This window comes from Salmo trutta, chromosome 31 (genome assembly GCF_901001165.1).
Source record: "Salmo trutta chromosome 31, fSalTru1.1, whole genome shotgun sequence".
Taxonomy (NCBI): domain Eukaryota; kingdom Metazoa; phylum Chordata; class Actinopteri; order Salmoniformes; family Salmonidae; genus Salmo; species Salmo trutta.
In genome coordinates, this window is record NC_042987.1 from 17,542,247 (window position 1) to 17,614,335 (window position 72,089).

At 42.2% G+C, this 72,089-nt stretch overlaps 2 protein-coding genes across 10 annotated transcripts; one reads left to right on the forward strand and one right to left on the reverse strand.

The window, feature by feature from the left end:
- Positions 1–12,157: 12,157 nt before the first annotated feature.
- On the reverse strand, positions 12,158–29,143 carry LOC115169656 (proteasome subunit alpha type-7). Its single transcript, XM_029725497.1, has 7 exons — positions 28,924–29,143; positions 28,542–28,668; positions 26,528–26,652; positions 13,325–13,447; positions 12,967–13,086; positions 12,718–12,780; positions 12,158–12,613 (listed from the first exon to the last, which is right to left on the reverse strand). Exons 1-7 carry the CDS (start codon positions 29,023–29,025, stop codon positions 12,518–12,520), a joined length of 756 nt encoding a protein of 251 aa, XP_029581357.1. The 5' UTR covers positions 29,026–29,143; the 3' UTR covers positions 12,158–12,517.
- On the forward strand, positions 28,678–51,412 carry LOC115169655 (protein SSXT). Of its 9 annotated transcripts, XM_029725490.1 has the most exons (13): positions 29,702–29,923; positions 30,623–30,699; positions 30,850–30,934; positions 33,116–33,154; positions 34,443–34,602; positions 44,639–44,875; positions 45,047–45,217; positions 45,601–45,678; positions 47,308–47,355; positions 47,674–47,796; positions 49,088–49,224; positions 49,708–49,770; positions 50,570–51,412. In XM_029725490.1, exons 1-12 carry the CDS (start codon positions 29,855–29,857, stop codon positions 49,723–49,725), a joined length of 1,242 nt encoding a protein of 413 aa, XP_029581350.1. In that variant the 5' UTR covers positions 29,702–29,854; the 3' UTR covers positions 49,726–49,770; positions 50,570–51,412. The 9 variants fall into 9 exon arrangements, with proteins under 9 accessions (XP_029581354.1, XP_029581350.1, XP_029581347.1 ...); XM_029725494.1 differs by lacking the exons at positions 29,702–29,923; positions 49,708–49,770 and adding an exon at positions 28,678–28,699; XM_029725487.1 differs by lacking the exon at positions 49,708–49,770 and having other exon boundaries at positions 29,703–29,923.
- The last annotated feature ends 20,677 nt before the right edge of the window (positions 51,413–72,089 follow it).

The window sequence follows — 72,089 nt, forward strand, 5'->3', positions numbered from 1 at the left end:
CTGTGGATGCGGGCCTTAATTGTTTTAACAATTTATCAATTTTCAAGCAAACGGAATGAGCAGCAGCTACATTTGGCTACATACGGACCGTTAGTGGAATTCCTGCGACAGAGTAACAGTTAATTTGATTGGATGTTAATTATTTGACTAGGCTACCTGTATTTGACATTGTGTTGTTATTTTGCTGAACACTAGATGGTTTGATTTTATTTTTGGAAGTGAAACAAGGCTACTCAGGTAAGAAAAAAAACACCCAAATTTATAGCCCTGTTGGAAAATCTAAATGGACTGTTTGAAAATGTGAATCACATTTTTTGGGGGCGTAACCGCCCACGGCATTGTGTGTACCCCTGGGGGTACGCGTACCCCAGTTTGGGAATAGCTGTGTTACAAGATACTTCAGAGCATATTGGGCTGGACTCTACCTTTCTTAAAAACTAGAGTCACTCATTTTCCCCATTACTAAGGTCACCAACACATCTATTGGTCTGGGGGTGTTTCCAAGGGTATGGAAGTCGGCCATAATAACGGCCATCTTTAAATTGGGCGACCCTGCTGACGTGAGTAACTACAGGCCCATTAGTATACTACCTGTGGTGTCGAAGGTTGCTGAAAAGTGTGTAGCAGAACACCTGATTGCCCACCTCAACAACAGCCCCTTCACATTACACTCCATGCAGTTTGGCTTCAGAGCGAAACACTCCACAGAAACGGCCAACTGCTTTCTTCTGGAAAATGTGAGATCCAAGATGGACAAAGGGGGCGTTGTTGGGGCTGTGTTTCTGGACCTAAGGAAGGCTTTTGATACTGTTAACCATGAGATTCTCATCACAAAATTGTCCAAGTTCAACTTTTCCCCCGATGCCTTGAGATGGATGAAATCATACCTTGAAGGCAGAAATCAGTGTGTCAGAGTGAGCAATGAGCTGTCGCCCACTCTTAGCTATGATGTGGGTGTGCCCCAAGGGTCAATACTGGGGCCCCTCCTGTTCAGCCTGTACATTAATGATCTGCCTTCTGTCTGTACTGGGTCTGAAGTTCAAATGTATGCAGATGATACAGTGATATATGTGCATGCAAAGAGTAAACAACAAGCTGCACAAGAACTCACTACTGTAATGGTCCAGGTTACAAAGTGGCTCAGTGACTCGTGTTTGAATCTCAATGTGAAAAAAACTGTTTGCATGTTCTTCACAAAGAGGGCAACAGATGCTACTGAGCCAGATGTCTATGTGTCAGGGGAGAAGCTCCAGGTGGTATCTGATTTTAAGTACCTTGGCATCATACTTGATTCCAACCTCTCTTTTAAAAAGCATGTGGAAAAGGTAATTCAAATAACCAAATTCAACCTAGCTAATTTCCAATTTATACGAAATTGTTTGACTACAGAGGTAGCAAAACTGTACTTCAAATCTATGATACTCCCCCACTTAACATACTGCTTGACAAGTTGGGCCCAAGCTTGCTGTACAACATTAAAACCTATTCAGTCTGTCTACAAACAGGCTCTCAAAGTGCTTGATAGGAAGCCCAATAGCCATCATCACTGTTACATCCTCAGAAAGCATGAGCTCCTGAGTTGGGAAAATCTTGTGCAATACACCGATGCATGTCTTGTATTCAAGGTCCTAAATGGCCTGGCTCCCCCTCCACTCAGTATTTTTGTTAAACAGAAAACCCAAACATATGGCAGCAGATCCACAATGTCTGCCATGAGAGGTGACTGTATAGTTCCCTTAAGGAAAAGCACCTTTAGTAAATCCGCTTTGTCTGTGAGAGCTTCCCATGTCCGGAATACACTGCCATCAGACACACACAAATATCACACTTTCACAAAATGCATGAAGACATGGCTAAAGGTCAATCAGATTTGAGAACATAATCCCTAGCTTTGTATTGTCGCTTTCCATGTTGTCTGTTGTCTGTAGCTTGTGAGGTGTGGAAACACTTTGTTGCTTTTATGGATTTTGTCTTGTTGCTTTTTGTTCTATGTTGCTTTGTCTGTATGCTACATCTTGCTTGTCCTATGTTGCTCTGTTTGCATGCTATGTCTTGCTTGTCCTATGTTGCTCTGTATGTGCTCACTGCTCATTGATTGTCTGTATTGTAATTGTTTTTAATAACCTGCCCAGGGACTGCAGTTGAAAATTAGCCGGCTGGCTAAAACCGGCACTTTTACTGAAACGTTGATTAATGTGCACTGTCCCTGTAAAAATAAAATAAACTCAAACTCAAAGACAAAGTTGCAATACTTGCTATTTACATGTGTATCATTATTATTACTAGCATCAGTAGTATTATTACCAGGGGCAGTCATAGCACCGTTGAAGACAGAAGGCAGAGGAGGTTGCCTTTTGGCTGAGTTATCACTTCCTTTCCTCTCCTCCTATCTCCTTCTTTATCTGCCAGGATCAGTTCTTAGCCCTGCCAGTTTCTCCTCCTGCCTGCCCGTGTCCTCTGGAGAGAGGTGGCTCTCAGCTGGGGAAAGGCGCCAGGGGCTACGCACTTTTCTCCATTGTGTGGAGAGACACACGTAGGACGTGGGAGACTAGATCTGTGCTGGTGGAGAGAGAGAGCGTCTGGGGGTTATTCTTTCTTTTATTTACTTTTTTTGTCTGTCGGACCTTTGCTCAACATGATTACAGATCTGATCTCATTTGATAGGTGAAAGCATCACGATGAAAATCTCATTTGAACCCTATACAAATCTGTCAGATCACTGAAATCAAGTGGAACAATACTGAACTAAAATGTAAAGCTGAGCTGAAATAAAAGATCCCAGAAATGTTCCATACGCACAAAAAGCTTATTTCTATTATTTTGTACACAAATCTGTATACATCCCTGTTAGTGAGCATTTCTCCTTTTCCAAGATAATCCATCCACCTGACAGGTGTACATATCATTACACCGGTGCACCTTGTGCTAGGGACAAGAAAGTGCCAATCTAAAATGTGCAGTTTTGTCACACAATATAATGCCACAGATGTCTCAAGTTTTGAGGGAGCATGCAATTGGCATGCTGACTGCACGAATGTCCACCAGAGCTGTTGCAAGAGAATTTAATATTCATTTCTCTACCATAACCCGCCTCCAATGTCGTTGTAGAGAATTTGGCAGTACGTCCAACCGGCCTCACAACTGCAGAGCACGTGTAACCACGCCAGCCCAGGACCTCCACATCCGGCTTCTTCACCTGCGGGATGGTCTGAGACCAGCCACCCGGACAGCTGATGAAACTGAAACTGCCTCTAATAAAGCCTTTTTATAGGGAAAAACTACTTCTGATTGTCTGAGCCTGGCTCCCAGTAATCCATAGATTAGGGCCTAATGAGTTTTTAAAAATTCCAACTGATTTCCTTATATGAACTGTAACTCAGTAAAATCATTGAAATTGTTGCATGTTGCGTTTATATTTTTGTTCAGTATATATGTAAGAATAAGTAGACAGGGGCCGTGTCAAAAAGTCTGTCTTACATACTACTAAAACTAGATACTGTGTACTAATCGTATTGCATACTATTTAGAACACACTGTTTAGTAAAAAAGAATGCAGTAAGCAACAAATATCAACATACTAGGCTCATCCATACTGACAATGTATCATCAAATGCAGAATTGCTTTTATTCCAGCCATTCATAATTTTGGTACAGTAGGTCATCTTATGTGATTATTAACCGAGGTCAAACACACGTGGGTCTCGAAAGACGATTCTCTTCCTCAACAGCACGCAACGAATTGCACTAGACGAAAAGCAGGAATGAGTACGACATCCTGGAATTTAAAGCATACTGTCACGTATACTCCCTCTCCGGCCTCTAGGTCATCAGGCTGCCAATTATCCCGCACACCTGTCACCATCGTCAAGTGCACCAGCGCCTCATGACACTCACCTGGACTCCATCACCTCCTTGATTATCTTCCCTATATCTGTCACTCCCCTTGGTTCTTTCCTCAGGTGCTATTGACTCTGTTTCATGTCAGTGCATGTTTTGTGTTTCTTGGTTTGTTTCTTTATTAAAACACTCACACCCTGTACTTGCTTTCCCACTCGTTATACATACAACATTTTTAAATGTCACATACTATAAAATGTTCTATTTTCGCATACCCAAAATGTCTACTATGTAGAACACAAGTACGGGTATTCAGACAAGGTCAGTGTAGTTCAAAATGATTATGGATACTGAATGAACAAGATCATACAATTAGCTATTTTTGTTTGGCATTAATACTGACACTGAAGGCAATCAGATTCCTGTGATAACATTGCTGAAGACAGGAGATATGCTCATTGTACTTGTGAGGCCATATTTGTATCTTTCTGCTTAATTGGCAGGACACATCTTCCCACATAGACAGGTGTGAGTTGAGGGGGGTTGTGACTGAGGCAAGCTAATGATCTTACCACAGACTCAGACTCTCAGGTCTCCTGTGAAAGTGATGCTTTCAGTGACTGTTTGTTTAAAAGCTGACAGGCTACAAGAGTCTCCGTGACAACGCCTATTCATCTCACAGAGTCAGAGAGAGGGTTAGAAAGAGATACCATAGGTGAGATTGTTCATTGAAATCCATTCTAGGGGCATTGCCACAATCTATTCAATAGTTCAAGCTTATACCTTTGGCTTTGAATCGTCTATAGAAGGTCCCAGTTGTAATTGGAGAATTCACTCAGTCAGATAATGAATGAATGCTGATGTTTTCATCACAGCACAGCAGTATAACCCTGATTTGAATTATACATCTCACTCAGCAGATTCTTTCCCTCTATTCGGCTAATTTAGATTGAGATCCTTCCAGGCTTCCCCCATCTTTCATTTCCCTCCCTCCTTTCCTCCCTACCCTCTCCTCTCTGCCTCCCATCAGCCCTCTCTCTTTGTGAGAAAAAAAGGAGGAAGCCGAAAAAAATAACTAATGTCTGTGACTTTCTTGCCCTCCAGCACATGAAGACCTCTTTTATTTTGATCATCGCAGCACAATGGATTCATGCCATTCTGGCAACTTTATTCAGTATCAGCCTAAATTTACATACTGCTTAACAAGTTGCTGTGGATGCCTCTGATCAAAGTGCTTTTGGAAATCTTTCTCTCATCACATTTTCTTTTCTGATTGCATACTGAAGACAGGCATGTTTAACTTCGGGGTGCATAAAGGTAACCTCAGTGCTGCACAAGCCCGAATGTCATCCAGCAAGGAGGGTGCATGTCCAGAGGACAAATATAATGTAATCTAAGCAGTATACAGCATGTGTGTGGGGGTTGGGGGAGGGTCATGTGTCATTTTTGGTGCTGAAGGGCTGAGACCTGCCTTCAGGCTTGTCCTCCCTGTCAGAGGCACTCAGCTATCTGCACACGCACACACACACACAATAACACAGACACACACTCTGACAAACAATATTATTTACATTTCCATATGATACCGTAATGATAGACCTCCCAAAAAAAACATGACAGTTAAAAACACAAAATGTACTTATTTCAACTGTCCAATTCAATTCATTTTTATTAAAGGCCTCAAGTGTCTCACATCATGACTGGGAGGGAAAGAATATGTCCGACAAGTAATAGAATGACAGGCATTTTGTGTGGTGAAGATAATATGAGAGTGAGACAAAGGGAGAGCATGAACAGAAAGCAGCAGGTCCTGAATCAAGCCATCCAACAGTCAGGTCAGTGGAGCCTTTAAAGCAATAGCCCTAAACATTTCCATGGGGAATGGTGACAGACGGTAGAGGATACTGCAGTCAATTCTCATGGAAATACACTAGGCACACATTTACCATGTTACATTCATGAGTATGCTTGGCTACTAGAGTGCACAGTACAATTGAAAACATTAAATAATGGAGCAGAGAGAGAGAGATAAAATTGATTTAAAAATACAATGAAAAGAGGGTGTGTGGGTGGAAAGAGAGGATTCGTGGGAATGTGAGATTGCACCCCCCTCAGGCCATCGAATTATCCTATGGGTCGATGGTTCCTCCTTATGCGTTGGCTGACATTTTGCTGTAACCTCATTCCGTGTAATTCTATGTGATGTGTGTAACTGACTTCTGCCACGGCCCTGAGAGGCCAAGCACCCCCAGGCTACTGCTTCCTGCCCCACGGCATCATGGGAATTGTTTACTTAGCCCTGTCTGCTCCTTTTTGCCAATCTCTCCTTCCTTTATTTTTTACCCCCTCTCTCTAGTTGTCCATGCCTTCTCTCTCCCTCTGTCCCTCTCTCGTTCTCCCTCCCTGTGTATCTGATTGTATCATCTTTCAATTAGAAGAGGATGTACTCGTATTCTTCTCCAGTGAGACAAAATCATTGTATGTTGACTCTTGAGGGGTAACAGTAAACCAGCCCTTTATTCTGTTAACACTGAACTGTTAGTGTTCCAAAACCCATTCAACACACACAAAGGCCAAGGCTATCAATGCAGCTTGTTGTATCATTTGCGCCACTGTGTATGTTCGCAACTGTGGTGACATTGATAGAGGGTGTGTTCACGAGGCGAAGATAGATACTTTGCAGACCTATGAATGAATGATGTGAGAGAAATATGTGGAAATGACTCTAGTCAATATCCCCGGATCTGTAATAGGGGATCACATATGTGATTACACATATGTCTTAGGACTACACACATACTTCCAATTTGTCCATCCTTTATTTCGTGGTATAACCATAACCCTGTAGGGAAAGAGTGAAGGCTAGCGGTTCAGATCGCTAGCCTTCACGGATAATGGTGTATATATCTGTCAACAAGTGACAAGCAGAAAAGGGACAGTGTTGAGAGTGTAGCCTTTCATGACCCAACACACTATGACAGCTTGGCCATGGCTCCAGGACATTAGCTTGTTGTTTTTTCTTCTGACAGTTTTAAGCACACACAACTCTCCCTCTATATATATATATATATATCCCTCTCTCTCTCTCTATGGATTCAATTGTTCTTAGAGCCTTTGAGGCTCTATGTTAAAGCGCAGAGCGACAAAAACCTGTCAGAAGCCAGTATATTCAGCTAGCTGATAGCTAGACTCATACTGTAAGCCTTAATGACAAAAGTGAGATAAAGGTGTAACTGATATGAACATACTGCTTTTATGCAACACTGCACCCGGCTGGTGGCGAGTGGTACTGGCTCCATTGATTTCAGCGGAACAGAAGCACTCTGTAAGAGAGGAGGACTGATATAACCTTAGCTCCCAGGGGTTGTGTATCTGTGTGTGTGTCTCTCTGTCTGTGTGTGTGTTTTGCCCTTGAAGCAGTTATCTTATCTGGACCTGGGGACATTCCACACTGATAATTTCAAACATCCCAAGAAAGGCCTGCTTTGAAATACAGCCAAGGGGGTAACACATTAGAATGACAAAATGTAGATCCCCAACCTGCGCTGCCTGCAATGTGCACTGTATATGAATTGAAATCAACATGACAGGAAGCTACATTGATTTTGTTATTATTAGGCAAAAGTGCAGCAGACTCATACTACAGGCAGTTTCCATCTATTTTGTATGCATTCAAGTAACATAAAAGTCTATTAATTCAAACGCATAAATACACTGTGTTGAGTGTGTGTGTGTGTGTGTGTGTGTGTGTGTGTGTTGATGTACATTTTTATTTAGTTTGCAATGTCTTCTAAGTGTAGTCCACAATATAAGAATGCTATTGGTTTGTGAGGTGTGTGTGTACATCTCATACTGTTTAGGCTACTGTGTTGTCAGTAGTCTAAAAAACGCAATATGTTTGCACAATTGGTTTGTGAGGTACATTAAGAGTGTGTGTGTGTGTACACTGTAATGCACTCAGTCTACAGCCTTGGGCACTGTGCATTCTTGCTTGGAGAGCACATGTCCCCGGGCCTTGTTCCTCCGTCGATGACCTCTGGTGGAGCCATTATTTTCTGCATTAATGACGAACAGCAGCCAGCCAGTGATGGGCTTTGTCCCCAGGCAAAGTAGCTTGTTCTGATTATGGGCAACAACAACAGCAGGCAGCGAAAAACAAAGAGAAACTCTTCCCACAAGCAGTTCAAACAGAACTAGGAGCAGCAGCCAGCTTTGGCATTAGAAACATAAGCTGTTCTCGGTCTATTGACAAGATGGATCTAGATAACCTCTGTGACTGAAGGGATTACCCTTAGTGAACTTGGAGAAAGTTAAGGAAGTAGCTTATTTTGTTGCTCCTTTATAATTTGTCTTCACTTTCAACCACTACTGCAAGAATCAGAAAAGGAGTGTTTGTCTGTTGTCTGTTTCTGTCAGAATAAGAATTTTGCAAGCGCTTCTGACATACTGAGAGCTGAGCTTCAACATACAACTGATTGAAATACAAAATGTGTGTGGTGTTTCGATTAAAAAAAATGGAAAGCTCATTCTTGATTAGCACACATCTGCACTACCATTGTCCTTAAAACATTGAAGAAGTGAGTTTGATAAATAATTGAACAACCTATACATTTATAGTAGGGTTATAAAGGATTCTCCTGAAATTAACGGATTCATACCCACACATCTATAACCCACACAAACAAGACAAATTGCAGACAAATAGCAGTTTCTCTTGCCACGGCAGTCATGGCACCCACTCAGGAAATCCTGTCTGGGGGAGATGACTCTAAATGAAGGACTTTACCATTCACCATTATGTCTTTGGTGAGAGTCACAGGGACCCCCCGGGGCTCCTCAGCAACGCTCGGCAGCACAACTTTTCAAAGGGCTCCAGATTAAAGTCACTGAAGTTTCCCACTGGGGTCTGAGGCCAGGATCCCATTAAGCAGGCCTACTACACCGGCGGCCATAATTGTGTCTTTGAGAATTCAGAGCAGCGGTTGCTTGATAAGCAAATTTAGGGTGAAATAAAAGAAGGGGGTGAGGCAAGAAAGGAGGGAAGAGGCATACGGACACTTCCCTTGGTCCATCACTAATTTGTTGTAAAGCCCTCATGCAGTTCTTGTAATTTTATTTTAAAATCATCAGTGTATGTCTAATAAACCAATGTGTGTGTTTATCTAATGAAAATAACTCCAAAATAAAAACATGTATTTATTTCCCTGAGCCTCCTTTGACCCTTGAAATGCTGTCTTGATCTTGTGGGCGTTAGGAAACAAATGTGAATATATTTACATACACAGCCCTGATTGGCTGATAGGATGGTCTAGAGTCCACCCCCTTGCCCAGATGAAAAGTAATCTGTCTATTATAATTAGATCACATTGTGACACCTTGATGTGGGCTAAAAGTTCCATCCCACCTGAACAGGCTGAAATTCCAGGCATGTCTTTCAAACAGCTCTTACACAAAAAAGGCATTATCATAATTTTCACAATTTCAGTGTTATACTCCGAGTCGATATTTACGTCATAAAAAGGAATTCTCCTCAACCACACCCACAAATTGTGGAAAACAAACATTCATTCTTTCCCACTGACAATGGAAAGTTGTAGATTTTTTGTTATACAGAAATAAAAAAAGCTGAAAAGCTGCTGTGTTGTTCGATGTACATGCTCCCGTGCAGGGAAATAGAGACTGCGAGAACAGCCCTGTGGCTTCAGGCTATTTGGAGTGGGAAATGTGTCAACCTGGGGTCCAAGTAGGCTACGTCTAGCTAGCTATATTGGTGGAAAATATTTTTCACAGGTAAGACATTTAACTTGTTACTTTAATCCATTTGTAACTCCACTCACTACTTGTAGCTGTATGTTTGTGCTGTTGGTCTTGTTCTAGGCACAACGTTCCAATACAGACTGGGACTATTTCGACATCATAGCAGGAAAATAACATATACAGTTGAAGTGGGAAGTTTACATACACCTTAGCCAAATACATTTAAACTCAGTTTTTCACAATTCCTGACATTTAATCCTAGTAAAAATTCCCTGTCTTAGGTCAGTTAGGATCACCACTTTATTTTAAGAACGTGAAATGTCAGAATAATAGTAGAGAGTGATTTCAGCTTTTATTTCTTTCATCATATTCCCAGTGGATTAGAAGTTTACATACACTCAATTAGTATTCGGTAGCATTGCCTTTAAATTGTTTAACATGGGTCAAATGTTTCAGGTAGCCTTCCACAAGCTTCCCACAATAAGTTGGGTGAATTTTGGCCCATTACTCCTGACAGAGCTGGTGTAACTGAGTCAGGTTTGTAGGCCTCCTTGCTCACACATGCTTTTTCAGTTCTGCACACACATTTTCAATAGGATTGAGGTCAGGGCTTTGTGATGGCCACTCCAATACCTTGACTTTGTTGTCCTTAAGCCATTTTGTCACAACTTTGGAAGTATGCTTGGGGTCATTGTCCATTTGGAAGACCCATTTGCGACGACCAAGCTTTAACTTTCTGACTGATGTCTTGAGATGTTGCTTCAATATATCCACATCATTTTCTATCCTCATGATGTCATCTATTTTGTGAAGTGCACTAGTCCCTCCTGCAGCAAAGCACCCCCACAACATGATGCTGCCACCCCCGTGCTTCACGGTTGGGATGGTGTTCTTCGGCTTGCAAGCCTCCCCCTTTTTCCTCCAAACATAACTATGGTCATTATGGCCAAACAGTTCTATTTTTGTTTCATCAGACCAGAGGACATTTCTCCAAAAAGTACGATCTTTGTCCTAATGTGCAGTTGCAAACCGTAGTCTGGCTTTTTTATGCCGTTTTTGGAGCAGTGGATTCTTCCTTGCTGAGCGGCCTTTCAGGTTATGTCGATATAAGACTCGTTTTACTGTGGATAGATACTTTTGTACCCGTTTCCTCCAGCATCTTCACAAGGTCCTTTGCTGTTGTTCTGGGATTGATTTGCACTTTTCACACCAAAGTACGTTCATCTCTAGGAGACAGAACGTGTCTCCTTCCTGAGCAGTATGATGGCTACGTGCTCCCATGGTGTTTATACTTGTGTACTATTGTTTGTAGATGAACGTGCTACCTTCAGGCGTTTGGAAATTGCTCCCAAGGATGAACCAGACTTGTGGAGGTCTACAATTTTTTTTCTGAGTTCTTGGCTGATTTCTTTAGATTTTCTCATGTTGTCAAGCAAAGAGGCATTGAGTGAGTTTGAAGGTAGGCCTTGAAATACATCCACAGGTACACTGCCAAATGACTCAAATGATGTCAATTAGCCTATCAGAAGCTTCTAAAGCCGTGACATCATTTTCTGGAGTTTTTCAAGCTGTTTAAAGGCACAGTCAACTTAGTGTATGTAAACTTCTGACCCACTGGAATTGTGATACAATTAATTAGAAGTGAAATAATCTGTAAACATTTGTTGGAAAAATGACTTGTGTCATGCACAAAGTAGATGTCCTAACCGACTTCCCAAAACTATAGTTTGTCATCAAGAGTTTTTTGGAGTGGTTGAAAAACGAGTTGTAATGACTCGTTTATGTTAACCTAAGTGTATGTAAACTTCCGACTTCAACTGTAACTGCACTGCCCTTTAAATGACTATGTGAGAGATGAGCGCTTCATAAAGCAGTCTGTCTGGGGCCTGGGCTACTCTTCAGTCGCTGTACAAGTGATATTTCTAAAGAACGCTGGTAAATGGAAACATTGCCGTTATGGATGTTGAGTCTACTACTGCCTCTGCCGGAGTGAGGAATAACAGTGATCTTTTTGTATTCTGCAGGGTAGGATACTGAAGTGAAGATAAAATTACATTGTAATTTCTTCATATTGACCCACTGATATGTCAAACTAAGCCTTCATTATCCCCCACGATGAAATCAGGGAGGGGACTGTGGATCTGTCCCTGTCCGTCCATTGGTCACATGACATAGACAGCAGTAGCCCGATTGACCAAACTTGGATGGATGCGTCCTGCCACAGAGATCCAGCATGTACAAAATGACACTGATCGGACCAAGGCTTAAGCTATAGTAATTAACTGAAATGTGTTAGTCACACGGAATATCTCAATAAGGGGGGGGGGGCTGAACCATTCATGGGGGTGATATTTACTGTTGCGTTGATGATTCTTGACATAGTTGGTATAATGCTGTTCTGACTCAATTTTACTACAGTATTTTTTAAATTATTATCTGGGATTGGGTGCTCGACTTCACTACAGACATATTTTAGCATTTTAACGCATACAACAAAGATAACTTGAATCTAAAGAAAATAAACACTCGCCCTATAACATGATGAATGAATAAAAACAAAAGGTACATAAACAAGTTGACTTTATTAAGTATGTCGATCTATTAACATTCACTTCAAATAAGTTCAATGAAAAAAATAAAAAACTGTTCTTAAAATAACATTACTGTTCTTAAAAGAGGGCAGAGGTGAGATCTCCAAGTTCTGAATCCTAACTTGAGATCCACACAACTCAACTTCCACATAAACCATGTATTGATGGCAATGCCAGTGGGATATTTATGTGAAAATTGAACATACGAACCTTAGTGTGTGACATGAAAGCTATATTTGGGCCTATAAACCTTGACACTTTTCTATATTTACCGACCAAATACGCTGCCTTTACCCAAGTGCTAAATGAAAGCCAGTGGTTGAGTAACAACTTCAAGTAGATTTCTTCTGTTTTTTCTTCTCTGCCTCATCTTCTTTCTCTTTCTCGATCTCAGCCACCAGGGTCTCAATTTCTTTGGACTCCAATAACTACATGGAGCAACAAAAAAAAAGAAGCAATTAACCCATAGACAAATACATGTTTAAAGCAGCAAATACTGGGATCAGACCACCAAACTCTATGGTGAGGTTACCTTCAGTGGCTGGTTTCTTCTGATCACAGCGAGATCAATGTTCTTCCCACCAGACTGAACCACCTGTAAAACATAGTTCAAAAGGTCAAATGTACACAATGGATTTAATATGCTAACAGCTGAATTTTTTGCCATATTGAATACACAAATATAACTGTCTCAGACCTACAGAAGTGCCTAGGGGAGTAGGAAGTAGGCGGTAAGGGTCGGTTTGGAGTTTAGCATAAAAATGACAGTGGTTGATCTCACCTCAAGCAAGGCTTTGATTGCCAGCTTAATCGCCTCGTTGTCAGTGGCGATGGCTTCCTCTGTGTAGTTCTTCTCCAGGAATTCCCTCACTGTCTTAGCACTGCGGCCAATTGCATTTGCCTGAACAAAGAGATGGGTAACAAATCAGTAACTGAGTATTTTTAAAACAATAAAATACCAATAGTGTGGTTTAAATACAGCTCAATAGCTAACGTTTATTTAAAAAACAGATCGCACAATTAAGACAAGAAAATCTCATTTTTGCAACGATACACTTCAGAGAATCATCATGGCTATGAAAAACGATAAACATATTTATCTGTGGAGAAAGGTGAGGTATTTTTGTGGATTGGCTGACCTTCCATGCATGGTATGTTCCTGAGGGGTCAGTCTGATAGAGCCTGGGGGTCCCATCGTAGTCAAAACCCACGATCAACGCCGAGATGCCAAACGGTCTTCGTCCATTACTCTGAGTGTAACGCTACAGAAAAAGATAAAAAGCTGGCTTTCTATAAAAATAAACAAACAGTCAAGTATCATATGGACTCTAGTTTACTCTACCAAACTGGGTACAAGGTAGCCTTGCATGCAGGTTTGGGGAGTAACAGATTACAAAACTAACTAACTGTAATCCATGACCAGCAAAAATATTGTAGTCAGATTAGATATATACAGCTCAAAAAAATAAAGGGAACACTTAAACAACACATCCTAGATCTGAATGAAAGAAATAATCTTATTAAATACTTTTTTCTTTACATAGTTGAATGTGCTGACAACAAAATCACACAAAAATAATCAATGGAAATCCAATTTATCAACCCATGGAGGTCTGGATTTGGAGTCACACTCAAAATTAAAGTGGAAAACCACACTACAGGCTGATCCAACTTTGATGTAATGTCCTTAAAACAAGTCGAAATGAGGCTCAGTAGTGTGTGTGGCCTCCGTGTCTGTATGACCTCCCTACAACGCCTGGGCATGCTCCTGATGAAGTGGTGGATGGTCTCCTAAGGGATCTCCTCCCAGACCTGGACTAAAGCATCCCCCAACTCCTGGACAGTCTGTGGTGCAACGTGGCGTTGGTGGATGGAGCGAGACATGATGTCCCAGATGCGCTCAATTGGATTCAGGTCTGGGGAAGGGGTGGGCCAGTCCATAGCATCAATGCCGTCCTCTTGCAGGAACTGCTGACACACTCCAGCCACATGAGGTCTAGCATTGTCTTGCATTAGGAGGAACCCAGGGCCAACCGCACCAGCATATGGTCTCACAAGGGGTCTGAGGATCTCATCTCGGTACCTAATGGCAGTCAGGCTACCTCTGGCGAGCACATGGAGGGCTGTGCAGCCCCCCAAAGAAATGCCAGCCCACACCATGACTGACCCACCACCAAACCGGTCATGCTGGAGGATGTTGCAGGCAGCAGAACGTTCTCCACGGCGTTTCCAGACTCTGTCACGTGCTCAGTGTGAACCTGTTTCATCTGTGAAGAGCACAGGGCACAAGTGGCGAATTTGCCAACCTTGGTGTTCTCTGGCAAATGCCAAACGTCCTGCACGGTGCTGGGCTGTAAGCACAACCCCCACCTGTGGACGTTGGGCTCTCATACCACCCTCATGGAGTCTGTTTCTGACCGTTTGAGCAGACACATGCAGATTTGTGGCCTGCTGGAGGTCATTTTGCAGGGCTCTGGCAGTGCTTCTCCTGCTCCTCCTTGCACAAAGGCGGAGGTAGCGATCCTGCTGCTGGGTTGTTGCCATCCTACGGCCTCCTCCACGTCTCCTGATGTACTGGCCTGTCTCCTGGTAGCGCCTCCATGCTATGGACACTACGCTGACAGACACAGCAAACCTTCTTGCCACAGCTCGCATTGATGTGCCATCCTGGATGAGCTGCACTACCTGAGCCACTTGTGTGGGTTGTAGACTCCGTCTCATGCTACCACTAGAGTGAAAGCACCGCCAGCATTCAAAAGTGACCAAAACATCAGCCAGGAAGCATAGGAACTGAGAAGTGGTCTATGGTCCCCACCTGCAGAACCACTCCTTTATTGGGGGGTGTCTTGCTAATTGCCTATAATTTCCACCTGTTGTCTATTCCATTTGCACAACAGCATGTGAAATTTATTGTCAATCAGTGTTGCTTCCTAAGTGGACAGTTTGATTTCACAGAAGTGTGATTGACTTGGAGTTACATTGTGTTGTTTAAGTGTTCCCTTTATCTTTTTGAGCAGTGTACTTTTGAAAAACTAGATGATTACTTCTAGGGTTACTTTTAAATTCAGTTTTTTTTGTACATTTATTTTCCTAATGATATTCAAAATCAGCATTGAAAAAAGGTGCAAGTTTAAGTCTGTTATGTCTGAAAGAGTCTGACCACAAATCAGAGACTAATATGATGACACACCAAATGTGTTTGATGGATAGTTGGGCTCCCAAGTGGCGCAGCGGTCTTAGGCACTGCATCTCAGTGCTAGAGGCATCACAACAGACCCTGATTAAATTCCAGGCTGTATCACAACCGGCCGTGATTGGGAGTCCCATAGGGCGGCGCACAATTGGCCCAGCATCGTCCGGGTTTGGCCAGGGTAAACTGTCATTGTAAATAAGAATTTGTTCTTAACTGACTTGCCTAGGTAAATAAAGGTAAAAGAAAATATATTATATCTATAACAATCGTGGGAAAAGAGCAGGAATAGGCTTTTTGTAGGCTACAGTCCAAGTTACTGTATGTCTTCCAATGGTGCGCCTGCTGTCGGCATTCAAAGATTATCCAACTTGAATAAATGCTTGGAGGTAAGGACGGCAGCAGTGGCACATAGCACTACACTTATTATTGATATCTAGGCTACATAGCCCATTGATGTGAATCACATTGCTGCTCATTTATTTGCGCCTTACGGATTGTAGTTGTTGCGGATGGCTGGTGGTCTGATCCCAGCTCACTAATTTATACAGTTGAAGTCAGAAGTTTACATACACTTATGTTGGAGTCACTAAGACTCGTTTTTCAACCACTCCGCAAATTTCTCGTTAACAAACTATAGTTTTGGCAAGTCGGTTAGGACATCTACTTTGTGCATGAAGTAACCAAAGAAAAAAAGTGTTAAATCCAAAAATATTTTACATGAGATTCTTCAAATAGCCACCATTTGCCTTGACAGCTTTGCACATTCTTGGCATTCTCTCAACCAGCTTCATGAGGTAGTCACCGGGAATGCATTTCAATTTACAGGTGTGCCTTCTTTAAAGTTAATTTGTGGAGTTTATTTCCTCCTTAATGCCTTTGAGCCAATCAGTTGTGTTGTGACAAGGTAGGGGGGTATACAGAAGACAGCCCTATTTGGTCGAACAGCTCAAATAAGCAAAGAGAAATGTCAGTCCATCATTACTTTAAGACATGAAGGTTAGTCAATACGGAAAATTAAGAACTTTGAAAGTTTCTTCAAGTGCAGTCGCAAAAACCAAGCGCTATGGTGAAACTGGCTCTCATGAGGGCCGCCACAGGAATGGAAGACCCAGAGTTACCACTGCTGCAGAGGATAAGTTCATTAGAGTTACCAGTCTCAGAAATTGCAGCCCAAATAAATGCTTCACAGAGTTCAAGTAAAAGACACATCAACTGTTCAGAGGAGACTGTGTGAATCAGGCCTTCATGGTTGAATTGCTGCAAAGAAACCACTACTAACAATACCAATAAGAATAAGAGACTTGCTTGGGCCAAGAAACACGATCAATGGACATTGGACCGGTGGAAATTTGTCCTTTGGTCTGGAGTCGAAATTGGAGATTTTTGGTTCCAACCACTGTGTCTTTGTGAGACGCAGTGTGGGTGAACGGATGATCTCCGCATGTGTATTTCCCACCGTAAAGCATGGAGGAAGAGGTGTGATGGTGTGGGGGTGCATTGCTGGTGACACTGTGATTTATTTAGAATTCAAGGCACACTTAACCAGCATGGCTACCACAGCATTCTGCAGCGACATGCCATCCCATCTGGTTTGGGCTTAGTGGGGCTATCATTTGTTTTACAACAGGACAATGACCCAACACACCTCCAGCCTGTGTAAGGGCTATTTGAGGAAGAAGGAGGGTGATGCATCAGATGACCTGGCCTCCACAATCACCCGGCCTCAACCCAATTGAGATGGATTGGGGTGAGTTAGACCGCAGAGTGAAGGAAAAGCAGCCAACAAGTGCTAAGCATATGTGGGAACTCCTTCAAGACAGTTGGAAAAGTATTCCAGGTGAAACTGGTTGAGAGAATGCCAAGTGTGCAAATCTGTCATCAAGGCAAAGAGTGGCTATTTGAAGAATCTTACATTTTAAATATATTTTATTTAACAATTTTTGGTTACTACGTTATTCCATGTGTATTATTTCATAGTTTTGATATCGTCACTATTATTCTACAATGTAGAAAATAGTAACAATAAAGAAAAACCCTTGAATGAGTACGTGTTCTAAAACTTATGACCAGTATTGTATTTTAACACAATAATGGTTGAAATTAAGAAGTTTAAGCTGCTTATCAATCATTGTTTTTGCGACCTGGGTTATATTCCCGGCCAATGCATCAACATACAGGAGGCAGGTAGCCTAGTGGTTAGAGCGTTGGGCCAGTAACTGAAAGGTTGCTAGATCGAATCCCCAAGCTGACAAGGTAAAAATGTCGTTCTGCCCCTAAACAAGCCAGTTAACCCACTGTTCCTAGGCCGTCATTGTAAATAAGAATTTGTTCTTAACTGACTTGCCTAGTTAAATAAAGGTTAAATAAAATGAAAATATATTCGTTATGTAAGCCGTTTAAGAACCAAAACATATGCAAACAGAGCAAAACGCAAGCTTCTATTGGACCAATTCAGGTAGGTCCCTCCCACTGGAGGTATAATAAGAACGGCCTCTCTCCGTTTGCTTCTGTTTAAGAAAGATTTTGCAACACAATCGGAGTAATGAAGACACCCCAGTGGACAGCAAGTGAAAAATGTGCACTTGCAACAGCCAATGAAATAAAAGTTTGAGTTTTAAACTCCCACATGGTATTATGCTCCATACTGTCAAAAACAAGTTGAATTTAAGAAGAACACGAGTGGGGGGTTCGATTTTCTTCATGGAAAATTACCATCTAGATTTTCACATGCAAATAGCACTTTTGGGTAGTGCTAAAAGCCATTCCCAGAGCAGAATTTATTTGTCAACTCGAAGCAATGAGCCCAATCAATCCTCCATGACAACACAATCATAAACATGTCAGGCAATAATTAGTCCTTAGTTTTTGGGTTATGCTCAGGTAAAACTATTTGACTAATCTATATTTCCAAGTCTTATTCTTGAAAATTAAGGGGTATGAAATGAATTGGAATGACTGGAAATCTGAAAGACTGTTGTTGGTTTGATGTAGATATAGCATAATCGTATTATTATCTGTAATAGAAAGTAATGGGTTAGACGATTCTTACATAACCAACCTGTAAAGTAAAATGCAACATCTAATTCTGGCCAGCTATGTAAACTCGAACATTAATTGATCCTGCAATAGATGTCGCTCAATTGGTAATATACATTTTTGTCTCCTAATGCCTCTTAAGCAGGTTGAATTTATTGGGATCAGTCTTGTCCTTAAGGCAGAACTGAGCCATTTCCCCAAGATAGGCCAAACTTGGCTATATTGTAAAAATGTATGAAAACATAAATTATCTTTTTGGTCTTCATTTAAGGTTATGATTAAGCATTAGGGTTAAGGTTAGTGGCTGTGCTAGCTACTAACCTGAGCCTGTTAAGAGGAAAGTAATTGGGCTCCCAAGTGTCACAACTGTCTAAGGCACTGCATCTCAGTGCTAGAGGCGTCACTACAGACCCTGGTTCGATTCCGGGCTGTATCACAACTGGCCGTGATCAGGAGTCCCATAGGGCGACGCACAATTGGTCCAGCATCGTCCAGGTTTGGGGAGGGATTGGCCAGGGTAGGCCGTCATTATAAATAAGAATTTGTTCTTAACTGACTTGCCTAGTTAAATAACAAAAAATTGAATGTAATCAGATTACGATACTTAGTTTGGGTAATCCAAAAGTTACATTTGTGATTACAATTTTGGACAGGTAACTACACTGAACAGAAATATAATGTATGTAATATAATAATGTAAAGTGTTGGTGCCATGTTTCATGAGCTGAAATTAAATATCCCACACGCACAAAAAGCTTCTCTCTCAAATTTTGTGCACAAATTTGTTTACATCCCTGTTAGTGAGAATTTCTCCTTTGCCAAGATAATCCATCCACCTGACAGGTGTGGCATATCAAGAAGCTGATGAATCAGTATGATCATTACACAGGTGCAACTCGTGCTGGTGACGAAAGGCCCAGTTTTGTCACAACACCACAGATGTCTCAAGTTGAGGGAGGGGGCAATTAGCATGCTGACTGTAGGGATGTCCACCAGAGTTGTTGCTATGTAATTTAATGATAATTTCACTACCATAAGCCACCTCCAACGTCGTTTTAGAGAATTTGGCAGTACGTCCAACCGGCCTCACAACCGCAAACCACTTGTATGGTGTCGTGTGGGCGAGCGGTGTGCAGATGTCAACTTTGTGAACAGAGTGCCCTATGGTGGCGGTGGGGTTATGGTTTAGTCAGGCATTAGCTACGGACAACGAACACATTTTATCGATGGCAATTTGAATGCAGTTACCATGACGAGATCCTGAGGCCCATTGTCATGCCATTAATCCGCTGCCATCACCTTATGTTTCAGCATGGTAATGCACGGCCCCATGTCGCAAAGATCTGTATACAATTCCTGGAAGCTGAAAATGTCACAGTTCTTCCATGGCCTGCATACGAACCAGACATGTCACCCATTGAGCATATTTGGGATACTCTGGAATGACGTGTACAGCATCGTGTTCCAGATCCCTCCAATATCAAGCAACTTCGCACAGCCGTTAAAGAGGAGTAGGACAACATTTCAAAGGTCACAATCAACAGTCTGATCAACACTATGCGAAGGATATGTGTCACTCTGCATGAGGCAAATGGTGATCACACGAGATACTGACTGGTTTTCTGATCCACGCCCCTACATTTTTTTAAGGTATCTGTGACCAACAGATGGTTATCTGTATTCCCAGTCATGTGATATCCATAGATTAGGGCCTATTTCAATTGACTGATTTCCTTACATGAACTGTGACTCAGTAAAATATTTTAAATTGTTGCATTTATATTTTTGTTCAGTATAGTGTTAGATTCTGGGTTAAAATCGGAACAGTATTATACTAGAGACATGATACATTAGAAGTAATACTATAGTATCTGAGGAGTGATAGACTGATTTTTACACCAGAAGTTAATGGTTATCTGTACGAGTCAGAATTAATTATAAAATGAATGAGAAACACCAATGTCTATTCTACCATTGCTTTATGAGATACTATTATTTCCTTATGGAGTTATCAAGAGTTGTAATTCTAAGTTGATTGGTTATTCGAATTTGTTTATTTTTGATTTAACATTTTGTTTTTCATTCAATGTGAATCATGTGTTCGAAGGGAAAATGACCAGTTCCCTGGGGTCCTGGTCCTTGGGTATATATACAAATGTATTTTTGTTCAGTCTGTATATAGAAGGAAAAATGTCAATAAGGGATGACAGTTACTCCAAATGGACTGTGATGTGTATTGCTGATTTCATTTTTGTCTTTGTTTCGATACAAATTTCACCAGATTGGGCCTAATGGAGTGTGGGATTCTTCGATGAGTTAGGGTGCTAACTTCCTGATTTGGCAACTCTTCCGAGAGGTCGCCAGTCAAATGCGGGAGTATGAACTAATTTTGAAAATGGTGTCAACAGTAACAGTATGTTATTATGCTCTTTCCTCTCTTGAGGTTATCATGGAAGGTGACATCAGATCGTGTCTTAAGGCATGGTAGGAATAATATGACCACAAACAGTGTGTGTGAACCTCAAAACCCTCCCTAACCGGCTGAAGAAAGACTGACAAAGGCGTTCAATGCGACAGCGACTTTTAACACTTCTGAGTCCGAGCCAAACCTGGGTACGGGCGGCAGGAGTGCTGAGACCGCGTGTGTGGAGAGAGATAACGGCTCAGGTGAGAGACTCGTGTACGTGGGAGAAACAGATGTATCTATTTGGATATTGAAAAATCGGGACATGATCAAGGGCCATCAAATGTGACAGGCAAGAGTTACATGTGCCGTTGGGAAGATGAACTGTAACGCTATCTGAAGAAGACACGCTAGAACGATAAGTGCCGGGACACTGCGAACAATTTAGACTAAGTATGCATTGAGATATCGGTCTTTCATTACCAGGCCACTTGCGACAGGAAAACAGGGACAAATGGGGGCTGTAATGAGAAGAGCTATTACCGGCAATAAAAAGGTTGTTATTAAACGTACATTCTAACAGGGATGATGTGTGCTAGGTTGAGAGACTTGAGTTCGAATCATAGACTCAAAGTAAGCACTAAGGACTGTAATTCTGAATTTGGGTTGGATAATTTATAAAATGTTTTAGTTATGATTCGGATAGAGAGAGAGAGGGGTGCTCTAAAACTGTGAGGGGTGGGGGCACTGCAAAAATGTATTAGGCCTAGGGAGGCTCTAGAAACCTTATCTCTAAGTATCTTCCCGACAGGGAGGTTGTTAGAGAACTCACTGGATGATAGCTTGGGTCAACCATGAAGGCTTTTTTTTTTTTTACCATGTCATCAGAATTTTAATGTTAAATCACAATACATATAGATTGCTGGAAGATACGGTACAATTAATTGCATACAAGGCTCATAGTCTGTGTTTTGCGATAACACCCAAGGGTGAAAATGAAGGAGAGGGCATGGAGACCAGCTTCATATGGGTATAGAACGTAACGGATGGACGGTTCTTTCCACAGTTTTAGTCGCATCAAGAGTGGTGTGAAGTTACTAAACATGTACTTTGTTTTCTCTTTCCTTTTCAAGTCAATACGTTTTTAGGTTTCATGGAACATAAGAGTGATCACTGTTCCAGAGGAGGGACTGATGTATATTGACTAATTGATTTGAGAATGTTTTAGTGTGTTTATAACTGTAGAAGTGCATTAGGAGTAGTAACTAGTGTTTTATGGGTTAGATGGAATGATATTTGCAAATGTATCTGCAGCAGGAGGTGAAGTACACGAGGCCTGTGTTTGAGACAGAATGTTTATATAGGGCTGTTAAGTGGGATGGAATGTGACTGCGGGGGAGATCTGTGGGGGCTCATAAATTAAGGTTGTGGTGATAGAGGGGTATCATTCCCAGAGACTATGTATATTGTTACAGGAGATAGCTCGTAGGAGAGGGAGGACCACTAACTGTGCACAATATAGGGACTATTATGAAGTTAAATTGAACATTACACAAACCTGGATCATGGTGTTAGGTTGGATATTCTTCCAACTTATTAATCTCGTTCCCAATTTCTAACAGCCGGAAAACACTTGACAGATTACACGCAGTAGTTATTCTCACGGCAGTCGCCTGTACCCCTGCACACTGACTCGGTACCAGTGCCCTGTATATAGCCTTGTTATTGCTTTTCTTATTGTGTTACTTTTTATTATTACTTTTAATTTTAGCCTACTTGGTAAATACTTTCTTCTTCTTAAACTGCACTGTTGGTTAAGGGCTTGTAAGTAAGCATTTCACGGTAAAGTCTACACTTGTTGTATTCGGTGCATGTCGCAAATAAAGTCCGATTTGATTTGTAGGGACAGTAATTGAAGGAGGCTATAGTCATGGGCCATGTTAGGAGTAACAGGGGTTACTTTAGTAGCATTGTTGGGTTATCAGTTTATGAGGACTCATGCCAAATGGCTGGGTAACTGGGAGACTGATGGGAGTACCGGGGCCTGTTATTCAAATGCCACAAATTAGTGATCTTGCCATAAGGGGGGAGTCTATGTTGTCATGCGTTGCAGTGTGTATATCCTCAGGTGAAAGCAGCACATGAGGAGCAGGAGATAACCGAGGCACGGGCTGAATTCTGGAGATTGAGTGTACATCAAGATACAACAGGTGGGGGTGTTGGGACAGCGTTGGTCTGGTCTACACACAGTACTCCTTACAGCACCTGCAGCGGTAAAGATCGTCATGTCTCTCCTCGGTGGGTGCATAGTTCTCACGGGAAGTGAAGGTCCAGCTGCATAATGGGTGAGCTTGAAGACACCACGACAGAGGAAGTGGAGCTAAAGAAAGAGAGAGAGACTAGATTCCACCGTAGACATGCAGATTGGTTGGGTCTGGGAGCTACTTTAAACATAGTGGGGCAAAAAAGTATTTAGTCAGCCACCAATTGTGCAAGTTCTCCCACTTAAAAAGATGAGAGAGGCCTGTAATTTTCCTCATAGGTACACGTCAACTATGACAGACAAAATGAGAAAAAAAATCCAGAAAATCACATTGAAGGATTTTTAATGAATTTATTTGCAAATGATGGTGGAAAATAAGTATTTGGTCACCTACAAACAAGCAAGATTTCTGGCTCTCACAGACCTGTAACTTCTTCTTTAAGAGGCTCCTCTGTCCTCCACTCGTTACCTGTATTAATGGCACCTGTTTGAACTTGTTATCAGTATAAAAGGCACCTGTCCACAACCTCAAACAGTCACACTCCAAACTCCACTATGGCCAAGACCAAAGAGCTGTCAAAGGACACCAGAAACAAAATTGTAGACCTGCACCAGGCTGGGAAGACTGAATCTGCAATAGGTAAGCAGCTTGGTTTGAAGAAATCAACTGTGGGAGCAATTATTAGGAAATGAAAGACATACAAGACCACTGATAATCTCCCTCGATCTGGGGCTCCACGCAAGATCTCACCCCGTGGGGTCAAAATGATCACAAGAACGGTGAGCAAAAATCCCAGAAGCACACGGGGGGACCTAGTGAATGACCTGCAGAGAGCTGGGACCAAAGTAACAAAGCCTACCATCAGTAACACACTACGCCGCCAGGGACTCAAATCCTGCAGTGCCCGACATGTCCCCCTGCTTAAGCCAGTACATGTCCAGGCCCGCCCGAAGTTTGCTAGAGAGCATTTGGATGATCCAGAAGAGGACTGGGAGAATGTCATATGGTCAGATGAAACCAAAATATAACTTTTTGGTAAAAACTCAACTCGTCGTGTTTGGAGGACAAAGAATGCTGAGTTGTATCCAAAGAACACCATACCTACTGTGAAGCATGGGGGTGGAAACATCATGCTTTGGGGCTGTTTTTCTGCAAAGGGACCAGGACGACTGATCCGTGTAAAGGAAAGAATGAATGGGGCCATGTATCGTGAGATTTTGAGTGAAAACCTCCTTGCATCAGCAAGGGCATTGAAGATGAAACGTGGCTGGGTCTTTCAGCATGACAATGATCCCAAACACACAGCCCGGGCAACGAAGGAGTGGCTTCGTAAGAAGCATTTCAAGGTCCTGGAGTGGCCTAGCCAGTCTCCAGATCAACCCCATAGAAAATCTTTGGAGGGAGTTGAAAGTCCGTGTTGCCCAGCGACAGCCCCAAAACATCACTGCTCTAGAGGAGATCTGCATAGAGGAATGGGCCAAAATACCAGCAACAGTGTGTGAAAACCTTGTGAAGACTTACAGAAAACGTTTGACCTGTGTCATTGCCAACAAAGGGTATATAACAAAGTATTGAGAAACTTTTGTTATTGACCAAATACTTATTTTCCACCATAATTTGCAAATAAATTCATTAAAAATCCTACAATGTGATTTTCTGGATTTTGTTTTCTCATTTTGTCTGTCATAGTTGAAGTGTACCTATGATAAATTATAGGCCTCATCTTTTTAAGTGGGAGAACTTGCACAATTGGTGGCTGACTAAATACTTTTTTGCCACACTGTAGTTGGGTTAGCTGCTTTATTGGTTAATGCATCATAAAAGGATAGATGTTGGGGTAATTGTACTCTAAACAACATTTTGGAGGCATTGATGTGAGAGTCTATACAGTGCCGAGTTACCTCAAGAAGATGTAGCGTTGATTCGGGATACGCACTTGCCTATCAGGTGGCAATGGAGGAGATTGGGAACAAAGTGAAAATGACATGGCTTGGGAACACCTCTCAGAACCTGGGGCCGGTAAGGGGAAGACTGGGCGAAAGCATGAGGAGGCTTTTAGGGCTTTTATTTTTGTGGAATCCAGCAGAAAAGTATCCTGGAGGCATAGAGTCAGGTGAAGAGAGAGTGGGAATTGTCATGGTCTCAGACTTTGGTTTTCATGCATATAAAATTATGCATAGTTTACCACATTGCTAATACTGTTATGTTTAGTGTTTCTCGTTGCTTTGCAAGTTGTGCCATCACTCTCTTAGGAACCAGAAGGAGAATGTTGAACTGGGAGAAGTCAACAGACCCAGGGGACACGTTATAATCAGTGTTCTATGAGGAATGGAAATAAGATTGTGTATGGTGTGATCATAGAACAGTGGCCATAAGTCTCTGAGTTTGTAAACCTCACTGTGAATGTTAATTATGTTTATTTTTTGTTCATGTTTTACTAATGATTGTTTGTCCATTTATAAGTAATTTCCAAGTGTATGTAATGTTGAACAGTACGGAGTTAAATGTTCAAAACAGGGGAATGTTAGATTCTGGGTTAAACTTGAAACATTATTATACTAGAGCCATGATACATCAGAAGTAATACTATAGTATCTGAGGAGTGATAGAGACTGGTTTTTACATCAGAGGTTAATGGTTATCTGTAGGAGCCAGATGGCTTTGGAATGTGCTGGGTAGAGGGGAGGCAGTCACATGATTGCTATAGGTGATACGGGTGGAGAGCTTTGGATTAGGCATCAAGGGGGTCAGGTCAGGTCCCCTTACGGGAGAAGGAACGGTTTATTACCCCATCACTTCGCCTTCCTGTCGAACCATAACAGATGTAAGGGTTGGAGAGAAGGAGGAGTGCATCTAAACTGGAGTATATATACTTCTGTTGATGGAAACACGTTTTGTCCAATGCAGCTGTTTTGATTCTCTGGGAAGAATTAAACTTGGTTGAGCTTTCATAGTGTCCGTAGAGTTTTTTTTACTCTGAGAATTAGAACGTAACAATAGTAACTGTAAAGGATTACATTCAGAATGTAACCTACCCATCCCTGGTTGCATGCGACGATGCTGTCACTCTTGGACAACATCGTCACGTTGACCCATCACAGAAAGTTCCCTCTGTGTCACTAATGTTGAATAAACTTCAACTTACTCTGCCAGTTGTCCAGGTGGTTGGTCTTTATGACGTTGACAAAATATCCACAGGTAAGTCTTATTAAACAGACTTTTTAAACGTGGGTCTGCTGCAGGTGCCTGACAAATTTTTTCCCATCACATTATCACATTAAAATAAGTCTTACACAAGTCATCTCTTGCTTGTGCACATATGAGAGAGACTATTGAAGGGCTGTGACTTCCTGTGTTAGTCTGTAATTGTTGATTGGTGTCTGTCACGGATGGCAATAGCAAGTCGTTAGCGGCTGTTGTTAGTTAGAGGTGGTGTGTATTGTACCTGTTTCAGGGTGGCGATGTGTCGTGTGATGTACTCAACGGTGACTGGGTCCTCCACAGTGAGCCTGTGACTCTGGCACTCCACCCGAGCTCTGTTGATCACAATGCGGGCATCTGCTGTCAGACCTGACGGAGGCAGACAAGTGGTTAAATAAGAGACACTAAGAGCGAAACGTTCAGCTGGTTGGGCTATGAGCCACAGCAAACCAAACAATATTGCAACCAGACAAATGGCAGAAAGAAACTCCCTAGACAAAGCTTCACCTCTGGAAACAGCCATTACACAAATTGTTCTTGCTAGGCAATGATAGCTACAGTTGAAGTTGGAAGATTACATACACTTAGGTTGGAGTCATTAAAACTTGTTTGTTTTTCAACCCTCCACAAATTTCTTGTTAACAAACTATAGTTTGGGCAAGTCAGTTAGGACATCTACTTTGTGCATGACAAGTAATTTTTCCAACAATTGTTTACAGACAGATTATTTCACTTATCATTCACTGTATCATAATTCCAGTGGGTCAGAAGTTTACATACACTAAGTTGACTGTGCCTTTAAACAGCTTGGAAAATTCCAGAAAATGATCTCATGGCTTTAGAAGCTTCTGATAGGCTAATTGACATCATTTGAATCATTTGGCAGTGTACCTGTGGATGTATTTCAAGGACTACCTTCAAACTCAATGCCTCTTTGCTTGACATCATGAGAAAATTAAAAGAAATCAGCCAAAACCTCAGAAGAATAATTGTAGACCTCCACAAGTCTGGTTCATCCTTGGGAGCAATTTCCAAACGCCTGAAGGTAGCACGTTCATCTGTACAAACAATAGTACACAAGTATAAACACCATGGGAGTACGCAGCCGTCATATCGCTCAGGAAGGAGACATGTTCTGTCTCCTAGAGATGAATGTACTTTGGTGTGGAAAGTGCAAATCAATCCCAGAACAAAAGCAAAGGACCTTGTGAAGATGCTGGAGGAAACAGGTATAAAAGTATCTATTCACAGTAAAACGAGTCCTATATCAACATAACCTGAAAGGCCGCTCAGCAAGGAAGAAGCCACTGCTCCAAAAACGCCATAAAAAAGCCAGACTACGGTTTGCAACTGCACATGGGGACAAAGATCGTACTTTTTGGAGAAATGTCCTCTGGTCTGATGAAACAAAAATAGAACTGTTTGGCCATAATGACCATCGTTATGTTTGGAGGAAAAGGGGGAGGCTTGCAAGCCAAAGAACACCATCCCAACCGTGAAGCACGGGGGTGGCAGCATCATGTTGTGGGGGTGCTTTGTTGCAGGAGGGACTAGTGCACTTCACAAAATAGATGGCATCATAAGGATAGAAAATGATGTGGATATATTGAAGCAACATCTCAAGACATCAGTCAGGAAGTTAAAGCTTGGTCGTCGCAAATGGGTCTTCCAAATGGACAATGACCCCAAGCATACTTCCAAAGTTGTGGCAAAATGGCTTAAGGACAACAAAGTCAAGGTATTGGAGTGGCCATCACAAAGCCCTGACCTCAATCCTATAGAACATTTGTGGGCAGAACTGAAAAAGCATGTGTGAGCAAGGAGGCCTACAGACCTGACTCAGTTACACCAGCTCTGTCAAGAGAAATGGGGCAAAATTCACCCAACTTATTGTGGGAAGCTTGTGGAAGGCTACCTGAAAAGTTTGACCCAAGTTAAACAATTCAAGGGCAATGCTACCAAATACTAATTGAGTGTATGTAAACTTCTGACCCACTGGGAATGTGATGAAATAAATAAAAGCTGAAATCACTCTACTCTGACATTTCACATTCTTAAAATAAAGTAGTGATCATAACTGACCTAAAACAGGGAATTTTTACTAGGATTAAATGTCAGGAATTGTGAAAAACTGAGTGTAAATGTATTTGGCTAAGGTGTATGTAAACTTCCAACTTCAACTGTACATACTTTGGTATGTCGTCTGATGATCAAGATAACATGCAAATTAATGAATATGTAGTTAGCTAGTTAAATACCTGCGAATGCCATGCAAACATGGTCGTCTAGGGCGCAGATCTTGCGGACTGTTCTTTCCTCCTGTAGTTTGGCGACAGACTTCTTCTCAACTCCAAGGACAACAATGTCTTTGCCCCTGATGCCAACCTAAATTAGGAATGAATGGGGAAATGAAACAGTTAAGTAGTTCGACACTAGCTAAATAATATCACTGAAATTCAAGTAAATATTGCATTCAACAACAGAACATGATAGCTAGCTAACGTTAGTAAATTGAGTTAGCTAGCAATTTTCTCCAACAGCATCGCAATGTTACGTTAGCTAGCTATCTTATCATACATTAGCTACATAGTAGCTAAATGACACAGCTTACGTTAGCTTAGCTTAGCTTCATAAACTTACAGCAGTGGAGCCTTTCTTCACAGCCTCTTGTGCATATTCCACCTGAAAAAGATGACCGTCTGGAGAAAACACAGTGATTGCCCTGTCATATCTTGCTGCCATTATGTTTCTCGAAACTGATGTACTGAAATGTTTAAAAAGTGTAGCTAGCTACTCCGCTAGCGAATGTTTGCTAGCTAGTGTTTAGTGAGAGTGTAATCACATGGCGCATGCGCTTGAACTCTTTCAATAACTCGTTCAATTTTGAGCGTTTCACCAAGAAAATGTTCACAAATTCACAGATGCCTCTGCAACATTTTATTTTACTCATTATAAGCTCAACAGCATTTCATTGTTATCATAGTTGGTTCCAGGACTATAATAAGAGTTTAATACAGACGTTTTAGCGCTGTTTGGACCCTTTCCGGGGATACTATTTTCCATTCCCCTGTGGTCTTTGGGTTGAGTTTGGATTATTCCACCTTTGGACAGGGGTTGAAAACATTGTTTTGTTTTTATAAAAGTCTTAATTGTACCCCACAAAACAACAATACAACGCATTGACATGTTTTTATAATTTCGATATATATATATATATATATATATATATATCTCTCTCTCACAAAGATATATTACATCTCAAGGGCATTATCGTTCAGCCCTTTAGTTGGCCGTGTTCGAGAGCATCAAAACAACTGCATGCCACTGCCGATTTACTGATCTACAAATGACGGCGGATCATAAATAATGACTCATTGTTATTTGTAGATCAGTCAGTCAGTCACAATTTACCCATGATACATTGCGGATTTGATCCTCTCGAACACGGCCATGGACTACATCATAGAATAACATCAGATGTTGCTATTCTAAACTGCCTGCTTTGAATTCTACAGATTTGTTAGCTGTTTAGTTGTATGTTTTAGTTTATTTAGCTTTATATGAAAACACCATGTCGGTGGCGTTTGCACCTCACAGACAACGTGGAAAGGGTGATATAACACCCGCTGGAATTCAAAAGGTAGCTAATTCATTTTTATCACGCACCGCAACAGAATGGAGGCGGATACAGCACCAGCTGCTGTTGCTAGCTAACTAGCCTAGCCAGCGGCCAGGTCGAACTGTAAAGAGGGAAATAGATGGTAACAATGTTGCTAGGGTAAAGCGCGGTCAATATGAACTTCGCGGTAGTGGGCAAATAATCTAAAAATAACTAACATGTTTAGTCGATTCGATGGACTAACATTGATTTTGTTTCTGATATAAATGGAAGCATAGGCTAAGGTTTTCTTAGCTAGTTGGATTGTTAGCGTCTTTTGTTAGCCAGGCACGCACAGAACAGGACTACTAGTATTATGACATTGATTATAGCTAGTTAACGTTGGAGAAAAAGGCAAAAGGCCGGTTGACCTGCTAACTACGATGTTGCCATCAACGTCATGTACTACAGTATTCTCAAAGAACATATGATTTTATGAGTAGTCTGCATTGGAATGGGACAGCCGTTTGTCTAGCTGAAGTTCAAAAAGTCAATATAAGCAACATTGTTTTCATGAGTGTTTCCAATCCCCTTAAAATTGTATTTAGGCTACTGTATTCTCTCATATGTAACAGGTCCGAATGCAAACATTACTGGATAGAAAGAAGCAGTTTGTTGTCTTCTATAGGCCTATCCACATTTTTTTCAGTTTTCTTACCGTTTTGCTCTGTCATGTTTCAGTTACTGGATGAGAACAATCAGCTGATTCAATGTATAATGGATTTCCAGAGCAAAGGAAAGACCGCAGAATGTTCACAGTAAGTTATCATTTATGTACTATACAAAAGCTCCATACCTGATGTCCTGATGTGCTTTCAGGTTGCACACTGTCATGCATCTAAGTTTTTGCATTGTATTGATGGCCTGTCTTTTTAAATGATAAAATGTGTTTTATGTTCTGTCAAAAGGTACCAACAAATGCTCCACAGAAATTTGGTTTACCTGGCCACGATAGCAGACTCCAATCAGAACATGCAGTCTCTGCTCCCTGCTGTGAGTATTGGTCCAGGGCAAAGGGCAGTGATGTAGGTGCTGATTCACTCTGACACATTTCTGCCAGAGAGAAAACATGAAGCGTTTTAGAATTCATGAAGTTTTACAGATATTGTACAATTTCAAATAAGGTGTTGTTCTTGGCTAGTAGCCTAGTATTTCTTTTATTGCCCCAAACATGGCAATAAAAAAAAAATACCCTCTCCATAATATTCCCTTCACCAAATTATATAATATATAGGCCTAGATCACAACTTGACTTTTTATTTTATTTAACTAGGCAAGTCAGTTAAGAACAAATTCTTATTTACAATGAAGGCTTAGGAACAGTGGGTTAACTGCCTTGTTCAGGGGTAGAAGACAGAGTTTTAACTTGTCAGCTCGGGAATTCGATCTAGCAACCTTTCAGTTACTGGCCAAACGCTCTAACCACTAGGCTACCTGCCGCCCCAAATATAAGGGCATAGACAAACAACCACAGAGCTATTATGCAACTAAAGAATACCCTCTACATATACAGTACCAGTCAAAGTATGGAATTTTCTTTATTTTTTACTATTTTCTACATTGTAGAATAATAGTGAAGACATTAAAACTGTGAAATAACACATATGGAATCATGTAGCAAGACAACAAGTGTTAAGCAAATCAAAATATATTTTATATTTGAGAATTCAAAGTAGCAGTGACAGCTTTGTACACTCTTGGCATTCTCTCAACCAGCTTCATGAGGTAGTCACCTGTAATGTATTTAAATTAACAGGTGTACCTTCTTAAAAGTTAATTTGTGGAATTTCTTCCCTTAATGGGTTTGAGTCAATCAGTTGTGTTGTGACAAGGTAGGGGTGGTATACAGAAGATAGCCCTATTTGGTAAAAGGCCAAGTTCATATTACGGCAAGAACAGCTCAAATAAGCAAAGAGAAACGACATCATTACTTTAAGACATGAAGGTCAGTCAATCTGGTAAATTTCAATGACTTCAAGTGCAGTCGCAAAAACCATAAAGCTCTGTGATGAAACTGTCTCATGAGGACCACCACAGGAAAGGAAGACCCAGAGTTACCTCTGCTGCAGAGAATAAGTTCATTAGAGATACCAGCCTCAGAAATTGCAGCCAAAAAATGCTTCACAGAGTTCAAGTAACACACATCTCAACATCAACTGTTCAGAGGATACTGCGTGAATCAGGCCTTCATGGTCGAATTGCTGCAAAGAAACCACTACTCAAGGACACCAATAAGAAGAATGCTTGGGCCAAGAAACATGAGCAATGGACCTTAGACTGGTGGAAATCTGTCCTTTGGTCTGATGAGTCCCAATTTGTGATTTTTTTTATTTTTTTTTGGTTTAACCGCTGTGTCTGAGACACAGAGTAGGTGAACGCATGATCTCTGCATGTGTGTTTCCCACCGTGAAGCATGGAGGAGGTGGTGTGGGGATGCTTTGCTGGTGACACTGTTGGTGATTTATTTAGAATTCAAGGCACACTTCACCACCATGGCTACCACAGCATTCTGCAGCAATACGCCATCTCATCTGGTTTGCGCTTAGTGGGACTATCATTTGTTTTTCAACAGGACATTGACCCAACATACCTACAGGCTGTGTAAGGGCTATTTGACCAAGAAGGAGAGTGATGTAGTGCTGCATCAGATGACCTGGCCTCCACAATCACCTGACCTCAACCCAATTGAGATGGTTTGGGATGATTTGGACTGCAGAGTGAAGGAAAAGCAACCAAGTTGGGGACTCCATCAAGACTGTTGGAAAAATATTTTGTCTTGTTAAGCACATTTTTTTGGTTTCTACGTGATTCCATATGTGTTATTATCACTATTATTCTACAATGTAGAAAATAGTAAAAAGGAAGAAAAACCCTTGAATGAGTAGGTGTGTCCAAACGTTTGACTGGTACTGTACATTACACTGCTAGTCAGAAATTCCACTAGATTCATCAAGTACAGGAAATGAGGCCATAATACGTGTTACCCCTTCCCTTTTGCTTGTATATCTACCGCTGTCAAGCTCTGACGATAGATTTTGTGGTGCATGTGAGATTGAAAGCAATCATTTGATATGCCTCATATGCCACCCAAATGCAAGCTTGCCCGGTCTCCCCTGTTGTTGGACAAAGGGGAGGTGTATAATGTTCACCTAGATGCTCTGTACTTGATTTCAGAAGTGTGACTCCCCTACTCCTCCAGAGGTAAAGCTTGAAGTGAGTATGGATGGAGAAGTGGTGTTTGAATTATGATAGGGTGTCTAAGGTGTCTTGGTTCACATAATATTCATACTGTGTATTGCAGTCTATTTCCCATAGATATTCAAACAGGGTATTTTATTGTGACACGTCACACCTCTGAGACACACTGCTGGTGATAGGCCAATTGATGGCCTTTACAATAGTATGAGATAGTGTAATCTAATGGTATACTCTGTTGATAGGCCATCCTTTATTATATAAGCTTGCTTGTTGCTTCAATCTGGCACTGTGAAATAGAGGATAGAATAACATATATCCAGAGATTATACAGTGCATTCGGAAAGTATTCAGACCCCTTCAATATTCCAAATTTTGTTACGTTACAGCCTTATTCTGAATTTGATTAAATTGTTATTTTTCGTCATGATTCTACACACAATACTCCACAATGACAAAGCAAAAACAGATTTTTAGAAATGTTTGCAAATTTATAAAAAATAAACTGAAATATAACATCTACATAAGTATTCGGACCCTTTACTTAATACTTTGTTGAAGCACCTTTCGCAGTGATTACATCCTTGAGTTCTCTTGGGTATTACGCTGCAAGCTTTGCACGCCTGTATTTGGGGAGTTTCGCCCATTCTTCTAGGAAGAGTCTTGGTGTTTCCAAACTTCTTCCATTTAAGGATGATGGAGGCCACTGTGTTCTTGGATTTTCAATGCTGCAAACATTTTTGCTCTGACATGCACCGTTTTTGTTTTTGCTCTGACATGCACCGTCAACTGTGGGACCTTATATAGACAAACGTATGCCTTTCCAAATCATGTCCAGTCAATTGAATTTACCACAGGTGGACTCCAAGTTGTAGAAACATCTCAAGGATGGTCAATGGAAATAGGATGCACCGGAGCTCAATTTCGAGTCTCATAGCAAGGTGTCTGAATACTTATGTAAATATGGTATTTCTGTTTTTTGTTTTTAATACATTTGCAAACATAAAAAAATAAAAAATAATTCATTATGGGGTATTATTGTGTGTAGATTGATGAGTGGAAAAAAACAACGTAATTGATTTTAAAATAAGGCTGTAACGTAACAAAATGTTGAAAAGGTGAAGGGGTCTGAACACTTTACGAATGCACTGTATAGCCAGAGATGATTATATGTCCACAGTTAGATGAAGCCTGAGTCTTTTAATTCTGTACCTTCATCATTTGCTTTCTTTCTCATACATGGCTCAGATATGTACCTTAACACAGATGGTGTTTCTCTCCCTGTGTCTCTGTTTTGTCTGTCTAGCCACCCACTCAGAACATGCCCATGGGCCCTGGTGGGATGAACCAGAGTGGAGCGCCTGGCCCCCAGCCCCCCCACGGACACAACATGCCCTCGGAGGGCATGGTCAGCGGCGGCCCCACTGCCCCACACATGCAGAACCAGATGAACGGACAGATGCCTGGTAAGTGACCTCTCCGTCACCACCTCCCTCTGTCCCTTTCTCACTCACGAGGGTTGCCTAGCAACACCACAGATCTGGGATGGGAGGGGATGGTGCTCTGCTAAACGATGATGTCACTCGTCGGTCTGTGAGCTCTGGTGGTCTTCTAAGAGAAGGAGCAGTCAGATGTGTCATGATTCCACCGGAACGAGCCACACTGGGAGCCAAATTTGAAACGCAATTGCGAAAACAATGGAGCAGGGTGAAAAAGTATCTTATTAAAACACGATTTAAATGTATTTTTGGAAGGCCTGTGGTCATCATTCATGTAATACATCAATATTAACATCAGACAGTATTGGGGAGCTATTTCATGTATTTTTTTCACTGTTACATTATTTTCCCGGTTCAATCATATAGCAACCCTATATGCTTTGCAGCCCTGGTGTAACTGAGAGGAAGGGCAGAGCAGACCGTCATATGCCCCTAAATATTTTGTTCAGTACTTCTAGAGTGAAATAAATCTCACATCTCTGCTGTTTGCCAGCGAGGTTGTTCGGCTACATTGTATCGTTATTTACTCTTCAGAGCGCACTGGTGTACAAGTGATACGTTGTATAATTTCGCTTGACTGTGAGAACGACAAGTTTCGCATTGTGTGTTCTGAAGGTTTGTATAAAAATAAAGTGTTGGAATAGCCTATAGGCCTACTATAGTGATTGGATCCCCCTCTCTAAAACTCTCCCTTCTGAACTAGCGCGCTATCCAGAGCATAACCTGCCACCTGATCTACAGCCCAGACCACTCCACTGCTTTGATCTCCCATCACTCCACCACTGCTTTGGTCTCCCATCAGGTTGAAGAAATCAGGCAAATCACCCCCTAGAGTCGATTGACGCACCGGTGCGTAACATAATAAAATCCACATCAAAATCCATCAGTTTAAGCTAGAGATGTTTTTTTTTGCATCGGATGCGCCGATGTCGCACTCCCGCATCTGTGGCGAAAGGTAGCAGAGCTAGAGCGGTGTTTGTCAGACCATGAGATATCCCAACACTATTATGAACACTCTATGGAAAGGGGAGACTCATGAACAGGATGATGGTCTCTGTTTTGCTTTACAACCCCCCCACAAGTGTCAGGGAACTCGTCTGAAGTATGTACCGTCGATGTACAAACTTCTGTTTGTAGCTTCTGAACCATTTGGGCTGCCAACTAATGTGGCCCCACAAGTGTCACGGAACTCGTCTGAAGGTAACCTGTACCGTTTAAAGAATGTTATTATGAAAGTACGAAGGTAGTTTTGTGCCTACCCTAAAAAGGGTTAAATATGTGTAAAAATATATATACAATACCAGTCAAAAGTTTGGACACCTACTCATTCCAGGGTTTTTCTTTATTTTTACTATTTTCTACATTGTAGAATAATAGTGAATACATCAAAACTATGAAATAACACATATGGAATCATGTAGTAACCAAAAAACGAATATAAATATATATTATATTTGAGATTCTTCAAAGTAGCCACCCTTTGCCTTGATGACAGCTTTGCACACTCAACCAGCTTCATGAGGAATGCTTTTCCAACACTCTTGAAGTAGTTCCCACATATGCTGAGCACTTGTTGGCTGTTTTTCCTTCACTCTACGGTCCCACTCATCCCAAACCCTCTCAATTGGGTTGAGGTCTGGTGATTGTAGAGGCCAGGTCATCTGATGAGTTTGCAAAACAAATGGCCACAGGATTGATGCAAATAATCATGATATCATTCTGCCAGGTAGGCATAGGCTAACTTTGTAGTTAATGTTTAACCCCTTACAGTCGACATAAAAAAAATCCCCATCAAAATCTGTCTTAAGCTAGAGATATGTTTTGCATGTGCTGCGTCTGAATCCACCGCATCTACCAATGGTGGCTTTCCGCATCTGCGGTGGAAGGTGTCCAAGTTACAAGTTGTTTGTCAGACCATGAGACATCCCGAAAATCGGTCTTCTCCCAAACGTCTGTAGCGTCCGAATGAGTTGGCCTTCCAAGTGAAAACATGTTTTTAGATATTTTTTGCCAATTTATTGACAACACCCCTGAGTCAATACATCTAATAGCTAAATGATCATGGTGTGATCATCTTAAAACGATTAAGGGTGAATTGAGAAGGTTTTTGGAAAATCGTTTCCATCTCTACCAGAAGACGGTTATCGTTTAGCATCATTGCTAATGGCTACACAAAGTGTACGCGCACGGCACACACATGGGCATTTGTTTAAATAATTTTCTAAGTTAATTCCCTACTAAGTACACATTTTTGGGGGAATGTTGTTGAATTCTGTTTTAATGTCTGGATTCGGTGATTCTGTCTGCGTTCTCCACAACGCATATTTTGTAGGGCCTTACTATTCTGAACAACTCCCCATATGGGCAGGTGTGGAATAGAAAGGTTGGTAAGGTATTTGTCTGACTTTATCTTGTTGTTTGTTTCTATATGTTTTGTGAGCTGTGCTAAGATTCCCTCTTAGGTCAATAAACGTGAATCGGAATTGTTTTTTGCTTTTCCATCATATCACTGTCATGATTCAAATGCACTGCTACAGTTTAATTCAATCAAAGAGCAACTGGTAGAAAACATCCTATGTGGCATTGATGTTAGTCAAATATTTATTCTAGTGTTAAAATTGACTACAAAGTGTAAATATGATACTTTTGGTCATAAAGTCAGTCTCGTCCAAATCTGAGATTTGTGAGTTAATTAGGAAAAAAATAGTATGTCACGGGATGAAAGATACCGTAACAGTTTTCCTTGGGTTTAATTCAATCATGCTGGCAGCAATTCGGAGCGCAGCTGCACGCCACCCGATCGTAATGCCCATGGTCAATTTGGTTTGACATTCGATATCCCTACAGGAATAGTTTCGGACCATCAGTAAATTACACAATGTACATAGGACAATATTTTAAAATGTTAATAGCTCCAAATTTCAACTACTTAACCTCAAACCAAATATAAATTGTAGAAATTCATAAACAGATATTGAGAACATTTAATGAGACAACTAAAAGTGCAATTATTAGTTGGTTTACAACATGAAAACATTGTCCCATTTACATTGTGTAATTATCATTCGCATGTTTTACACTTTTTTCAAGCTGTTGCTGATTGCTTCTGTTTATGCCAAATCATTTGACAGCTGTAGGTTTAGATTTATCGTTTCCTAACGTTATTCCTTTACAATTTTCTGTAGCGAATAGAGAAGACTATATACCCATCACATCCGCCATTATGAAAATGAATTCCTCATGTGTGTTTAACTCATGTGTGCTTGGTTCTGGATTGGAAAGGTGTGAAACGTATCAACGAGAGAAAGAAGCCAATTCAATCTTATCGTAGAAGCTCTCTCTAGTTTATGAGCTTTCGCACTCTGCATGCCATGAAGGAGAAAATAATAGCATCATTAAAGGGGGGCTGGACTTGATTTAGCCTCGGTTTTAATTCTCCTTATTAGGAAATTCAACAGAATGAAATTTGGGTCTTGGAGGCGTGCTTTGATGTGGGGGTGTGTGTTCGAACGTGGGAAGCACTTGTACTTTCACTCTGCCAAAACAATACACAGTTAGTCACTCACCCTTCTAGATTGAAGGGTAATGAATAATGATAGTAAAAAGCTTTGGAGCATCTTCAATTAAATGATGGGGAAAAAAGGCAAACTCAGCTCCATCATTCATTCCAAAACAACTGAAATTGGCAACTACTTTAATTACTTTTTCATTGGCAAGTTTAGCAAACTTAGGCATGACATGCCAGCAACAAACACTGACACTACACATCCAAGTATATCTGACCAAATTATGAAAGGCAAGAATTGTAAAGTAAGTCTGGAAGAGGTGAAAAATTATTCTCTATTAACTATGACAAGCCACTGGGGTCTGACAATTTGGATGGAAAATTACTGAGGATAATAGTGGATGATATTGCCACTCCTATTTGCCACATCTTCAATTTAAGCCTACTAGAAGGTGTGTGCCCTCAGGCCTGGAGGGAAGCAAAAGTCATTCTGCTACCTAAGAATAGTAAAGCCCCCTTTACTGACTCAAATAGCCCACCTATATACAATGCTATTTTACATTTAAATAAATTGACAACAGACTTTTTGGCACGCTTATAGGGAAGGACATTCCCCTTACTTTTTTCAGTCTTTACTAACGACATGCCGCTGGCTTTGAGTAAAGCCAGTGTGTCTATGTATGCGGATGACTATACACGTCAGCTACCAAGCAACTGAAATGCAGTTAGTTTTAGAATAGGTGGCATGGAATAAATTGGTCCTAAGTATTTCAGGGGGGGAAAGCATTGTATTTGGGACAAATCATTCACTAAACCTTGTAATTAATAATGTGGAAATTGAGCAAGTTGAGGTGACTAAATCGCTTGGAGTAACCCTGGATTGTAAACTGTCATGGTCAAAACATATTGATACAACAGTAGCTAAGATGGGGAGAAGTCTGTCCATAATAAAGCACTGCTCAACCTTAACAGTTGCCACAAAGAGGGAAAATTGCAATTGGCTCAGAACAGGGCAGAACGGCTGGCCCTACACAGAGAGCAAACATTAATAATATGCATGTCAATCTCCTGGCTCAAAGTGGAGGAGAGATTAACTTCATCACTACTTGTATTTGTGAGAAGTATTGACATGTTGAAACTAAGCACTGAGCTGTCTGTTTAAACGACTAGCACACAGCTTAGACACCCATGCATACCCCACAAGACATGCCACCAGAGGTCTCTTCACAGTCACCAAGTCCAGAACAGACAATGGGAGGCGCACAGTGCTACATAGAGCCATGACTACATTGAACTCTATTCCATATCAAGTAACTGATGCAAGCAGTAGAATCAGATTTTTTTTATAGATAAAAATACACCTTATGGAACAGTGGGGACTGGGAAGCAACACAGGCCCAAACACACATAACATAGGAACTATACACACACACGTAGATATGGATTTTGTGTTGTAGATATATTTGCACTGATGCCCACTCACTGACATAATCTCCCTCGCTTCTAAACCGGCATTGGCCAGTTTCTGGACTGTCGTGGTCCTGATGCTATGATTTGTGTATGTAGTTGTTCCTGCAGATCTTAGGTAGAAGTGCTGCCAGATAGTTCATGCCCATCGGCTCTGATGTGTACCAGATCGAGTCCCCGATTCGTACTCCTCTCCTTGGGTGGAGATAAAATTAAAGGGCTTTCTCTGGGCATTTTGATAGATATTTTTCCATTGATGTCACCGGGCATAGTGGGTTCCCTGGCTGCTCAAACATGAATCCCCTCTTGGACTCCCTGCCCCTCTCCCTTGGGTCCAGAGGATTCTTTGTTGCCTCGTTATATGCGAGAGTGGCGTATCCGAGAGAGAATGCGTTGTTATAATATTGTTTTCCAATAGCCTAATTACGAGTGCAACTTAAATAAAACAAACCGGCTATGCACAACATACCTTAGACCGTTCTCGTCTGTTTTTAGTTGGGCTTTAGTTGTCTGTCCCTCTCTTTTCCTCTTCGACCCAGATGTAACTGGAGGTTGAACCACACTTTCTGGACCAGACCCCTTGGTGTACCGGGATTCAGAGCCTGGGAGTTTTGGAGCTGGGCCATGTCCTTATCGGTGATGGGAGGGTGTCTGTTTGTGATATATTTTCCTTGCTGCCTTAGATGTTTAATGTTTCCCAGAAATACATGATTCGAGGTGGTAAATTCGGTGTCCTTCATAAGGCACCAGATGCGACCGATGGGTGGGTCATTTAGTAACCAGTTGAGCCCACCCCGGAGTGCCAGGTATCTACTAATGCTGTACTGCTCCCCGTTCCCATTTTGTACATCTCCATAAAACTATCGGTGAAGGATGTTAAACTCTTAGTGACAATTTTGAAGTCAACAACTTTCTTCTTCTCTGCTAGCCAGCCCCCAAAGCAACGCACAGCCCAGTTTGTATTCTTAACTGTGTTTTGTTTCGTCGCTGCTTTTCTCTAGGTCATTCAATGCAGTATCCTCCGAATCTGCATGCCTGGGTATTATTGCCATCTGTTTTTCCCATTCATCCATAGTCATGCCGCCGAAAAAATCAAAAGAAATGTTCCACTCATCCGTTTTAGTTTTGGCAACAAAGTATCGATTTAGCCAGTCAACTGGATGTTGCTATGACAACTAACTCAATTTGCTGTCTGGCTCATTCGGACATGTTCACTTTATATGGGAGGATGGAGATCGCAATTCCATATTGAAACAAAATTGAAAAGGTCGGAGAGACAGCAATGTTTATAAAAGTCTCTGCTGTGGAAAATCAAATGCTAGTCTAAAAGAAATGGGAGACAATGTCGAGATGCTTTTTATAGTGGAGATCAAGTTTAAGATGCTTTTTATAGTGGAGATCAAGTTTATAATTGCCTGGCTGGGCTGATGAGACAGTGGATTGCGCAGTCAGATGGAACAGAGTAAATAGGCATTTCAACGTCATAGATTTAGCCGGTGGTAACTTGTGGAAAAGACACCGGCTGGAATGCGGTTTTAACCAATCAGCATTCAGGATTAGACTCACCCGTTGTATATTGAATATTTTAATTTAACAGTTCCATCTTAATCTCTGTACTGTATGGTAATATACAGTGGCTTGCCAAAATGTTCACCCCCCTTGGCATTTTTCTTATTTTCTTGCCTTACAACCTGGAATTAAAATGGATTTTGGGGGGTTTGTATCATTTGATATACACAACATGCCTACCACTTTGAAGATACAAAATATTTTTTATTATGAAACAAGAAATAAGACAAAAAAAAAACAGAACTTGACTGTGCATAACTAAATCAAACCAAACTTTGTCACATGCGCCGAATACAACAACTGTAGACTTTACCGTGAAATGCTTACTCACAAGCCATTAACCAACAGTGCAGTTCAAGACTATTCACCCCCCCCAAAGTCAGTACTTTGTAGAGGCACCTTTTCCAGCAATTACAGCTGCAAGTCTCTAAGCTTGGCACATCTAGCCACTGGGATTTTTTTCACATTCTTCAAGGCAAAACTGCTCCAGCTTTTTCAAGTTGGATGGGTTCTGCTGGTGTAAAGCAATCTTTAAGTTATACCACAGATTCTCAATTGGATTGAGGTCTGGGCTTTGACTAAGCCATTCCAAGACATTTTAAATGTTTCCCCTTAAACCACTCGAGTGTTGCTTTAGCAGTATGCTTAGGGTCGTTGTCCTGCTGGAAGGTGAACCTCCGTCCCAGTCTCAAATCTCTGGAAGACTTTAACAGGGTTCCCTCAAGAATTTCCCTGTATCCATCATTCCTTCAATTCTGACCAGATTCCCAGTCTCTGCCGATGGAAAAACATCCCCACAGCATTATGCTGCCACCACCCTGCTTCACTGTGGGGATGTTTTTCTCAGGGTGATGTGTTGGGTTTGTGCCAGACATAGCGTTTTTCTTGATGGCCAAAAAGCAACATTTTTGTCTCATCTGAATGTGTGTGTAGGACCCCCTTCTTCCATATGTTTGGGGAGTCTCCCACATGCCTTTTGGTGAACACCAAACATGTTTGCTTATTTTTTTTCTTTAAGCAATGTCTTTTTTTCTGGCCACTCTTCTGTAAAGCCCAGCTCTGTGTAGTGTACGGCTTAAGGTGGTCCTATGGACAGATACTTCAATCTCCTTCAGGGTTATCTTTGGTCTCTTTAGTGCTCTGTGGGATGTTCAAAGTGTCAGATTTTTTTTATAACCCAACCCTGATTTTTATATTAACTTTTATTTAACTAGGCAAGTCAGTTAAGAACAAATTCTTATTTTCAATGACGGCCTAGGAACAGTGGGTTCAGGGGCAGAACAACAGATTTTTACCTTGTCAGCTTGGGGATTCGATCTTGCAACCTTTCGGTTACTAGTCCAACACTCTAACCACTAGGCTACCTGCCGCCCCGATCTGTACTTCTCCACAACTTTGTCCCTGACCTGTTTGGAGAGTTCCTTGGTCTTCATGGTGCCGCTTGCTTAGTGGTGTTGCAGACTCTGGGGTCTTTCAGAGCGTGTGTGTGTGTATGTGTATATATATATATATATATATACACACACACACACACACACATATATACACATATATATACATACAGTAGGGAGAACAAGTATTTGATACACTGTCGATTTTGCAGGTTTTCCTACTTACAAAGCATGTAGAGGTCTGTAATTTTTATCATAGGTACACTTCAACTGTGAGAGACCAGAATCTAAAACAAAAATCCAGAAAATCACATTGTATGATTTCTAAGTAATTCATTTGCATTTTATTGCATGACATAAGTATTTGATACATCAGAAAAGCAGAACTTAATATTTGGTACAGAAACCTTTGTTGGCAATTACAGAGATCATACGTTTCCTGTAGTTCTTGACCAGGTTTGCACACACTGCAGCAGGGATTTTGGCCCAGGCCTTCTCCAGATCCTTCAGGTTTCGGGGCTGTTGCTGGGCAATACGGACTTTCAGCTCCCTCCAAAGATTTTCTATTGGGTTCAGGTCTGGAGACTGGCTAGGCCACTCCAGGACCTTGAGATGCTTCTTACGGAGCCACTTCTTAGTTGCCCTGGCTGTGTGTTTCGGGTCGTTGTCATGCTGGAAGACCCAGCCACGACCCATCTTCAATGCTCTTACTGAGGGAAGGAGGTTGTTGGCCAAGATCTCGCGATACATGGCCCCATCCATCCATCCTCCCCTCAATACGGTGCAGTCGTCCTGTCCCCTTCGCAGAAAAGCATCCCCAAAGAATGTTTCCACCTCCATGCTTCACAGTTGGGATGGTGTTCTTGGGGTTGTACTCATCCTTCTTCTTCCTCCAAACACGGCAAGTGGAGTTTAGACCAAAAAGCTCTATTTTTGTCTCATCAGACCACATGACCTTTTCCCATTCCTCCTCTGGATCATCCAGATGGTCATTGGCAAACTTCAGACGGGCCTGGACATGCGCTGGCTTGAGCAGGGGGACCTTGCGTGCGCTGCAGGATTTTAATCCATGACGGCGTAGTGTGTTACTAATGGTTTTCTTTGAGACTGTGGTCCCAGCTCTCTTCAGGTCATTGACCAGGTCCTGCCGTGTAGTTCTGGGCTGATCCCTCAGCTTCCTCATGATCATTGATGCCCCACGAGGGGAGATCTTGCATGGAGCCCCAGACCGAGGGTGATTGACCGTCATCTTGAGCTTCTTCCATTTTCTAATAATTGCGCCAACAGTTGTTGCCTTCTCACCAAGCTGCTTGCCTATTGTCCTGTAGCCCATCCCAGCCTTGTGCAGGTCTACAATTTTATCCCTGATGTCCTTACACAGCTCTCTGGTCTTGGCCATTGTGGAGAGGTTGGAGTCTGTTTGATTGAGTGTGTGGACAGGTGTCTTTTATACAGGTAACGAGTTCAAACAGGTGCAGTTAATACAGGTAATGAGTGGAGAACAGGAGGGCTTCTTAAAGAAAAACTAACAGGTCTGTGAGAGCTGGAATTCTTACTGGTTGGTAGGTGATCAAATACTTATGTCATGCAATAAAATGCAAATGAATTACTTAAAAATCATACAATGTGATTTTCTGGATTTTTGTTTTAGATTCCGTCTCTCACAGTTGAAGTGTACCTATGTAGGAAAACCTGCAAAATATATATCTCATGTGACACTTAAAGTCCACTTGTGTGCAATCTATTTAACTAATTACGTGACTTCTTAAGGTAATTGGTTGCACCAGATCTTATTTCGGGGCTTCATAGCAAAGGGGGTGAATACATATGCACACATCACTTTTCTGATTTGTATTTTTTAGAATGTTTTGAAACAAGTAATTTTTTTTTTTTATTTCACTTCACCAATTTGGACTATTTTGTGTATGTCCATTACATGAAATCCAAATAAAAATCCATTTAAATTACAGGTTGTAATGTAAAAAAATAGTAAAAACGCCAAGGGGGTGAATACTTTTGCAAGGCGCTGTATCATCCTGAAGGTTAAATGGTCTGTCCTTTTTTTTCCCAGGGCCCAATCACATGCCCATGCAGGGCCCCGGGCCTGGCCCCAACCAGCCTCCCAACATGCCTGGCAGTGGCGCCATGAACATGCCCCCCAGCAGCCATGGCTCCATGGGCGGCTACAACCACGCTGTGCCCTCGTCTCAGGGCATACCTGCCCAGGGCCAGATGAACATGACCCAGGGACAGGGACCCATGGGCAACTACGGACCCCGGCCCAACATGAACATGCAGCCTAACCAAGGTACAGGAAAGAGGGGGAAAAAAGTATAATTAATAGACTTTATCACCTCTCACACTGGACCTTCAGTTGTCCTTCTATTGAGGATGACATCCGCCCATAGAGCATTTTATTATTTTTCTAAGTGGGTTCTGTAATGAAATATTGTGTGTATTTGTGTTGTTCCCACCCCAGGCCCCATGATGCACCAGCAGCCTCCCTCCCAGCAGTACAACATGCCCCCTGGGGGTGGCGGGCAGCACTACCAGGGCCAGCAGAATCCAATGGGCATGATGGGTCAGGTCAACCCAGGCAACCATGTCATGGGGCAGAGGCCCATGCCCCCTTACAGACCCCCACAGCAAGGTATGCTCCGCTCCACAGAGTGGACCACTGGGCCAAGAGCAAGGCGCTTGGTTTGACTTTACACAGGGCTGCAACCTCCTCTCCTGTACCTAACCCCTTCTCCTCTTCGTCTTTAAGTGGAGCTATCTTTCACTTCCACTGTCGTTGCTCACAGACGCAGGTAGCCCCATAACCATAGAAGGAACACTCACCCAGGCGCCCTGAAGGTTGACAGTCCCAGCACTACTAAACTGTAGTTTGGTGACCAACGAGACTCACACAGGAGCTCTCTAGCAAATATGCGGCCAAAATTACAACTTCACTTCCTCGCCGAAATTACCCCCCAACAACACCTTGAATCTACCTGTGTGTGTGTTGTTTGCCGTGTGTGTATGTGTGTGTAGGACCCCCTCAGCAGTACCCAGGGCAGGAAGACTACTATGGGGACCAGTACAGTCACGCAGGACAGGGAGCTTCAGAAGGTAGGAGATCCAACCAACCGCTTGCTCGCTCGTAGAACCAACCAAACCTCTGCCTGTCTAAGGTTCACTTAGAGGAGCTGTGTTGAGGCATGGAGAAGGACAGAGGATGGAGTGCGTAACAAAGCAAAACAACATTGTGTGACAGACGGTGACCCTGTCCATCAGCTAAGGGAGTGGATCGTTCAGCATCACTTCACTCCCAAGCCTTATACAGAGCATCGACGGTTTCTTCCGGTTCCTACGCGGTTATCTAGAACATTTGTGGAAGTAGAGAATGAAAGTCATCTATCTATTCAGTTGGACATTAGTCACTGTGCTCTGTAAGTCTGGCCTGAAGGAAGCTCTGATGTTCGGTTTGCCCGCCCACCGTCCCATTAGGGCTGTGCGTCGCCGATAAACAAATAGCTAGTTGGCTAGTTATTCTGTCGAACCCTGATCTTGTCAAGGTGGGACTCCAAATGCGTACAGCGATTCAATCCTGGAAGTTGATCCCCGGTCGTGCTTTTAGCGGAAGCAGAGGTCCTACTTTAGCAGAAGCCCCACACACGAGTTAGCAGACTTGACAGATGTTGTGTTAAAGACTCATGGCGGAAAATGAGATTAGTTGGACTGGGATGATTTCCCCAGTGATTTCCCACCCCTTCATAGTGATTTTGTGTCATAGCATCAACATAAACAAGTATTCTCAAATGAATAATTTTCTCTTGCATGTGTCAATCACTTTTTACCTTTTCTACTTTCTACTCCCTTTGAAACGTTGACACAGCACTCTCCAGTCTCCAATAGCTAGGTTTTACTCTGATGGGAATTACAGGATTTTAAATATTGTTTTGGAAAAATATGTATATTCTCAAAAGAAAGTAGTTTATTTCCTCCCGTGATTAGTTTAACCTTTTGCAAAACTATATTTCTGAACATTTCTATACACACAGACACTGTGTGAAGCACATTAAATGTTTTTGCGTATATAACAATATTTGAATCCCCTGAATTTTCCCCCCATTGACTTCTAGCTCCTCTAAAATGGACATGAAATAACATGTCTTCCTATCTCCCTGTGAAGTAATGCTATAGGTGATGGTGAGTACGGTTTGCTTTAGCCACCGTTTCCTGATCAAGGCTTTGATTTCTCAGAACAATAATACCACGGAGGTATCAGAAATGTACATAGGGAAAACTACGCTAAAGCCATATAACTTATGCAACTTTTTTGTTGCTAAGGCTATTTTGTTCAATAACTGCAGTAGCCTGAATGCTATCTTTTTACAATTAACATGCCTAAAATACACTTTCTACACCAGTATTATTTCTCCCAATTAGCCTTCCCTGGCCAGCTCAGTTCAGGTTAAGGGAGGTTGAGTTGAGCGGCTGAAGCTTGCCGAGTCTGTGCTCTGTTTTCTGCCTCCCTAAACTTTTTTTTATCATTCTTGATTTCTCACTCACAAATTTTTCATTTCTCATCAAGCTTTTTTATTTTATTTTACTGCTCATAGCAGGTGTCAGGTAAGGATGCTGAAAAGGTGTCACTATAACAATTCTGTATATTAAAAACAAAACTCCTTCATGTTTCAATGGGCGTGCTCACAGTGTTGGTTCTTTTTCTCCTGTGGTTCTTGTCTTGTCTGCCAGAGCGAGACCCAGCAGCCAACCAACAGTCCCCCTATGAAAAAGATCATGGTTTGTTAACTTTGTTTGTTAACAGCCTAAATCAGTGTTTTCAAAACATTCGGATCAGGGTTGGGGTCAATTTCCTGTTCAGTTTAGTCAATTCAGGAAGTAAACTGAAATTCCAATCATAATGTTTTGAATTGGAATTTCTGTTTACCTCCGGAGTTGACTGAATCGAAATGGAATGGACCCCAACCCTGATTCTGGCCACACTAAGCACTGCTGTGCTGTCTGCTGTTATGTCGTCGAGCCTGGTTCAGATACTGTAATGTCACAGGTACTGTAATGTCTCTGTTGCCCCCCCCCCCCCCCCCCCCCCCCCCGTAGGAAACGCCCAGTATGGCCAGCAGCAGGAGGCCTACCAGCAAGGTCCTCCTCAACAGCAGGGCTACCCCCCACAGCAGCAGTACCCCGGACAGCAGGGCTATCCTGGACAGCAACAGGGTTATGGTGGGTGGAAATACTCAGTCTCCCTTTGACTTCCTCTTTCTCTGTCAGTCCACACTCATCCTGTAGGAGGCACCATTTGCTTTCGATTTAGTTGTCTTGAAACATCAGTCCTTGATTCCAAATGGCACCAAGCCAGAGCCTCCCGTATGTTTGCTGTAACACGCCACTGTTTTCCTAATTGACATTGTGCTGCTGCGACATTGAAAGGCTACAGACACTGGCACGTTGATCAGAAGAGGGAGCTGGCAGACAATGTGCTGTGTTAGGTGACCCTCTAGTACTACGGTGGGTCACTGTACAGGCCTAGTCACTGTGTTATAGAAAGTGAGAGATGGAGTGCGAGAGAATGAGTGAAAGAGAAAGGAAAGGTCAGGCTTATGGGTAATCGCCCTTGGCAGTGTGTGCGAGTGGGCCTTCGCCCCTTCGTTTTTAAAATCCTGTCAGCTCTCGCTCTCTCAGCCAGAGGCATTTCTCTCATGTCAGTAATGAGCTGGTGGAGAGGCAGAGGCTGAGGTAGGCTTCATCTGCCACACGCTCGTTCACTCTCGCAGGCGGGCCCCCTCTAAGTTAAGCTTTGCGGCGTTGGCATTACGAGCGCCCTAACGATGTTGCGTGGCTCTCTTTTGACTTGGCCCCAGTCAGTCAGGCATCCTATCACTGATCAGCCGTTGGAATGCCTGATAGCACGGCGCTATGCGGCGGTACGGTAACACCAGTGCAACGGTAGTATTCAGAGGCTGTCCGATGAAGTGGTTTTTAATGAGGCTCCGCTTCTCTAATGAAGGCCCACGGAATCTCCTTGATGTCTCCTTGCATTAGACGACTTAACACCCAGCCCCGTCCCTGGTGCTGGCTACAGCTCCGGCTGCAGTTAGTCAGACTCTCTGACTCTCTCATTACAGAGAAGAGTAGGCCAGTGTTAGTGTGGAGCCAAACTTCAACGAATGGCCCAGGGCCCAACTAATACTACCCACTAGTCTCTCTCTCTGCCATGCCTCTGTCGGTCTGCCTGTCAGTGGATCTGTGTTCATGGGTAGATAGAGGTGGATTGACTCTAAGTGAGTTCCCCTGAAGCGCTCAATTGTGCAAGAATACGACGTGTCATAATAATTGACATCGATCAGCAAAATCTGGGAATCTAGCATGTTGTTACGCTCCCAGACACTGTACGTTATTGAACAGACAATGTCTATAATAATGTTGTTGTGTACCTATTTGGTGTGAAGAACAGTATCTTCATGTAATATTTCAGTCAGACGTCCATAACCTTTGATCTCTGTGTGTCCACCAGGTCCGTCCCAGGGAGCTCCAGGCCAGTACCCCCAGGGTTACCCCCAGGGCCAGGGGCAGCAGTACGGGGCATACCGGGGCCCCCAGCCCGGCCCCCCTCAGGCCCAGCAACAACGCCCATACCCAGGCTACGACCAGGTGAGCATGAGCCCATGAGTAGGCAGGTCTTACTGTGTCCTTGTATGTTGGCTAAAGATGGATAGAAGTTAAAGATGAGATATAACATTTAGTTTATCCAGGGTTCATGGAGTGTCCATAAGCAAGAGACCAGGGAGGAGTGGGTGTCTTGTGCATGCTGACGTTGTATGGGGAGTTTAATATATAATTCCTTAAACGGTTTGATGTGTTTAGCCAGCTTACAGCTTAGTATGGTTCTCCTCTGTTAGGAGAAACCTGCCTTCACAGTTGAGTTGTGAGTGGAAAAGAGTTTATAATATATTGCCTTGAATAATACAGCAAGTCAGAGCAGAGCAGGGTAATGTAGAATCTCTCCTCCCTAAATATAACATAGACCTTTGGGAGTGTTGACAGGGAGGGGAGAGCTACGTGTTGCCCTGTATTTTCTGTGGTCCTTTGCGGAGGCCACAGCTACACTTTGATTCTTTATCTTTGAATATTCAGGGACACATGAGGAAATAAAGACGCGGGGATTTGAACCCCTGACTAGCTCTGTAAGAAGCAAAGGTAATGGTTGCTGTGAAGACGTCACCTCAACGTCAAATCTGGACGTTTGACCTGTTCGCCTAGCCTTGATCTGCATTTGTTATGTTTCTCCTCCTGTCTTCTGTTTAAACATCTGATTTCTTTACGTCTTTTTGTAACCAGGGGTCGAACTTTATGCTTGAGGTCTTCAAATATATCAAGCACAATCTGTAGGGGAACTTGAGAAAATGTAGATGGTTTGGAATTGACAAAATCCATAAAAAATACAGCTCACTGTACTTTGGTTAATATCCATATTTTTTTCATGCAATTACCTGCATTTAAATGTTTTGTGTCATTTATTAATAATTATGCACTGTGTAGAAATAGTATTTGATCAAAGTAATAGTCAAATTGAAACTGAAAATCTGAAATATGTAACTACTGACAATTGTATTCCTAAAGAGCAGCCACTTTCGACCCCTGTTTAGAAATGAACCTTTAAAATACCAACAAAAACATATCCCTCCTATCATATTAAATGCACAAGTCACAGAGCAGCATTTTGCCTAATGCTACAGTATACTAATAAGAAGTTGCGTCCCTCCTTTCATTAGCTTTTCTGAGGCCATGCTGCCACCTGCTGGTTAAATCCAGCCAATGCAGCCAAACAGGAATAGTCTGCATCTGTAACATAAGGTTGAAAGCTACCACAGATGTGCTTGTTTGCATCCTATTTAGATATATAAATATGAGCTTTTCTCAAGTAAATGCCTGTTTGTTCAGAATGAGAAGTCATTCAGATGTGTCCATTTACAGTACTTTCTTCCTTCCTCCACAGGGTCAATATGGAAATTACCAGCAATGAGAGATGGTCATGACAGTCAACAAGAGCCCTGCTCTGACCTCTAACCTCTAAACTCGGCTGCAGCTCACTGAGACACCCTCTCTCTCTCTCGCACACACACGCACACACACGCACACACACACACACACTTTGTGGTCCTTATGTGAAAAGTGTAATTTTTGTTAATGTTGATAATGAGATGATTTTGTCCACTTCCATCACTTCGCTTCTGGTCTGTGTTAGTCTCAAAGCAGTGATGCCTTAAAACGAAACAGAGCTGCCTTATACAGAGCCCTGCAGATTGTGAAATGGGCAAAAATAACAAGTTACATTCATTTTTGGGATATAACAAGACAGAATTGTACAGAACTGAACTTCACACTCATGTAGTGCAATGTTTCTCCATCCAATAGCCCCCCCGTTCATAAGAAGCAATAATGCCAATGGGAGGGGTGGGACAGAGGTGGCGTGAGGAGATCTTGCATCTGAAACAAAATTCTGTTAGGCCATGGTACATGTCAAGGTCAACGTGTGTGATGATGTAAAAATCTATTTTATGCTTTTTAGATTAAGCTAACTTTGTATAAGAATTTGGAGACTAGTATCGTTGAATCATTTTTTGTTTTTTTAACTGTCTATTGATGTATTTTTTTGTTGTCGTGATGACATTGTATTCATCCCCCATTTTGTTTGTTATTTGTTCCCCCTGAATTCTCTTTGCTTCTTCAGTGACTTGTACAAAGAATATGTGCTTGGGGTGAACAAATTGGATGCCTTGGTTTTATGAATGGATTGTACATAGAGAGCCCTCAAAAACAAACAGAGAACACCCATCTGTATTGAAGCATCAGTGCTCAAACATTATTTCTTTGGACAGCAGAACCAGAACATGACCTGTGAGTGGGGCTGAATTCTGACTTGAGAGATACAGTGCATTCAGGAAAGTTTTCAGACCCCTGACTTTTTCCACATCTTGTTACTTTATAGCCTTATTCTAAAACGTATAAAATTGTTTTTTCCCCCTCAATCTACACAATGGAAATATCACATTGACATAAGTATTCAGAACCTTTACTCAGTACTTTGTTGAAGCATCTTTGGCAGTGATTACGGCCTTGAGTCTTCTTGGGTATGTATTTGGGGAGTTTATCCGATTATTCTCTGCATATCCTCTCAAGCTCTGTCAGGTTGGATGGGGAGCGTCGCTGCATAGCTATTTTCAGGTCTCTCCAGAGATGTTCGATCGGGTTCAACTCCAGGCTTTCAGAGACTTGTCCAGAATCCACTCCTGTGTTGTCTTGTCCTTGTGCTTAGGGTTGTTGTCCTGTTGGAAGGTGAACCTTTGCTCCAGTATTGAGGTCCTGATCGCTCTGGAGCAGGTTTTCATCAAGGATCTCTCTGTACTTTGCTCCATTCATCTTTCCCCCATTCATCTTTCCCTCGATCCTGATTAGTCTACCAGTCCCTGCTGGTGAAAAACATCCCGACATGATGCTGCCAGGTTTCTTCCAGCTTGGCATTCAGGCCAATGAGTTCAATCTTGGTTTCATCAGACCAGAGAATCTTGAATCCTATAGGTGCCTTTTGGCAACTTCAAGTGGGCTGTCGTGCCTTTTACTGAGGAGTGGCTTCCTTCTGACCACTACCATAAAGGCCTGCTCGGTGGAGAGCTGCAGAGATGGTTGTCCTCCTGGAACATTCTCCCATCTCCACAGAGGAACTCTGGAGCTCTGTCAGAATGACCATTGGGTTCATGGTCACCTCCCTGACCAAGGCCCTTCTCTCCCGATTGCTCAGCTCTGGGAAGAGTCTTGGTGGTTCCAAACTTCCATTTAAGAATGGAGGCCACTGTGTTCTTGGCGACCTTCAATGCTGCAGAAATGTTTTGGTATCCTTCCCCAGATCTGTGCTTTGACACAATCCTGTCTCAGAGCTCTATGGACAATTCCTTCTATCTTATGGCTTGGTTTTTGCTCTGACATGCACTGTCAACTGTGGGACCTTTATATAGACAGGTGTGTGCCTTTCCAAATCATGTCCAATCAATTGAATTTACCACAGGTGGACTCCAAGTTGTAGAAACATCTCAAAGATGATCAATGGAAACAGGATGCACCTGAGCTCAATTTCGAGTCTCATAGGAAAGGGTCTGAGTAGTTATGTAAATAAGGTATTTCTGTAAAAAAAAAAATATCAATTTGCAAACATTTCTAAAAACCTGTTTTCACTTTTTAATTATGGGGTATTGTGTGCAGATTGAGGATTTTTTTTATTTAATCAATTTTAGAATAAGGCTGTAACCTTACAAAATATGGAAAAAGTGAAGGTGTGTAAATACTTTCCGAATGCACTGTATGTGTGTAAAACCGCGCAGAGCCCATACTCCAAAAGTGTCTGATTTAGGAGAGCTGAATTGGGATCAGTTTTTCTTTGGCGATCACAATGTGAAGGACTACATGGACCCTAGATCAGCACTCCTACTCTGAGACGCTTTATGAATAGGGCACCTGAATGCTTCCAATGCCCCCTGCTTTTCCTAAAGGTTAAAGTTAGTAGCATCTACAGTATCTGTTGTCAGAATATGGCCTTGGCGCTTCAGTGTGCTCTGTTTTTGGACAGCTGGTTAAGAGCTTTATTCAGTTGGGGGATATTCCAAACATATGTCTTAATGTACATCCGACACAGATCTCTGTTCCATGTGATGGAGAATAGTGTCTGCTTGATACATAACATTTTTTATTTGCAACTTTATGAACATTATGTCCATACTGAATATTCCCATTATGGGTCTGAGGGAGTGCTTTGACCACAGACTGTCCAATCAGACTCAGTTGTACATTCAGTATAATCAGTCCCACATAAGCTTCTTTCAGTCTGGAGTCTTCTTTACAATGACGTAAGCCATTTCTCCCCCAGAATAAACTTGTAATTCAAAGTGTCATGTATGTTACCACCAACCGAATGTGAGTTAGGTACAATATTACATAAAACACTCAGAGGGAGTGTCTTGTGAGGCTTTGAGATACATTTCCATTAATGTCATGCAACATCTTATGCTTGTACAGACTTTAGTTGTGTTATTCTATTAAACCTTGGGCTTGATAGACTATTACTACATGGACACACCATGCACATGTTACAGAGAAGAGAAGTATATCATTGATTTTCAGTCAGCCTCAAAAATACTAACCTTGGTATACTGTAGTACATATCTTGTAATGTTTTGTTTTTCATTCAGCACCCTGTAGCCAATATGATGGGGTCGTTACTGTAAGTGTCATTGTGATGTTAAATGGTACAGTATGTCACTCTGGAAAAATTGCAACAATAAATTGCTAGAATTTTTATACAGTGTCTTTCAAATGTCTCTAATCCAAATGTATGGATATAGCCAGATAATATTGTAAGATTGCTTTGTGAGTTCCTTGTTCTGAATCGGTGTATTTACTGTATCGGCAGTATAGGTTCAATACGCTCCCACCACACCCTGCATACTCAGTCTGTCTGGTCCAGATGTATCTGGAAAAGTCCAGGGCACATTTACACCCAAAATGACCTCCCCTCTCTCCCCCTTTTTCTCCCTCTCAGCTCACATAGGGGGGAGAGATACAGATGGTGCACCAGATGTGTGGCCAGAACACGTGACCAGAGTGTGGAGATGGTGGCCCTTCCTTGCCCTGCTGTTGCTGATGATAATGTGTTTGTGTGTTAGATAAGCTAGCGGTTAAGAGCGTTGGGCCAGTAACTGAAAGGTCGCTGGTTCCAATCACCAAGCTGACTAGGTGAAAAATCCACCTATGTGCCCTTGAGCAATGCACTTAACCCTATGTGCTCCTGTAAGTTGTTTTGGATGAGTGTCTACTAAAATGTAAATATGTTTATGGATGTTTCAAAAACTAAGAGAAATAGAGAAATCCTGTTTGTGTTAGTTTGCACTCCTTTATAATGATCTGCATGTAGCCTATGTGTCTTTATGTATGTGCAGTGCTCAGGGTCTGGTGGCATCTCCCAGTCACCCCAGCACCATCCTGCTGCTCCACAGCTGGCTGCCCCACCCTTCCCAGCTGCCACTGGGGCTCCCCCTGGCCCCTTGGCTTGGCAGACACAACGTTTTGGGCGCTCCCCCACCAGCCCTCCCTGGCAGCTGCCACCCTCGCAGACGGGAATGGGGTCGGACAAAGTCACTCCTCCTGTGACTGTGTCTGGTGCCACGGGGTGCACAGGGATGAGGGGGTGAAGGGATGGGAGGAGGAGGATTATGTGGTTGGAGGAAGACTCTTCCCTTATACTCCTGTACTGTGGGATCTCTTTTGGGCACTCATCAATTCAGCAAGATGGAGACGTCACTGCTAATTGTTGAGCGTAATAGGATAGTGGGAGAAAGCAACCCCTTACTAGTCCACATTTGATTTACATAGTGTTTTTGATGAGTATGACCCCGTGAATCTTTATGTAACAGGATGGGATTGTTGGTTGTTTTGAATGCGGCCTCTTTTTCAGCACCAGGTGTAGGGAATTGGAATTGAGGGTGATATCAATGGAGCTGTCTATAAAAGTCCCTGTGTTTGAGTCATTCTGCAGATTTCACAACCATGAGAAGGCTGCCACGTGCAGGGCAGACAGGAGCGAGTGGTGATAGTGGTTCTTGTCCAAATTTGAAAGAAACAACGACTCAAACTACCGATGGGTCATTTTGACCCAGGGGCATATTTTTAATCATAGTCCAAAGGTGGTTCAAGCAATTCTTCCAATTTCTCATGACTTTGTCACTCAACTTGTTCTTAATAAATCTAAATCATTATTGAGTGTACAAAACATTAAGAACACCTGCTCTTTCCATGATATAGACTGACCAGTTGAATCCAGGTGAAAACTATGATCCCTTATTGATGTTTCTTTATAAATCCACTTCAATCAGTGTAGATGGAGAGGAGGATTTTTAAGCTTTGAGACAATTGAGACATGGATTGTGTATGTGTGCCATTCAGTGGGTGAATGGGCAAGACAAAATATTTAAGTGCCTTTGAATTGGGTATGGTAGTAGGTGCCAGGCGCACCGATTTGAGTGTGTCAAGAACTGCAATGCTGTTGGGTTTTTCACCACCAACAGTTTCCCGTGTGTATCAAAAATGGTCCACCACCCAAAGGGTATCCAGCCAACTTGACACAACTGTGAAGCATTGTAGTCAACATGGGCCAGCATCCCTGTGGAACGCTTTCGACACCTTGTAGAGTCCATTTCCGGACAAATTGAGGCAGTTTTGAGGGCAAAAGGGGGTGCAACTCAATATTAGGAATTTAGTCCTAATGTTCAGACACTTGGTGTATAACCTATTTATCCATACCACCAGAGGGTGTATGGAGATCTGTATGAGTAGTTTGGAACAGATAGACAGATCATGTGCAGAGATATAGCTCCCAGTGATTGTACTTTTCTATACCCCGTATCGTAGGACTGCACAAAACAAAAAATACATTATTTTTGTGTATATAAAAAAATTGGCAATGGTAGACATACTTGACAGAACTGCAATACAAAACTCAAATATGATCTAAATACACAGAGAGATGTATTTGTTATTCTAGGGCAAATCTAAAAAAGTATTTATTTGAGTCAAGGTTGCTCTGGAGACAAAGTATTTAGTTAAACATATCCTGAGAGTGGATTTTTGGTCAATGTCTCTCAGGATTCATGGATTAATCACTTTTTGGCAATACAATTAAGTACAGTTGAAGTCGGAAGTTTACATACACCTCAGCCAAATACATTTAAACTCAGTTTTTCACAATTCCTGACATTTAATCCTAGTAAACATTCCCTGTCTTAGGTCAGTTAGGTATAATCACTTTATTTTAAGAATGTGAAATGACAGAATAATAGAGAGAATGATTTATTTCAGCTTTTATTTCTTTCATCACATTCCCAGTGGGTCAGAAGTTTACATACACTCAATTAGTATTTGGTAGCATTGCCCTAAAATTGTTTAACTTGGGTCAAACGTTTCGGGTAGCCTTTCACAAGCTTCCCACAATAAGTTGGGTGAATTTTGGCCCATTCCTCCTGACAGAGCTGGTGTAACTGAGTCAGGATTGTAGGCCTCCTTGCTCACACACACTTTTTCAGTTCTGCCCACACATTTTCTATAGGATTGAGGTCAAGGCTTTGTGATGGCCACTCCAATACCTTGACTTTGTTGTCCTTAAGCCATTTTGCCACAACTTTGGAAGTATGCTTGGGGTATATTGTCCATTTGGAAGACCCATTAGCTTCCTGACTGTCTTGAGATGTTGCTTCAAAATATCCACATAATTTTTCCTAACTCATGATGCCATCTATTTTGTGAAGTGCACCAGTCCCTCCTGCAGCAAAGCACCCCCACAACATGATGCTGCCACCCCCGTGCTTCACGGTTGGGATGGCGTTCTTCGGCTTGCAAGCCTCCCCCTTTTTCCTCCAAACATAACAATGGTCATTATGGCTAAACAGTTCTATTTTTGTTTCATCAGACCAGAGGACATTTCTCCAAAAAGTATGATCTTTGTGCCCATGTGCAGTTGCAAACTGTAGTCTGGCTTTTTTATGGCGGTTTTGGAGCAGTGGCTTCTTCCTTGCTGAGCGGCCTTTCAGGTTATGTCGATATAGGACTCGTTTTACTGTGGATATAAATACTTTGGTACCTGTTTCCTCCAGCATCTTCACAAGTTCCTTTGCTGTTGTTCTGGGATTGATTTGCACTTTTCGCGCCAAAGTACGTTCATCTCTAGGAGACAAAATGCGTCTCCTTCCTGAGCGGTATGACGGCTGCATGCTCCCATGGTGTTTATACTTGCATTCTATTGTTTGTACAGATGAACGTGGTACCTTGAGGCGTTTGGAAATTGCTCCCAAGGATGAACCAGACTTGTGGAGTCCCACAATTTTTTTTCTGAGGTCTTGGCGGATTTCTTTTCATTTTCCCATGATGTCAAGCAACGAGGCACTGAGTTTGAAGGTAGGCCTTGAAATACATCCACAGGTACACCTCCAATTGACTCAAATGATGTCAATTGGCCTATCAGAAGCTTCTAAAGCCATGACATAATTTTCTGGAATTTTCCAAGCTGTTTAAAGGCACAGTCAACTTAGTGTATGTAAACGTCTGACCCACTGGAATTGTGATACAGTGAATTATAAGTGAAATAATCTGTCTGTTAACAATTGTTGGAAAAATTGTGTCAACTTGTGTCATGCACAAAGTAGATGTCCTAACCGACTTGCCAAAATTATAGTTTGTCATCAAGAGTTTTTTGGAGTGGTTGAAAAACCTCTACGGGCCACGGGGGTAGTATTGAGAATTTTGAAAAAAATATGTGCCCATTTTTAACTGCCTCCTACACCAACTCAGAAGCTAGGATATGCATATTATTAACACATTCGGATAGAAAACACTCTGAATTTTCTAAAACAGTTTGAATGGTGTCTGTAAGTATAACAAAACTCATATTGCAGGCAAAAACCTGTGAAAAATAGATTAAAAAAAATGAGAATTTTGTGACTGTACTATTTAGTGTCATTGTTTTACAGATACCACAGTGAGAAAGGATTCAGTTCGCAACTCCTACTGCTTCCACTAGATGTCAACGATCTTTATAAAGTTGTTGGAAGCATCTGTCATGAATACAGACCGAATTAGAAAGCTTACAAGTTGACACGTCATCACTTCATTTTTTGCGCCTGCGCATGAATCTGAGAAGAGTGTCTTTGTCATAATCGTTTATTCTAGACACTTGATAGGTTGTGTGAAAATATTACTGATGTTTCATGTTAAAAATGGACCAAAAGATTAATGCTAAACAACGTTTGACATGTTTGAACAAACATAAATAGATTATTTACTAGGTTTTTTTTAGCTTTTCGGCGTGACTTTACACTGCCCACCTCATTTTGTGGGAGCCTACTGAACGCTAACTATTTGGACATAAATTATGAACTTTGTCAAAAGAAACCACATTTGTTCTGGACCTGGGATCGCTGGCAGCGCCTTCTGATGGAGATAATCAAAGGTAAGGGGATATTTAGAATGTTATTATCGATATTAGATGATGCTAATGCTAACGGTTTAGCTTAGCTTATAGCTTAGCTTATGTTGTTAGCATAGTACCCAGTTTATAGCAAAATGTGATTTCCCAGTAAAGTTATTTTGAGATCTGGCCATTCGGTAGCAATTACGAGATGATAATATATTATTCTTTGAATGACAATATTATAATTTACCAATGTTTTCGAATAGTAATTCCGTGATTTGTAATGCTGGATTCACTGGGAGCATTCGAGCCGAAAAAAATTCTGAATTTCACCGCGACTGTAAATGCTGTTTTTGGATATAAATATGAACTTGATGGAACTAAAAATGCATGTATTGTCTAACATAATGTCCTATGAGTGTCATCTGATGCAGATTGTCAAAGGTAAGTGCATAATTCTAGCTAGTTTTCTGTCTGTTGATGCCCTTCTTTGAATTGGCTAAACATTACACGCAGCTATTGTCAATGTACTCTCCTCACATAACCTAACTTTATGCATTCTCCGTAAAGCCTCTGAAAATCGGACAGCGTGGTTAGATTTAGGAGATATATCTTTCAAATGGAGGAAAATAGTTGATTATTTGATTATTTGAAATGATTACTCTTGCAGTTTTGAATTCCCCGCCATGGTCACATGACAATGAATCCCAATACCGGGATAAGATCCTGCCCCCTGGCCTCAACAGGTTTTAACAATACATTTGTGGAGTGGTTGAAAAACGAGTTTTAATGACTCCAACCTAAGTGTATGTAAACTTCCGACTTCAACTGTGAACTGGCTCTTTAAATGGTAGTCGCTTTTACTGCATAAATATGAAGAAAAAATACTAAATGATACTACAATCAAATTATAGTAAATCTGCTTTTTGTTACTAATGGGGATTGTCCTTTGGAAAAAAGCTGCACATTATATAAGGGAAAAATGTAGCATATATTTTCTTTTGACAGAATATGCAAATTATTTGAAATGTTGCTAAAAATAAGTCTGTTTTGCTTCTTTTAAAAAAAATGTCAGATGACATTATTTCCATGCCTAATGATGTTTTCATTAGCATTACGTTTCTGTTATGCTATGATTGTTGATTTTTCTAACAGTTTCTTCTTGGGGTCAAAATGACCCCACACTTAAAAAATAAGATGTTATCTAGCACCTAAAGGGGTTCTTCAGCTGTCACCATAGGTTAACAGTTTGAGGAACCCTTTTTGTTCCAGATAGAAACCTTTTGGTTCCAGGTAGAACCCGATTGGGTTCTATGTAGATCAATTTCCCAAGAGGGTCCTACATGGAACCCAAAATAGTTCTAACTGGAACCTAAAAGGGTTCTCAGTTGGGGACAGCCAACGAAACATTTTGGAACCCTTTATTCTAAGAGTCCAGTTGGTAATCCATATATGTAAATTATGTATGGCAAGAGTGCCCCTTACATTTAGCACTAATTAGCAGTAGCACGCTTGTTGTTGACATGAAGTAAAGATATCATTTGATTAATCATAAATGTTAATTCAGTACCTTTTCATCCATGGACTATAAGGCAAGAGGTATAAATGAGGACAAATACTACTGACCAAAAATATAAATGCAACATGCAACAATTTCAAAGAATTTTACTGAGTTACAGTTCAATTAAGGAAATAAATCAACTGAAATACTTTCATTAGGCCCTAATCTATGGATTGCACATGACAGGGAATGCAGATATGCATCTGTTTGTCACATATACCTTAAAACAAAAGTAGGGGCATGGATCAGAAAACCAGTCTGTATCTGGTGTGACCACCATTTGCCTGATGCAGCTAGACACATCTCCTTCGCATAGAGTTGATCAGACTGTTGATTGTGTTCTCTGGAATGTTGTCCCACTCCTCTTTAATGTCTGTGCGAAGTTGCTGGATATTGGCGGGATGCTGCTGATGGTCATTAGTAGTCTACCAAACTTGCTAAATGCCTGGTAGCCAGCACTCTATTGTCCCTCTAATCACTCTGACATCAATGCAAATATATCTGCTGGAACCCTGACCTGTTCACCGGACGTGCTATCTGTCCCAGACCTGCTGTTTTCAACTCTCTAGAGACAGCAGGAGCGGTAGAGATACTCTCAAAGATCTGCTATGAAAAAGCCAACTGACACTTACTCTTGTGTTACTGACTTGTTGCACCCTCGACAACTACTATGATTATTATTATTTGGCCATGCTGGTCATTTATGAACATTTGAACATCTTTGCCATGTGCTGTTATAATCTCCACCCGGCACAGCCAGAAGAGGACTGGCCACCCCTCATAGCCTGGTTCCTCTCTAGGTTTGTTCCTAGGTTTTGGCCTTTGTAGGGAGTTTTTCCTAGCCACCGTGCTTCTACACCTGCATTGCTTGCTGTTTGGGGTTTTAGGCTGGGTTTCTGTACAGCACTTTGAGATATCAGCTGATGTAAGAAGATCTATATAAATACATTTGATTTGATTTGATTTGATCAAACACTTCATGGGTGCCCATGAGCTATTGTTGTGCAACATTTCTATAAGCTATGCACTTGCTTTAGAAAACAGAGTGATGACCTCTATTAAAAAGAGGAGGATCCCATCAGCTTTCTATAGGCTAGGCCTACTATATTTATTTCTCAACTTTCCTAATGTTAAGCACATTGCTTCTCTTTACAACAGCTTACCTGGCTGGCCTGAAAAGTAATCACTGAAACGCGTCCTCCATTTAAGTGCATAGATGACATATTTTTTTCCGTTGCCCCTGTTTCGAGACAGGTGCATGATAATGGTCTATTCTAAATCAAAACACATTTCACACATACATTATTTAGTATTTGTAAAGACAAGATTAAATGAAGAATAGTGTGATGGGTCAATATTAGCCTAGCACTTACATTTACATTTACATTTAAGTCATTTAGCAGACGCTCATCCAGAGCGACTTACAAATTGGTGCATTCACCTTATGATATCCAGTGGAACAACCACTTTACAATAGTGCATCTAAATCTTTTAAAGGGGGGGGGTTAGAAGGATTACTTTATCCTATCCTAGGTATTCCTTAAAGAGGTGGGGTTTCAGGTGTCTCCGGAAGGTGGTGATTGACTCCGCTGTCCTGGCGTTGTGAGGGAGCTTGTTCCACCATTGGGGTGCCAGAGCAGCGAACAGTTTTGACTGGGCTGAGCGGAAACTGTGCTTCCTCAGAGGTAGGGAGGCGAGCAGGCCAGAGGTGGATGAACGCAGGGCCCTTGTTTGGGTGTAGGGCCTGATCAGAGCCTGAAGGTACGGAGGTGCCGTTCCCCTCACAGCTCCGTAGGCAAGCACCATGGTCTTGTAGCGGATGCGAGCTTCAACTGGAAGCCAGTGGAGAGAGCGGAGGAGCGGGGTGACGTGAGAGAACTTGGGAACGTTGAACACCAGACGGGCTGCGGCGTTCTGGATGAGTTGTAGGGGTTTAATGGCACAGGCAGGGAGCCCAGCCAACAGCGAGTTGCAGTAATCCAGACGGGAGATGACAAGTGCCTGGATTAGGACCTGCGCCGCTTCCTGTGTGAGGCAGGGTCGTACTCTGCAAATGTTGTAGAGCATGAACCTACAGATCGGGTCACCGCCTTGATGTTAGTGGAGAACGACAGGGTGTTGTCCAGGGTCACACCAAGGTTCTTAGCACTCTGGGAGGAGGACACAATGGAGTTGTCAACCGTGATGGCGAGATCATGGAACGGGCAGTCCTTCCCCGGGAGGAAGAGCAGCTCTGTCTTGCCGAGGTTCAGCTTGAGGTGGTGATCCGTCATCCACACTGATATGTCTGCCAGACATGCAGAGATGCGATTCGCCACCTGGTTATCAGAAGGGGGAAAGGAGAAGATTAATTGTGTGTCGTCTGCATAGCAATGATAGGAGAGATCATGTGAGGATATGACAGAGCCAAGTGACTTGGTGTATAGCGAGAATAGGAGAGGGCCTAGAACAGAGCCCTGGGGGACACCAGTGGTGAGAGCACGTGGTGCGGAGACAGATTCTCGCCACGCCACCTGGTAGGAGCGACCTGTCAGGTAGGACGCAATCCAAGCGTGGGCCGCGCCGGAGATGCCCAACTCGGAGAGGGTGGAGAGGAGGATCTGATGGTTCACAGTATCAAAGGCAGCAGATAGGTCTAGAAGGATGAGAGCAGAGGAGAGAGAGTTAGCTTTAGCAGTGCGGAGAGCCTCCGTGACACAGAGAAGAGCAGTCTCAGTTGAATGACCAGTCTTGAAACCTGACTGATTTGGATCAAGAAGGTCATTCTGAGAGAGATAGCAGGAGAGCTGGCCAAGGACGGCACGTTCAAGAGTTTTGGAGAGAAAAGAAAGAAGGGATACTGGTCTGTAGTTGTTGACATCGGAGGGATTGAGTGTAGGTTTTTTCAGAAGGGGTGCAACTCTCGCTCTCTTGAAGACGGAAGGGACGTAGCCAGCGGTCAAGGATGAGTTGATGAGCGAGGTGAGGTAAGGGAGAAGGTCTCCGGAAATGGTCTGGAGAAGAGAGGAGGGGATAGGGTCAAGTGGGCAGGTTGTTGGGCGGCCGGCCGTCACAAGACACAAGATTTAATCTGGAGAGAGAGGGGAGAAAGAGGTCAAAGCACAGGGTAGGGCAGTGTGAGCAGGACCAGCGGTGTCGTTTGACTTAGCAAACGAGGATCGGATGTTGTCGACCTTTTTTTCAAAATGGTTGACGAAGTCATCCGCAGTGAGGGAGGAGGGGAGAGGGGGAGGAGGATTCAGGAGGGAGGAGAAGGTGGCAAAGAGCTTCCTAGGGTTAGAGGCAGATGCTTGGAATTTAGAGTGGTAGAAAGTGGCTTTAGCAGCAGAGAGAGAAGAGGAAAATGTAGAGAGGAGGGAGTGAAAGGATGCCAGGTCCGCAGGGAGGCGAGTTTTCCTCCATTTCCGCTCGGCTGCCCGGAGCCCTGTTCTGTGAGCTCGCAATGAGTCGTCGAGCCACGGAGCAGGAGGGGAGGACCGAGCCGGCCTGGAGGATAGGGGACATAGAGAGTCAATGGATGCAGAAAGGGAGGAGAGGAGGGTTGAGGAGGCAGAATCAGGAGATAGGTTGGAGAAGGTTTGAGCAGAGGGAAGAGATGATAGGATGGAAGAGGAGAGAGTAGCGGGAGAGAGAGAGCGAAGGTTGGGACGGCGCAATACCATCCGAGTAGGGGCAGAGTGAGAAGTGTTGGATGAGAGCGAGAGGGAAAGGATACAAGGTAGTGGTCGGAGACTTGGAGGGGAGTTGCAATGAGATTAGTGGAAGAACAGCATCTAGTAAAGATGAGGTCAAGCGTATTGCCTGCCTTGTGAGTAGGGGGGGAAGGTGAGAGGGTGAGGTCAAAAGAGGAGAGGAGTGGAATGAAGGAGGCAGAGAGGAATGAGTCAAAGGTAGACATGGGGAGGTTAAAGTCACCCAGAACTGTGAGAGGTGAGCCATCCTCAGGAAAGGAACTTATCAAGGCGTCAAGCTCATTGATGAACTCTCCAAGGGAACCTGGAGGGCGATAAATGATAAGGATGTTAAGCTTGAAAGGGCTGGTAACTGTGACAGCATGGAATTCAAAGGAGGCGATAGACAGATGGGTCAGGGGAGAAAGAGAGAATGTCCACTTGGGAGAGATGAGGATCCCAGTGCCACCACCCCGCTGACCAGAAGCTCTCGGGGTGTGCGAGAACACGTGGGCAGACGAGGAGAGAGCAGTAGGAGTAGCAGTGTTATCTGTGGTAATCGATGTTTCCGTCAGCGCCAAGAAGTTGAGGGACTGGAGGGTAGCATAGGCTGAGATGAACTCTGCCTTGTTGGCCGCAGACCGGCAGTTCCAGAGGCTGCCGGAGACCTGGAACTCCACGTGGGTCGTGCGCGCTGGGACCATCAGGTTAGAGTGGCAGCGGCCACGCGGTGTGAAGCGTTTGTATGGCCTGTGCAGAGGGGAGAGAACAGGGATAGACAGACACATAGTTGACAGGCTACAGAAGAGGCTACGCTCATGCAAAGGAGATTGGAATGACAAGTGGACTACACGTCTGAATGTTCAGAAAGTTAAGCTTACGTTGCAAAAATCTTATTGACTAAAATGATTAAAATGATACAGTACTGCTGGCTGGTGAAGTAGGCTAGCTAGCAGTGGCTGCGTTGTTGACTTTGTTTGAAAGTGTAGCTGGCTAGGTAACCTCGATAGTTTCAGTACTACACCTTATCATGATACAAAGGCACTATGTAGCTAGCTAACATAACACTATTCAAGACGTTCCTTTGTAATGTATTTAGTTTCTACATTGCTGCTCGTCGGTAATAGTTGGCTAGGTTTGGAAATGGTGTCGTGGGGGATGAAAATAGCTGGCCAGTTAACCTCGATAATTACTCTAAACTACACAATTATCAAACTATGACAAACTATGACAAAGACAACTTATTGACTAAAATGACTATGATACAGTCATTTAGCTGGCTAGGTAACCTCGATAGTTTCAGTGCTACACCTTATCAGGATACAAAGGCAACTATGTAGCTAGCTAACACTAGCTAACCTGGCTAGCTAACCTCGATAATTACTCTAAACTACACAATTATCTTAGATACAAAGACAGCAAAGACAACTATGTAGCTAGCTAACACAACGCTAATCAAATCGTTCCGTTGTAATGTATTAGTTTCTACAGTGCTGCTAGTCGGTAGAAGTTGGCTAGCTAGCTAGCAGTTGTTGACTAAGTAGGAGAACGGTGGCGCGGCGCGGCGGATGAAAATAGCTGGCTAGCTAACCTCGATAATTACTCTAAACTACACAATTATCTTGTGAATGATGTGAATGATGCCCAGTTTAAGCCAAACAGTGCATGCCTTTTCTTTGTGTGACCTTTTTCAATCATAGTTGCACACCTCATGTAGCCCATAGGCCTTTATGTTTCACAACTAAAGTGGCCAAATAACTTCTTAAAATTAAGCACTTTAATTCGCTTTACATTGTGTGTAGAGCCTAACTGGCATACATATGAAGCACGTGAGTTTCAAGTTTTGGGGAAGATAATTTTCACAATAAAAATGCAGCTTTATAATGAAAGCATTACGTGCATAATCGCATTTATGGCAACTTTTGAGAATGGTGTTTTCCTGCTAATAGAACATACATGCCTATAGCCTACTGCCGTGTGTACATTGCTGCGCTTATAATGTGAAGAAATATCCTAATAGTTTATCAACATTTTAAGCTAAACGTTCTCATCTGTTGCGTCAGGCTCATTGCTTAAAACTGTTTTTTTTATGCTAGTGGTTGTATTAATTTGGGATCTATCGCATCCCACAACTGTCCCAGACTATGTTTGGAATATTTATTTCTCACACAGAACAGAACAGAATAGGTTGACTTTTGTACTATGGGGGATAGTAGATTGACATAGGCTAGTGCTTTTGCTGTTCGTTAGGCCTACTCATCTTGTTGGCTGACGAAAAGTAAATGTGGACAGTTCTTCCAATATCTTGCACCTCTGAATTGGATAAGAACACACACAGTTGCATCCCCAATGTGTCTGTCTTCACTTGTAGCCCGTGAGAAAGACCCAATCATGTGACTGAGAGCCATGTGCGTGAGAGGAGCTTTAGCACACAGCTGGGAGAATGGAATAATAACTATTGTATTCAGCCCATGGGCACAACGGCCACTGGCCGCAAAAGGCATGGATTTTTTTAGAAGGTGTACAAAGGGGATGCAGCCGGGAAATCTGAGGCATTGTCAAGTGCTTGTCAAATTGTGAATGAGAGACTGATGAAGTGTGTACAGCCTGCACAAAAAACAAAGCAGAGCTCATGCCTTCCATGCAACTTTTTTCAAATCATCATTAGAGTCTCATCATGCAGCCTTAGAATGTATTAAACATCCAAACATATAGCCCAACGTTTGAATCACAACTAAAGTTACATTAATAACTTTAAATTAAGCATATAGGAGTACCTGTTTCTTTGTTAACCGCTCAACACAGAATAGGTGCATGTGCACACTCCCTCAAATCATTTGGAGAAAATATCCATTCCATTTTATTCAGCTATGTTCAATTGTATTCTTCATACTATAAAATAATGGCATGGAATTCTAAGCAAATCCTGTCTGCTAAATGAACTAGTGTAGCCCAGAGCCAGATGGCATAGACAGGGCCTAACGTAAGGACAACTCAGACTATGCTATTCTGTTCTTCTGAAATAGACTACATTTTCTTCATATCATTTTCTTTAGACCTGTGTAAAATAAATAATGGATTTATTGTGATGGTGTAGGTTATATTACATGGATTTATTCGACTTTTTAAAATGTAGATGTTCCAAAGGTCTGCATCAGTGGCGTGTAGGCTATGCGTGGTAGCCAGGAGATGCTAAATGTTCTTATGTTAATTAACGGTCAATTACCGTGAGACCGGCAATTATTTGCTTGACATTCACCGGCTGACAAAATTTTATGACCACCACAGCCCTATTCCAGAGCATCCCAAACATGCTCAATGGGTGACATGTCTGTTGAGTATGCAGGCCATGGAAGAACTGGGACATTTTACGCTTCCAGGAATTGTGTACAGATACTTGCGACATGTGGCCGTGCATTATCATGCTGAAACATGAGATACCGTGATGAAATCCTAAGGCCCATTGTCGTGCCATTCATCCACCGCCGTGAGCGGTGATGGCGGTGGATGAATGGCACCACAATGGGCCTCAGGATTTCAACACGGTATCTCTGTGCATTCAAATTGCCATCAATAAAATACAATTGTGTTCGTTGTCCGTAGCTTATGCCTACCCATTTCATGACCCCACCAGCACCATGGGGCACTCTGTTCACAATGTTGACATTAGCAAACCGCTCGCCCACACAACGCCATACACGTGGTCTGCGGTTGTGAGACTGGTAGGATGTACTCCCAAATTCCCTAAAACAATGTTGTAGGCGGCTTATGGTAGAGAATTGAACATTCACTTCTCTGGCAATAGCTTTGATGGACATTCCTGCAGTCAGCATGCCAGCTTATTGATATACCACACCTGTTAGGTGGATGGATTATCTTGGCAAAAGATAAATGCTCACTAACAGGGATGTAAACAAATTTGTGCACAGAATTTGAGAGAAATAGGCTTTTTCTACCTATGGACATTTTCTGGGATATTTTGTTTCAGCTCATGAGACATGGGACCAACACTTTACATGTTTTGTTCAGTGTATATGCAGTGTCTTCTCAGGTGTCAAGTTGACAGTATTATTTCAGAAGATTATCTTGTTCAATATTTTGATAATTATAATTCAAGGCACCTTTCAGGCGAGGCTTCTAACCACTGAGGGGAAAATGACTATTTGATCATATAGCTGGCAGGCAAGATGTGATCTCTCTCTCTCTCTCCATCCCTCTCTCTCTCCATCTCTCTCTCTCTCTCTCTCTCTCCCACCTTCCATCCCTCTCTCAGTGTGACAGAAAGTCTATGGGGAGGAATAAGAGGTAGTTATGGAGGAAATGCAGCAGCCTCCACAGTTTAATTGGAGATGTGTCACAGTAAATAAATGGTGCAAAAACAAGCGTTGACTGGAGGCTTGAGGGAGGGGCCCTGGGGAGGCAGCCTGCTTTATTGGGCCGAAGCTCTGCACCACTTCAGGGTGAGATGGCACTAGGTTGTGCGCAGCTAAGGTAGCCTACCCTTCATAGAGTCCACCCACCCAACCACGAGCAGCTATCACAAACCAAACAGCACGACGAGGAGAGACAAACATTGATTGATTTGTTGGCTAGGTACTGTTATGATAGTTTAGTGGATTTTGCTGTTAGACTCTGAATATCAGGTGGTTGTGAACTTTATGACCTGGAAGCACATCTAGTGATTATTCTGACTCAATTACGAGGACATTGTATTCCTGATCTGCCATAAATTTAAATACCTACATGCCATCACAAAAATCAATAAACATAGCACATTTTGCTCAAACAATTTCGATCTCTCTAACGGTAGAGCTCCTCGAAATCGTCTATGTCAATTTATCTTTAAAAAAAAAGCACAGCCAATCCAATCTGCCTGTCCAATCCATACATGACCTGGGAGCACCTCAGGAGAATGTGTTCTATCAATGTTAATATCTGTTGTCCTCTACAACCTGGCCTTGGTGAGAGTGCACGTGTGCGTATGTGCATGTGTGTAGCGTAGATTGTAGCCTCTTGACATGAGTTGTGATTTATCTCTATAGTGTAGCCAGATAATTGGACATGACATTGTCCTCTGTGGTCTCTCAGGGGAACAGAAGAGGATTTAGACTATTATGGTCTGTGTCATGAATATGGCACACACACAACCCACAACAAAGGCCCATCATGTGGAAATGCATTCTGTATGAACAGATGAATATTACAATGATAGATCTGTCACATTTTCTGGGAAGCATGTTAGGGTGTTTCATTGGTGATCAGTTGGCACTGCCTGGGAAAAGATAGGAATTGCAGTAGTAAATAAAGTATCTATATACATCATTATTCCTGGAAAATGATCAAAAAACATATCCAATATACCGAAATGCATGGCGGCTTAACAATGATGTTTACCAGTAAATCAACTGAAATGTGTGTTAGTGAGTTGAACTTAGTGTGCACAACCGTGTGATCTCCAACAACAAATGATTCATTTCAATACATATGACATGTGGGGCTTCACTTAGTTAAAACCAACCACCATGTTTGTTGCAGTTTAGCCGTCAAATCAAATGAACAGTGTGCTGTTTTTGTTTGTGTTCTCCTCTCATAAAAGTTGTGTCTCTGGGAGAAATAGCAGGTATGTTGATATCAGTATTCCCACAGCCTGCATAATTGCAGTAATTTGCTTTCCCTTTGGGTAATCTGTAAACATGGCTGTTTTGATGTTTTTGGCATCCTCCATTGGCTGGGCTCTCTCCTCCTCCAGCAGAGCCTCCATCTCAGCCCAGGGTGACACAAATAGATCCTTCCCCAGAAGGCGCACGTATTTCCAGTGTGGCATGATCGATATGGCCCAGTCCTCACTGGGACACACTGGGACGCTGGCGATATTAAAAGCGCCCTGTGAGTCGCCTCTCGCCATGCCGGCGTTTTAGGGACATAAAGCTATCGATCCTCCAGGGCCTCTGGCTGAGCATTAACCTGGCTAAGAAATTAGAACGTACTCATCTGGACACATCTGCCCGCAATGTTCCCAAAAAGGCTGGCCTGGGGAGAAGGAAGGGGGGTTGAGGAGGGTAGAGGGGGCCCGCTGGTCAGGATGATGAGTAGAGCCCTACTTGATGCCCCCGTTTGGGCCAGAGGGACGGGGAGAGGCATCTGGATGCCCAGGACTTCCATTAGAGGGCCAGGTTGGTAGCATGGGTCGATGTGGCCAGGTCTGGTCGGGGTACTCTGTCTGGTTGGGGGTACTCCATCTCGGCACAGTGTGGTTCAGCTCCCTGTGATGAGGAGAGAGAGCGGCTGCTGACCCACTGACAACGTGCTCCTGAGAGGGGGGAGGAGGGAGGGGGAAAGGGGGTGAGGAGGAGGGAGAACACGGTGTCCATGGCTGGGCTGGGCCCTTTAGAATTAAAGCACCTCTGTACCATTGGATCTTGTTTCTGTTTATCAGTGTAGTGTCTATTTGAAATGTCATCAAATAGGCCTCTCTCTTCATACAGGGATGAAGAGAATTTCTTATGAAGAGCACTTACGATGACCACCTGAATTGAAGTCAAGAAAACCGTCCAGAACAGAGTTTGCAGGAGATGCACCATTGAGGCCCTTTTGGTCAACTAAAAAGTCAAAGTAATAGGTCAAGTAAGTCTTCATACAGGGAGAATATTCTAGAGGTATGCATGACTTCTTCACTGGTGTAATATGTGTCCTGGAAGGTTGCCATGAATCCTGAACTCTAGAGAAAAATCTAACTTCTTAAAGCCATGGAAGTACACAAATGTGTTAGCGCATTACAAACACTCGTGTTTTTGGAAGTTGTCAAGTTGTGAAAACTATAGTCATGCATTGGCTAAGTAGTAAGTAAAACATTATGCTGTAATTTACATTTTCAGATGATATTCTTATTTGTCTGTAAAAGACATGAAAAGCAGGAATAAACAAGAAGAGAAATTGATCCCAAACTAAACCACTCATTGGGATATTATACAACAAATGAGTTATTTGATATGACTGAGTTCAGAGCCTAGTTAAATACACACAGGTAAGCAAGCACACACACACACACACAGCTTTGTGTCTAGACTGCATAATAATAAGAAATGAGGGGACTATTATATGATCTATTAGGCAAAATTAGACTCAAGACATATATTTCATCAAGTGTCATTAAACCTAGGGCTAGGGGGCGGTGTTCGGAAGTTCGGATGACTGACGTGCCCAAAGTAAACTGTCTGTTACTCAGGCCCAGAAGCTAGGATATGCATATAATTGGTAGCATTGGATAGAAAACACTCTGTAGTTTCTAAAACTGTTAAAGTAATATCTGTGAGTATAACAGAACTGATATGGCAGGCAAACACCCGAGGAAAATCCATACGGATTCTTTTTTTTTGAGGTCACAGGCCATTTCAATGCTAGCCTATGGGATATAAAAATAAATAGGACCCAGATTGCAATTCCCATGGCTTCCACTAGATGTCAACAGTCTTTAGACAGGGTTTCAGGCTTGTTTCTTGAAAAGCTAACAAGTAGTTGTAGTTTATCCAAGGTGTCCCTCATTATAAAAGTAGTCTTGTTGAGTGCGTGAATGAGGTGTGTGCTCTTCATTATTTATCTTCCCTATTGAACATACTATTCTCTGTCTTAAATTTTATCATTTATTTAGATATCAGAGTACCTGTGGATTAATTAGAATCATTGTTTGACTTATTTGAACGAACTTTACCGGTAACTTTTTGGATTTGTTTGTATGCATGTTGAACAAGTGGATTACTGAAATCAATGGTGCCTACTAAAAATACTTTTTTGGATATAAAGAAGGACTTTATCTAACAAAACAACCATTCATTGTGTAGCTGGGACCCTTAATATTGCAAACCGAGGAAGATCTTCAAAGGTAAGTGATTTATTTTATCACTATTTGTGATTTTTGTGACGCCTGTGCTGGTTTGAAAAGGTATTTTGATGTGGGGCGCTGTCCTCAGATAATCGCATGGTATGTTTTTGCAGTAAAGCCTTTTTGAAATCTGACAACGTGGTTGGATTAACAAGAAGTTAAGCTTTTAAATTATGTAAGACACTTGTATGTTCATGAATGTTTAATATTACGATTTTGACATTTGAATTTGGTGCGCTCCAACTACACCGGATGTTGCCGAATTTGATCCCGATAACGGGACCGGATCCCTAAGAGACAATGTCTCAGATAGGAGTTACTGGTCAATAGATCCAGAAACCATGCATATCTCCTATGGTCTATCATCAATAAAGGAAAAACAGTTTGGAAACTCTCTCT

Bases quoted from the DNA above. Each gene is read 5' to 3' on its own strand.
- LOC115169656 (XM_029725497.1), bottom strand. From the start codon at position 29,025: ATGGCAGCAAGATATGACAGGGCAATCACTGTGTTTTCTCCAGACGGT. The intron at 26,653-28,541 runs GTATTTAACTAG...TGCCTCCGTCAG, and splicing joins TGTTTGCATGGCATTCGCAG to GTCTGACAGCAGATGCCCGC. The intron at 12,614-12,717 runs GTAACCTCACCA...TGCTCCATGTAG, and splicing joins GAAGAAACCAGCCACTGAAG to TTATTGGAGTCCAAAGAAAT.
- LOC115169655 (XM_029725487.1), top strand. From the start codon at position 29,855: ATGTCGGTGGCGTTTGCACCTCACAGACAACGTGGAAAGGGTGATATA. The intron at 30,935-33,115 runs GTGAGTATTGGT...ACTTGATTTCAG, and splicing joins TGCAGTCTCTGCTCCCTGCT to AAGTGTGACTCCCCTACTCC. The intron at 47,356-47,673 runs GTTTGTTAACTT...CCCCCCCCGTAG, and splicing joins CCCCTATGAAAAAGATCATG to GAAACGCCCAGTATGGCCAG.